This window comes from Pongo pygmaeus, chromosome 6 (assembly GCF_028885625.2).
Source record: "Pongo pygmaeus isolate AG05252 chromosome 6, NHGRI_mPonPyg2-v2.0_pri, whole genome shotgun sequence".
NCBI classification, from domain to species: Eukaryota; Metazoa; Chordata; class Mammalia; order Primates; family Hominidae; genus Pongo; species Pongo pygmaeus.
Genome location: NC_072379.2, coordinates 40,716,658 through 40,777,605, shown reverse-complemented (window position 1 = coordinate 40,777,605; position 60,948 = coordinate 40,716,658). Strand labels below are relative to the sequence as shown.

At 43.5% G+C, this 60,948-nt stretch overlaps 1 long non-coding RNA gene, 1 other non-coding gene and 2 pseudogenes across 2 annotated transcripts; 1 reads left to right on the top strand and 3 right to left on the bottom strand.

Annotated features, from left to right (window-relative positions):
* Nucleotides 1–6,720: 6,720 nt before the first annotated feature.
* On the top strand, nt 6,721–47,083 carry LOC129040356 (uncharacterized). Its single transcript, XR_008503601.1, has 3 exons — nt 6,721–7,153; nt 38,052–38,170; nt 39,606–47,083. It is a non-coding gene; the product is annotated as an uncharacterized LOC129040356 (long non-coding RNA).
* Nucleotides 35,074–35,135, bottom strand: LOC129041801 (U7 small nuclear RNA). The gene has a single exon (XR_008503946.1). It is a non-coding gene; the product is annotated as a U7 small nuclear RNA (small nuclear RNA).
* A 10,106-nt stretch (nt 47,084–57,189) lies between the features above and the next one.
* LOC129040355 (ferritin light chain-like) lies at nt 57,190–57,714 on the bottom strand (annotated as a pseudogene).
* A 1,554-nt stretch (nt 57,715–59,268) lies between these two features.
* On the bottom strand, nt 59,269–60,426 carry LOC129040354 (tetratricopeptide repeat protein 4-like; annotated as a pseudogene).
* Between the last annotated feature and the right edge of the window lie 522 nt (nt 60,427–60,948).

Sequence of the window (60,948 nt, the reverse complement as noted above, 5' to 3'; positions counted from 1 at the left end):
GTAGTGGGATTGCTGGATCAAATGGTAGTTCTACTTTTAGTTCTTTAAGGAATCTCCACACTGTTTTCCATAGTAGCTGTAGTAGTTTACATTCCCACCAGCAGTGTGGAAAGTGTTTCCTGATCACCACATCCACACCAACATCTACTGTTTTTGATTTTTTGATTATGGCCATTCTTGCAGGAGTAAGGTAGTATTGCATTTTGGTTTTGATTTTCATTTCCCAGATCGTTAGTGATGTTGAGAATTTTTTCATGTTTGTTGGCCGTTTGTATATCTTCTGTTGAGAATTGTCTATTCATGTCCTTAGCCCACTTTTTGATGGATTGTTTGTTTTTTTCTTGCTGATTTGTTTGAGTTTGTTGTAGATTCTGGATATTAGACCTTTGCTTTATGTACAGATTGTGAAGATTTTCTCCCACTGTGAGACTTTATATTTTTGTATTTGTTTCATGATTGTTATTCCATACTTTTCAGAGCACTTTCATAATAGCTACAGAAAGCCTTTCTCTTATTATTCTGATACCTCTGTCATCTCTACATTGGTGTCTGTTGACTGATGTTTCCCACCTGGGTTGACTTTTTTGGTATTGTAAATAATTTTGGATTCTTCCCTGGACATTTAAAATATTTTGTTATGAGACTCTGGGTCTTGTTTAAATTTTTTAAAAAGTTCTTATTTTTATTCTAGCAGGCCATTTACTCAGTTGAGTTTACGCCAGCTCTGGCCAGCCTCCTTTAGGCTATGGTTTTAATGCCCTTTCCATTTTCCAAGCCTTTGCAGTACTGTTGGGATTTGTCCGGCATATGCATCACTAAGTGGCCAGTGCAACTTCAGTGTGAGCTCAGGAGTTCATAAACGACTTTATGGGGTTGACTTCTCAGTGTCCTCCTTCTTCATGATGTCTCACAAGCTCTCCAGTTTCCTGAGCTCCCTATTTTTTGTCTTCTAACTGGAAAGCTGTGGCCTTATTCACTCTGGGTGGAAGGGTATTACTATTGTATACGTCCCACAATTGTGCCCATGTCTATGCAAGCAACAGGAGACTGATGGGAAAAAAAGCAATGGGAGTTTGCCCCTCAGGGTTTTAGGTACCTGCCCCTGTAATTGTCACTGACTCTGTTACTATGGGGTTATCTGAAGACAGGGATATGAGACAACAAAAAGAAAAAGTGGGGAATTTCCTCTGCTGTCTCTGAGGGATTAGCTCCTTTCTTGTTTCTCAAACTAGAACCAGAGGATTTATCCTAGAAATTTCTCTGAGCTCCGGGGCCCAATTCTAGATTCGGGGATGCCTCAGCTCTGGGTCAGGAGATCTACCAGAGGAAAAATGGGAAATTTACCACTTAGGTAGCTTAGAATTTAGAATTCTGGTCTTCCTTCCCAATTTGCTTGCTACTATTTCCTTATTAGAGTCCTCAAATATCTGCTCCATGCATTTCATGCTGGTTTTATTGCTGCATTCAGTGGGAAAGACAGGGTGGAGTGTTCTTGCTCCATCTTACCTGGAACCAGACCATTCTTTTCATGCTCACAGGCCCCTTGCACATGTGGAAGTATAGTGCTCGCTGCGTTGAAGCATAGGTGGCTGTTGCTACTAGACTAGTCATTGAATTTTATGAAGGGATGTGGGCAAGATTGGCCCTCTGTGAGTTAAAGGCACACCATTTGCACTTGTATTTCAAGTGCAAAGCAGCTTGTGCAGCTCTTCCCTAGAACTAAGCTCATTTTTTCTTTTCTGACACGGTCTTGGAAAGCAGTGACCACCCATGCCTCGATTATCACATGGAGATGTTTTCTTTCTTTCTTTCTTTCTTTTTTTTTTTTGAGAGATGGAGTCTCGCTCCATCACCTAGGCTGGAGTGCAATGGCATGATCTTGGCTCACTGCAGCCTCTGCCTCCCAGGTTCAAACTAGTCTCCTGCCTCAGCCTCCTGAGTAGCTGGGACTACAGACATGTGTCACCACGCCCGGATAATTTCTATATTTTTATTAGAGATGGGGTTTCTCCATGTTGGCCAGGCTGGTCTTGAACTCCTGACCTCAGGTGATTCACCTGCCTCGGCCTCCCAAAGTGCTGGCTGGGATTACAGGTGTGAGCCAGCGTGCCTGGCCGAGATGGTTTTCAATTACAAATTAAAATATATGTATATGAAATTCAGCTTATCTATTGATTCATTTTGTGTGCCTAGATTTTTACAGTTTGTTTAATTGAGATGTAATTCACAAACTATAAAATTTATCCTTGTATAGTGTACAATTCAATGTGTTTTCATATATTCACCCTGGGTCTATTTGTGCAGGCTGTCAGGGAACCAGAGCTCTGAGACCAGTTGCCTTTAGCTGCAGTCATCCTTGTTTGTTTATTCTTGTGTTCTCACAAATATTAGCATTTCCTATTTATAATTTAAAGTGTAAAAGGCTGGGAGTGTCACTCTAAATCTCCTTCAAAGTGCCTTCCCACTGTGCATCTCCATGTCTCCATGGACCTGTGTTTTCTGCCTTCTGGTTGATTTCTCTTTCTGCTGTGCCTTCATGGCATTGTGTGTGGTGCCACATTGCAGGTGAAGGAGTAATGGCCTGGGCTGACCCAAGTACACTGATAAACAAGTAGGCAAAACCTAGTGAAGCTGCAGATTCCCAAGCTGCTGTGATCTACCCACCCCACTACTCGGTCTACATTGAGGGAAGTTCCAGTGCAGACATGTAATGAGACACACAAGTGAATGCACAGTACAGCATGGTCTGCAAGAGCACGCGTCCCTCAGTGAGCAGAGAGCTCTCTTCAGACACTGGCAGACTGTGCCACAAACAAGAGGAATGAACCCAGCACAGGTATCACAATGGGTACATTTGAGAAACATCGAATAAGCAAGAAAAGCAAGTTACTGAATATGTTCATTATATCAAAGACAGTAGGGGTGGAAAACAATAGTCTATATTGTTACGGAGAGTTGCAAAGTCTTCAAAGAAGGGGAACATGCATGTCAAAGCTGCAAAGTAATTTTCGGAAGGTGGTCACCTTTGTGGAGGGTAGGAGAGGAATGGGTCATGTAGGGCATCCAGGAATATAACTGGTGTGCCACACATTGCAATGAAACAATGACATCATGGCAGAAGGTTTGATGAATTGCAGGCTGGGTTCTGGTCACACAGGCACTTCTTGTGCTACTCTTTTTTTTTTTTTTTAAACTTTTTTTGGAAACATTAAAAAACAAAACTAAGCAATGAACTGAAGGGCTCCATGTCAAGCACTTAGCCCTCGTCCCAGCACATGAAGCTCCCATTGAACTTGAACTGCTCACTGCATCTTCCCAGACCTCCTAGAAGTTCATGATTTCACAGATGAGAGACAGGAGTGCTGTGGGGTTGTGTGGAGGGTCTAAGGTTGCACACAGAGTCACAGGCAAAACCAGATGTAACCCACATCTCTCTGAAGCCAGAGTGGGACCCTCAACACCACTCTGGTCCACAGGTTCTTGGTATGCTCCTGAGGCTGAGGGACCAAATAATGGGTGACATCAGTCCCTCTCATGGCCAGCCCTCTGGGATTGTCTAACCAGGGTGAGTGGTTAACAGTAGGTACTGCCATCCCCTGCATGGGGCTGTGCTGTTTTCTCAGTCCCAGGCGTGCATCTGCTAAAGAGCAACAGGGCATTTGCCTCTGGCTATTGTGCAACATGATCTTGATTCCTCTTTTAAGGGGAGCTTTTAAGACGAGCTTACTCATGTCAGCCAAAGCCCAGCATCAGACTGAACCATGACAAGCCCCTCTGGACAAACCTGCCAGGGCATCTCAGAGAATCAGTCTCCAGCCTCAGTGGCACTTGGTGCAGACCTGTCAAGTGTCCCACAAAAGCTGGGAGCCTTGTGATGTCCCCCACTGCCCACATGGCCTCCAACCGCTGTGTTCTCCCCAGGATCTGAGGGCCCGATTCATGTCCGGTCCCCTAGCAACTGGTGCGCGGCCCCGGACAAGTCATTCCCTCTTAAAATGCTCTGGTTTCTTTGTTTGTGTAATGAATGGGTGCAGTCAGCAGACTCTTGTGTCTCTACCACCTTCAGTATTTTATGGTGAGGAGCAAGCAAGCAAGAAAGGTTATTAGCAAGCAGGAAGCACAGAGGAAGGTGGTGTGTGCGTGTATTGTGGTGTGTGTGTTTTGTGTGTGCTGTGTGTGTATGGTATGTGGTTGTGAGCTGTGTGTGCTGTGGTGGTCTATGGGTGTTGTGTGGATGGGATGCGTAGAATGTGTGTGTTGTGTATGTTGTATGTTGTGGTGTGTGTGTTGTAGTATGTGTGTTTTGTTGTGTTGAGGGGTGTGAGGTGTGTGTTGTGAACTGTGTGTGGTTTGTGTGCCGTGTTTTGTGTGTTGTATATGTGTTGTATGTGTGAGATGTGTGTGTGTTTTGGTGTGTGTTGTGTTGTGTGGTATGTGTATTGGGAGCTGTGTGTGGTGAATATTTGTAAAACTTGCACACAACAGGAAGTGCCTTCTGGATCTCAAACCTGATTGCTGGCTACCAGAGGAAGGGAAGTGTCTGATTAATTCAAAGGTCTTTTGTGAAAGTTGAAGATGCAAAAGGCTTGGGGTGAGAGGAAGCTTCACTGAGAATAAACCTGAGTTCCTAAAAATCCAGAGTGCCAGCACCCAGCTCAAGATTGATTCTGGATGCCCCGCCCTACAAAAGTCTGTGCTGTAGGTTCAGTAGGAGGAACACTGCCCTACATCATTCGGGAGACACAGTTCACTGTGCTCAGTCTTGCTGCCCAGTCAGTGTCTCCAGACATGCATGCGTGGGTAAAGGGCTGGGCAACTGAGAGGTGAGAGAAGTCCACTTGCCAAGCAAGCCCCCAAGTGTCTAGGCAAATCCTCACACGGTAGAGCAATCCGTAATCACCTGGAAGACAGGCATGGGCCTAAATAAATCATTTCCATCTCAAGTTTGGTCTTTTCCAGGAAGGAAGAGGCGCAGTCTCGCCATTGCCAGCCACAGAGCAGCCGGCCGGTGCATCACCGAGGCCGGCTCCGTCAGCTCGGTCAGCTCGGGTGGGCTTATTTCTTTGAGTGGAGGCACCACTCAGTTCTCAGTTCAAAGGAAAAAGAATGAGTGGACAATGTTGCTGTTGTTGTCTGCACAGAATGCTAGGGGAGTGAAAGGTGTTTAAATAGAGGAAGGGAAAGTGCAGAACAGCTGCCAGGGCAGAGCAGATGCTGGGAGGGCGGGAAGAGGTGAGAAGGCTGGGGTACAGGGTTGCTCCCGAGACCCGCCCAGGCACTGGATGCACCTACAGCCTGAGAGGAGCAGGGGGCGGGGTGCCGAGAGGAGAGGGATTTCAGATCCCCTGCGCCCTGTGGACGTCAGAAAGCAGGACTTTCTCTTCCGAAACCTGGGCTAGTTCTCAGGTGCAACAGGCCCTGGGTGTGATGCTCTGACCAGGCGCCCCGGGTGTAAGTACTCAGGCTTCTCGTGCTTCCTCTTCATACTACACCTTTTGGAACCCAAGAACCTCGCCGCTGCTCCTTCTGGCAATGGAAATGTCAGAAAGCAAAGGAAATTTAAGCTCCACTCAGAGAAAAGAGAAGATACCAAAAAGTCCAGGGCAACAGACTGTGGTAAGATGAATGTGTCATATATGCTGATGGGGCTGAAAGAATGATCTGGAAAGCCAGGGCATGGTAATCAGAGAGTGGGGTCCATGATGAGATCCTGTCAGGGCAGGGCTGGAGTTACTGCTCATGGAAGTCTGGGAGTGGAAGGCCGAGGTGGGTGCAGGACAAGGTCCTGGGAGAAAAGAAGGTTAAGAAGAAAAGGAGGTCAGATAGGACAGGCTTGTAGACAAGAATTAAGGTAGCCAGAGTTTTGGAGAAAATGACAGAGGCACTGGAGCTAGAATCACCCAGGAAAGAAGGGGAGTGGCCCCGGGGGAGGGCAGAGCAGCAGCAATGAGCAGTAATGGGTGAGGGACTCCACTAACAGAAGAGCGGTTCAGCCAGGAGCAATTGTCAGCGAGAAACAGGAGTGCACCTGCGTCCTCTGCAGGTCGAGGGGTGCGGGAGCCGGGGCAAAACAAATTACAGTGGAGAGGCAGCAGCACCCTCTGGGGGGACCCATCCCCTTCAGAGTAGGAGTCAGCAAACTGCTGCTCAGGGGCCACATCCAGCTACCCGTTTTTGTAAACAAAGATTTATTGGAGCATGGTTGCCCCCATTCATTGGCAGTGGGTTTTGCTATTTATGGGATCAGAGTTTTCTCAGTATTATGCTCTGAGAGGGTTACTGCAATAAGTAAGATGACTATTTTTTCTTAGCAGAAAGGTCATATGATTGTGAGAGGTGAAGCCAGCTGGGATTCTGGGTCAGGTGGGGACTTGGAGAACTTTTCTGTCTAGCTAAAGGATTGTAAACGCACCAATCAGCACTCTGTGTCTAGCTAAAGGATTGTAAATACACCAATCAGCACTTGTAAAAATGCGCCAATCAGCACTCTGTGTCTAGCTAAAGGTTTGTAAAAGCACCAATCAGCACTCTGTAAAAATGCACCAATCAGTGCTCTGTGTCTAGCTAAAGGTTTGTAAATGCACCAATCAGCACTCTGTAAAAACAGACCAATCAGCACTCTGTAAAATAGACCAATCAGCTCTCTGTAAAATGGACCAATCAGCAGGTTGTGGGCGGGGCCAAATAAGGGAATAAAAGCTGGCCACCCGGGCAGGCAGCAGCAATGTGCTGAGGTCATGTTCCGTGGTGTGGAAGCTTTGTTCTTTCGCTGTTCACAATAAATCTTGCGGCTGCCCACTCTTTGGGTCCGCACTAGCTTTATGAGCTGTAACGCTCACTGTGAAGGTCTGCGGCTTCACTCCTGAAGTCAGCGAGACCACGAACCCACCGGAAGGAAGAAACAACTCCGGAAGCACCACCTTTAAGAGCTGTAACACTCACTGTGGAAAGTCTGCAGCTTCACTCCTGAAGTCAGTGAGACCACAAACCCACTGGAAGGAAGAAATTCCAGACACATGTAAACATTGGAAGGAACGAACTCCAGACACGCCATCTTTAAGAACTGTAACACTCACTGCGAGGGTCTGTGGCTTCATGCTTGAAGTCAGCAGGACCAGGAACCCACCGGAAAGAACCAATTCCGGACACAATCGTATGTAAAATTTTACTTCCTGACGTGGGAGTTCATGAAAATGAATTTAAACCTAATTTTAATTATGCTTATATTATTACCCCCTCCTGTTGCCATTCTGTCCTATACATGACCCCAAACCAACAAACACTTGAATTGTTTATTTTTAATTACACCACGAGGCTACATTTTTATTGTTTTACAAGGCATAGGTAAAAAGCAAGGAGTTGAAAGCAAGTGGACTGGTGCAGGGAGGTGGAACTGGAGCTCACTGCAGTCAGAACCGTGGGTTGGAGGTTTTGCTTCTGTCTCTGCCAGAAGCCATCTCTCTAACTGTGGACAGATCTTGTTCCTGAATGTACGCTTTCAATATTTCTTCCTGAAGTCTGATATTTGCTATAGATTTTATTTTTTTCTGTGGCTGTAGATACCCTTTATATGGTTAATAAAATTATTGTCTATTACTATTTTGCTAAGTTAAAGAAAAGCATGACTGTTGAAATGTATCACATACTTTTCTCTGTACCTACAAATATGAAGAAATGAACTCACCATTGGTTTATTAATGTTGTGAATGACATTGATTTTGCTCCTAATGTTTAACCAATCTGTGTTCCTGATCATGATCAAACCTGGTCTTTATTCTTCTTCCCCTTCTTTTCTTTTACCTGCTCCTGCTGCTTCTCATCCTTCTCCTTTTCCTCCTTCTTCTTTGAATATTATTACATTAAGTTTGCTAATTATTTAGTGTGCGATTTTTGGGTTTACATACTTTTCTTTCTTGTACTGCTCTTCACTCTTTAAAAAATGTTTATTCTGAAATGTTAGATTTCTAGGAGAGTTATAAAGATAGTACAGAGAATTCTCACATAACCCTTCACTCAGCTTCCTCTCATTCATCTGACATGACCGTGGTACATTAAGATTAAGAAATTGGCTAGGCGTGGTGGCTCATGCCTGTAATCCCAGCACTTTGGGAGGCCAAGGCGGGTGGATCATCTGAGGTCAGGAGTTCGAGACCAGCCTGGCCAACATGGTGAAACCCCATCTTTACTAAAAATACAAAAATTAGCTGGGCGTGGTGATGCGCACATGTAATCCCAGCTACTTGAGAGGCTAAGACAGGAGAATCGCTTGAACCCAGGAGAGAGAGGTTGCAGTGAGCTGAGATCATGCCACTGCACTCCAGCCTGGGTGACAGAGCAAGACTTCATCTCAAAAAAAAAAAAAAAAGAAAAAGAAAGGTTAAGAGATTAACAATGGTACAACGCCGTTAACTAACTGCAAACTTTATTCAGATTTCTGCATTTTTTTCCTCTAAGTTCTTTTTTCTGTTCTGGGATCCCAATCTAGTATACCTTGTTGCATTTAGCCATCATGTTTCTTTATTCTCGTCCAATCTGTGATAGTTTTATGGTTTTTCCTTTTTTAATGACTTTAATTTTTTAAAGAGTAATGATCAGGTGTTTTGAAGAATGGCTGTCCATTTGGGCTTGTCTGTTATTTTCTCATAATTAGACTGGGCTTACAGATTTTAGGGGGAAATGTCATAGAAGCGAACTTCTCTTCTTCACATATTATATCAGAGTGTCATTACCGGCATGTTAACTTTGATCACTGGCTGCAATGTTGTCTTACAGAGTTTTGTTCAGGTTTTTCTAGCCTGGTAAAATAAGTTAGGGAGTATATCTTCTCTTTCTTTTACTGTAGAAGAGTTAGTGTAAGGCTAGATCATTTAAACATTCTAGAATTCACTGTAGAACCATCTGAAGTTGGAGTTTTCTTTGTTAGAACATTTTAAATTTCTGATTGGATTTCTTTAAAAGTTTTAGGACTGTGTTTTCTCTTTCTGCACTTGTCAATTTTGGCAGGTTATTTTCCCTTGAAATTACTCTTTTCAACTAAATTGTGTATTTATTGACATAAAAGTTGGTTACAATATCTCCTTGTTGTCTTCTTAACGGGGACAGGATCTCAAATAATGTGTTCTTTTTCATTTGTGATATTGATTATGCCATCTCTCTTGTTAAACAGTTTTGCCTGAGGTTTTGAGTTTTATTATTAGTTTTTGCAAAGAATAAACTTTCTGATTTCTTTTGGCTCTCTATCGTTCTATTATTTATTTTCTGTTTCGTTATTTCTGCACTCATTTTTTATTATTTGCTTCTTTAAGCTTATTTTAGTGTTCTTTTTTAATCTTTGGGGACATACGTTTAGATTGTTAATTTTTAGCTGTTCTTTTCACACACGCACACCATACACACACACACCATACACACACACGGTAAAATTCATGTCCTACTAAGAATTATTCTAAATTCATTACTCAGTTTTGATATGTAGTGTTTTGTTTGTAATCTAGTTCAAAATGTTTTCTGTGACCCTTACATTTTCTTCTTTGACCCATCTAATATTTAGAAGCATGTTTCTTAATTTTCAAATACATTAAATATGCCTGATTTTAAAAATGTATTTCTAGCATGATTACACTGTGATTGGAGAACTTTCCCTGAATGATTTCAGTTCTTTAAATATTTAAAGGACTTCTTAATGGTCTTGTATACAGTTAATTTTTTAAGAAGCTCACATGAGTTTTAACAACAGAATGTACTCCAGAATTTTTGGATGCGTTGTTCCTAGGTCAAGTTTATGAATCATGTTGCTCAGATTTTAGGTAAGATCTGTATTTTTTGTGTGTTTTATTGTTACTTGATGAGAGATACGTATTATAATCTTCCACTCTTATTGTGAGTTTGTCAGTTTCTTCTCATGGTTCTGTCAATTTTTGTTACATATTTTTAGGCCATGTGAATTACGTACATATACATTTAGTATCTTCCTTGTTTAGCAAATCATTTATCGTTATAAAACAACTGTATTCATCTCGAGTAATTCTTTGGCCTTCTTTAGAATTCTTTGCATCTATTCTCTTCTGATGTTAAATAGAACTACCCCAACTTTCTTTTGGTGAGTTATGTATGCTGTCTGCACAGTTATTTACTCTTACAACTTTCAATATGTACCCAGTAAATTTAAGCATGTCTTCTTCGCACAGCACAGCATTTGATTTTGATATTTAAATCTAGTGATTGATATTTCACTCAAACATCCAGTCTACTTACCATTATTGTACTTACTAATATATTACAGGGTAAACCAACCGTCTAATTATGTGTTTTCTATTTGTCTAGTTTTATGCCTTTTCTCTTTCTTGCCTTCTTTTTTGGGTTGATTATTTTTTTCTTTACTCACAGTAACACCCACTCTTTTTGGTGTACAGTTACATGAGATTGGCGAATGCATGCACTTACGTAACCACAAGGCAGCGTCATCTCAAAACTCTCCCCTGCGCTGCCCATTTGCACTCAGTCATCTCCTCATCTCCACTCTCTGGCAATAACCACTGTGTTTGTGTTCCTCTAATTTTGAATTTTCCAGAATGTCATATAAATCAAATCATAGTTGAGCATGGTTTCTGTCAGTTATAACGATGTGTTTGAAATTCATTCATGGTGTGTGTGTGTGTGTGTGTGTGCGTGTGTAATAATAATCCATTCCTTTTTATTGCCAAAGAGTATCGGCCAATAACATTAACTTTGGATGCACCAAGCTTTTTTACCCAGTTACAAGTTAAAGAACATTCAGTTGTCTAAGCTATATTCCAGGACCAGGCACCCCCTGAGGGGATATCTTGGAGAGAAAATAATGAGGAAAATAGGGGATTCTCATGTACACTCGTTTAGCCTCAGGAGCCCTTTTGTTGGTTTCTCAGGCCTAACACACAGAATCCATGAATTCTTAACCACCAATGTTGAACAGTCTATGATTAGCACTGCCTTTGGATCCATGTTGTAAGAGAAAAGAGGAAAAGCAAAACTAGAAAACACCTCCTTTTAGGCTACTTTTCCGTGTTTTGACTCTCCCCACAATTGGTTGATTTTTGTTTGCTAGATATTTTAGTTGTAATCCATGATTTTTGTAGCTGTAGAGGTCTAATCCTAGCTAGAAGGAGCTTTCCTAGTTGATTAATTTTATGATTTTATAATGCTTCTTCCTGGTAGTTTTGAAGTGTTATTTTTTTTTTTAGTCATCCTGTAGTATTTCCTAGAAATTACAATAAGCCTTCTTAATTTGTAAAATTCAAATATTAATTGATAATTGTACTCTAGTCCTGTGAAGCAAAAGCACACTCAGACATTTCAGTTCTATTTGTCCTTTTCCTGATTTCTATGCTCTTGTTGTCATGTATTTTAATTTCACCTGTATAATCTACATCCTAAAAATGTTAGTGTTCTTGTTTTAATACAGTGTTCATTTCAATATAGTCTCACAATTCTTTTGATCCCTTTCTGCATCTTTGGTTTTTCATCTGTGATAATGCTCCTTCTGCCTGAAGTACATACTTTTTTACATTTTTTAGTGTTCTATTCTATTGTATTTAGTATTCTATTCTAATAAATCAGTTATTTCAGTTTTTGTTCATCTGAAAACTTCATGTTACCTTATTTTTTACCAACCAGTCAAGTGTCCTGTGTAAAATGAAAAACACGCATTGATTGTAGTAGATTCTGACTAATGTTATGTAGAATAATATAAGATTATTTTTTCTGTGGAATAAGCCTCATATTTTTGATCCTTTAAATTGAATTGCAAGAGCCAGATGATGTGATCTATATATTTCTTTTTTGTAATATATTGATATATCAAATTATTTAAGCAATCTCAGTTTCTTTTCTTTTGCCTTCTCACTTTGGTTCATTTCATAAAATAGGTGTTATTTTCAGTTTAGCTGGTACAAAGTTAATTCATGATTGCTTTAGGTTTTTTGCACCACGTCATTTTCAATATTTATTCATTTCCCATCATTTATATGCTGCAAAGTGTTATCACTAACAATGTATTTTTCTGTTTGCTTGCTCTTAAATGTGTAGACTTCTAGTTAGGTGTGGTGTTTTTTACATGAACAGTGAATAATGACTTTATAGGTTTCCTCATCATTCTCTTCGAATACCATTGTGGATCCTAAGGTTCAAGTCTTGATACCAGTTCAGTGGGTGGAGGGAGGGAACTAAAGCTTTGATTAATTTTTGGAAAGGAAATTTGCATCTCTGTCTGTGTCTTTTCTCCTCTGGGTTTGGCAAATCTCATTTTTTTTTTTTTTTTAGTACCAGTCTTGACATGGCTGAGTCCCATTCCTGGTGGAGGGTGGAGAAGCATATTCCTTTTTCTCTTTGGAGAGGAGCTAACTCCCCACCTTGCCTGTTGCCTTCTCCTGCTGTCTGCATAAATGGAGAACTCTTGCAGTCCTGGGAAACTGTCCTGGGAGACAAAGTCTCATAGACCTGAGCCTTTTTATCACTACCCACAGGTTCCACTGCAATGGCCGTCAAAGCCATCTCAGATGTAACTCAGATGTAATTTTCATTTTCTCCTCTACCCTCCAGTTTGGGTGTGCATTGGAGTCTCAGATCTTCCTTCATATCCCTTGGGTCCATACTGCTTCTTCAGTGTGGTGAAGTTGCAAAAAGTTCCAAGAGTTCTTAGTAAACCTGGTCCCATTTTCACTGTTCCTAATAAAAATTCTATTGAGTTTTGGAATTTTTTGACTTCCAGTCTTAACATTTCAGTTTGCACATTTTCCTCATAGGATTCATAATTAACATATAATTTATTTTTTTGTATGAAGGTGGGAGAATAAAACTTACCTCCTAGATTTACTATATTTTCCAAGGACTTTGTTTTAGGTGACTTTTAGAAATTTTTTCTCTCTTTATTCTTTATTTCGTTAGTCGTTTTTACTGATCAAGTAATCCATGCTTATATAAAACAATGTAGAAAGTCAGAAATAGTGTAAATCAGAAAATATTATCTTAGACTTTGTTGTTTAGTAAAGAATCTATCTGGTCTTTGTCCTTAGTTCATGGGAGGCAGCCCCTAAACCTTTGGAATCTTTCAAGTGGTAAGAATGTGTATTATTCATTGGAGGCCCCTGGGATAACACCTGAGTTTAGACTATTAGAGTAACCCCTGGTGGGCCCCCTCTGTAGCTTCAGGTCAGGTCAGAAAGACCAACAAAGTGATTAGAGGGTTGGTGCTTTAAGCCACATCACATCATCCCAACCTCTGGAGAGGAAAGCTGGAGACTGAGTCAATTACCTGGGCAGTGATTCAATCATGTCTAGCTAATGAAATCACAATAAAAACTCTGGACACTGAAGCTGGGGTAGGCTTTTCTGGTTGATGGTACACATCAGTGTGCACAGAGGGTGCCTTGTCCTGAGGACATGGAAGCTTCACATTTGGGACCTTTCCAAGGGTCATCCTACAGGTCTCTTTTTTTTGGCTGGTTCTTATTTACATACTTCTTTTTTCTGTAATAAAACTATAATCATAAGTATATCACTTTCTTGAGTTCTGTGAGTTGTTTTCTGAATTATTGAATCTCAGTGGATGGTGGAAGCCTCTGGATTTGTAGCCAGTTGGTTAGGGTTGCCTGGGAACCCCCAAGCTTGTGGCTGGCATCTAAAGTGGGGGCAGTCTTGTGCTAACTGTGCCCTTAACCTGCAAAATTTGAGCCAACTTAGTTAGTGACACGATTGCATTGCAGAATGCCACCCCTCAGATCCCCTACCTGTTTACATGTTGAAATACTTTAGTCTTTATGAATTTTTCTTCTTTATAATTGAGATCAGCCCACCCATACAATTTTCATATCCCTTTTCTTGTCATTGGAGACTTCCAATTTGAAATAAGGTGTACAAGACATAACTTTACCTACTTAATTTTATATTTGTAAATTAAATCTTGCTCCTCGTCGTTAGACGTTATTTCTTGAACTTATCTTTTATGGCTAATTCCATTTTTCTGATATACTGAAATTTATTTTATTGTCTCCTTATTGTTTGACATTTATGTTGCTCTCAAATTAATTATAAGAATATTTTTACAACTCCTTTGTACATAAAACTTTTATCACATTTTGTATTTTTCCAATAGATACCTAGTAATAGAGCTATTAATACTTTATTAAAAGGCATATCAGTTTTAAAGCTCTTTGCCAAGACTTTTTAAAATTTGCAAAGTACCTCTTTATTGAGGTATAATAAATGCGTGCATTTGAGATCTGTGCATAGAGGAAAATGCAGAGATCTTAAATATACACTTTGCTGGATTCTGACAAACGTGTACACCTACCTAACTGCAACCCACCACTTGTCAAGATGGAACATTTTCTTCACCCTAGAAATTTCTCCTATGCCTCTTTGCAATCAACACTCACCCCCAACATCCTAGACAAAACCCCTAATTCTAATTTTAATTATTATAGTTTTTGCCTATTCTAAGCTATTAATGGTCATCATAAATACAACTTATATGAACATTCATTTTTTAAAATGAAATTTTTATTGTGCATATTTGAGATTTGCAATATGATGTTATAGGATACATATAGGTAGTAAAATGGTTATGATAGTAAGGCAGATTAACATATCTCTCATCTCACACAGTTACTTTTATATAAACATTCTTGTACAAACCTTTATGCAGACATGTCATTTCCTTTTTCTTGGACCTCAATTAATCTATATATTCCTTCTCTATTTTTTCATTGAGTTGTATTTTTTGAAGAGTCTGGATTCTTTATCTTGCCTTTTCCCAAAGTCTGGAGTTTGCCAATTGTACCTCTAAGATGTTAACATGTTTCTCCATCTCTTATAATTTTTCTAAATGGGTAGATGTGCTCAGAGGTATTTCATTCAGTTTTTTAGGAAGAACTCTTTGTAGGTAGTAGTATTTCTATTAGGAGGCATAAAATGGTATTTCTGATATACCAAAATTTATTTTATTGTTTTCTTATAGTTTGACATTTATGTTGCTCTCAAATTAATTATAAGAATAGTTTTACAATTTCTTTATACATAAATCTTTTATCACACTTTGTATTTTTGCAATAGATACCTAGTAATAGAGCTATCATTACTATTCAGACAGCCACAAAGGGCTGACAGAGCTATTCAGACAGCCACAAAAATGCTGTCTCCTTTTTGTGATATTAGTAGGCATTTATGAACATTGCTTAGAACCACTAATTTATACCACCCTGAAAAGTGGTGATATTTCAATTCTATTTTCTTAATTTATTAGTCAGAATACCCTTGTGAAAAAAAGCTCTTAAGTAACAACCTTTCTGAGAGACGCTAGGGCAGGTGACCACTGGCAAGTGGGACACCACTACCATTAGCAGCACAGTCCTGGTGGCTTCCTCGTCCCAACTGGACTGAGACTGTCTTTCCCCATGGCCCACTGGAAAGCCCCATCCATCCCCTCAATCAGCAGGGATAGCAATAACCCCAGTAGTACAACACCAAGGAAACAGAAATAAAACTACAAGAATTGGAAAGTAAAATTCTCATTCAAACCAAAGCCCACAAAAGTAAGCCAGCACCTGTATGATACATCTAAAGAGGTGACTAGATACTGAAATAGAAGATGTAAATAGGACCCAGAGCCTCCAAAAGTTGACATGCAGTATGATTCCATTTATATTACATTTTTGAAATAACAATTTTAGAAATGGAGAGCACATCAGTGATCCAGGGTTAGGGACAAAGGAGGGGAAGACAGGAGCAAGGTAGGTGTGGTTATAAAAGGGCATCAGGAGGGGCTCTTGTGGTGATGGAATTGTCCTGTGTTTTGACTGTAGTGATGGATACATGAATCCACACTTGGGGTTTAATTTTCTAGAATGAAATACACACACACACACACGCTTTTAGAAGTAAAACTGGCAGAAATTACCTGAATTCAGTTGTTGGATTTATGTCATAATATATTGGTTTTATAATATTGTACTATAAATTTCAAAATGTTACCACTGGGGGGAGTTGGCTAAAAGGTACATGGGGTCTCTATGTATTATTTTTTACAAGTGTATGTGAAGCTACAATTATGTCCATAAAATTTTCAGTTACTTCAATCAATGTTACCAAAACTCAGTTTTTTGAAAGAAAAAAAAAAAAAAAGAACCAACAGAGCCTTACCTAGATTGAACAAAAGAAAGAGAAAACACAAATTAGAAATATCAGGAACTAACAAGGGGACATTATTACAGATCTTACAGACCTTAAAAAAGTTATGACAATATTATGTAGCATTTTATGCAATAAATTCAACTACTTAGATGAAAAGAATAAAATTCTTGATTGACAAATTTACTAAAGTTGACACAATAAGTGACAGAAAACTGACACAACAATTTAAGTTCTAGGTATGTATATTTATGGCCCATGAGAAAGGAGGGTCTCAGACAAGATGAAACAAAAAGGCCTCCAGGACTGGGTTTCTAGTTGAGTGGTATTGCAATTGCCAGTGGTCTCATGCCCCAGTTTCTCTCAGTGTAGGTGAGAAGAGGCCTCATGAATATTCTCCCAGTGTCTCTTCATGAAGAGAAGAGTATGGACCAGGCAGAGAAGTGCATATCACCTGGCCCCTCATTATTAGAGGGCTTCCAAGCAATCTTTTTTGCTGATGGTTCCTGACTCCCTTGTGTTGTGAAGAGACTTCTGATAGATCCAGGGGAAGATCTTACCTTAGATGCTCTTTAATGGTAGGTTAGGGGTTGGAAAGTGCCAACTATGGGTCACCTTCTATTGGTGGGAGTCATGAGATATCCTGTCACTGTGCTGTTCTTTTAGTCTGGGGAGTGCAAACCAGTTCTCCTTCCTCTTACTACTTTTTAAAGTTCTCCTTTGGTTGGCTCTTGCATTACTTCCAGAGGTATAGTTGTATCTCATGGAGAGGAGCAGGGAAAAATAGTCTGTTTCATCTTTTCCTGATCAGAAGTTGTTTTGATTGATTGTTTCTACTCCTATTTAATTTCTATTTCTTTGATTCCTACTTTTAATTATTTTTCTCTTCGTCCTAACTTTAGGTTAAACTTGCCTTTTTCTCGAACTTTTTGAGTTATAAACTTAGATCATTGATTTAAGCTTTTTTTCTTTCCAATTTAAACACTTCAAGCTATAAATTTCACTCTAAGCACTGCTTTAGTTGTTTCTTACCTACTTTGATATAGTGTGCTTTCATTATAATTCAGTTCTAAATGTTTTCTTATTTCCCTTGTGATTTTTGTCATTGAACCAAGGATTATTTAGAACTGTGCTACTTAATTTCCAAACATTCATAAACTTTCTTGTTATCATTATGTTATTGATTTCTAATTTAATGCCATTTGGTAAGATAAAATATTCTGTTGATTTCATGACTTTGTAATTTATAGAGGCTTGTTGTGGAGCCCAGGAAGTGGTCTATCTTGGTGAATGTTCCATATGCATGTGTAAAGAATGTGCATTCAACAGTTGTTGAATGTAGTGTTCTGAAACATGTCTGCTGGTTATGTTAGTTTATAGTGTCTTCATTATCTACTGCTGCCTAATGAATTACTCTCAAAGTCAGTGACTTAAAAGAACAAATATTTATTATTTCATATAGTTTAGGAGTTTCAGGAATCTAGAAGAAGCTTATCTGGGTGGTGTTGGTTCAGGGTATCATGAGGTTGTAATCCAACTGCAATCCAATGGGGCTGCAACTTAAGGCTTGGTTGGGTCCCGAGGACCCACTTCCAAGATGGCTTAGTCATATGGCTATTAAGAGGCCTCAGTTATTTACCACATGGGCCACTCCATGAAGCCACTCGTGATATGCTGATGTCTTCCCCACAGTAAGTCATTTGAGACAGAGAGAGCAAGCAAGATAGAAGCCATAGTGACTTTTTGTGACCTAGTCTCCAAAGTCACAAATTGTCAATTCCATTACTCTATTCATTAAAAGCAGGTCCAGCCCATACTCTAGGGGAGGGGAATTGGGCTACACATTTTGAAGGAAGGAATATCAATCAATTAACTATCAAGAGAATAATATTATAATTTCCAGTTACAACTGTGTATTTATTTCATCCTTTAGTTCTATTGGATTTTGCTTCATGTATTTTTAAGGTCTGTATTAAGCATCTATGCATTGAACATTGTCTTCTTCATAAATTGATTCTTTTTTAAAAATGAAATGTCTATATTTATATGATTTGTATTTTTAATATAAATAATGTAATACAAATTTTAATATCTTTAATGTAGCTTAAAGAAGCGACCCACATGGTGAGAAACTGAGGCCTCTTGGCAACAGCTATGTCGCTAAACCAACTTGGAAGTGGGTCCTCCAGGCCAACCAAGCCTTAAACTGACTGAAGCTCCACTGGGTTGCAGTTGGACTGCAGTCTCATGGAAGTTTCTGCCCTGGGTACTTTTCTTGTCATCTACTTGATGTGGTATTAACTACTTGGTATATATATTTCATCATTTAAATTTTAACATAATGGTGTGTTTATGTTTGAAGTTTGTTTTTTATAAATATAGTTGGGTCTTGTCTTTATTTTTATTTTTAAACCTAGTCTGATAATCTTTGTCAGATTAATTGGAGTATTTAATGTAAACTTAATATAATTATTCATTTAATTGGGTTTAAGTCTACCATCTTGCCATTTATTTTCTATTTGTCCTGTTGAATCTTTGTCCTGTTTCTTTTATTCTGCCTTCTTTTGGGTTTATTATCTTTCAATATTCCACTTTATGATTGCTATTGATATTGAACTATATGTTTTTGTATTGTTTTTAGTGTTTAGAGATTACAATTACACTTTAAACTTTTCTCAGCATACTATTATTTAATAATATACCATTTCTCAAACAACATAAGACTATTAGACCATCATAATTTTATAATTTCACTTACTATGACCTCTAATCTTTGTGCTATTGTTGTAATAATATGTTATAAAACACACAATACAATATTCTTATATATTACGTGTATGTTATAAAACATAGTGTTCTTACATTGTGTGTATGTTATGCAATACACAATACAATGTTCTTATTTTTTCTTTACAGAATCAATAGTCTTACACGTTTTGAATTTTATCTTTATTATATCTAAACTCACTGATTCACTCTGGTGTTCCTCATTCCTCCCTGCAGATCCGTGCTTTCATCTTGGCTCATTTCCCTTCAGCCTGAAGATCTTCCTTTAGTATTTCCTTTGGTGTAGACCTGCTGCTGATAATCCTCTCAGCTTCCTTTATTTTCTGAGAATGATATTATTTCATTTTTATTTTTAAAGAATATTTTTGCTTACTGTAAAACTTAGGGTTATAAATATTGTTCTTTCCACACTAAAAAATAATTGTCTTAATTCTGGCATTCCTTGTTTCTAAGGAAAAGTTACTTGCCTTTCCTATTGTTGTTACCCTGAATACAATTTGTTTCCTTTCTGTGTGTACTTTTACCATTTTCTCTTTATTTTTGGTTTTAGAAAGTTTGACTAGGGCATACTTTGTTATAGATTTGTGTGTGTGTGTTTATCTTTCACTGAATTTGTTGAGCTTTTTGAATTGTTGGGTTGATGACTTTAAACAGCATTGGAAAATTTTCATTTATTATCTTCAATTATTTTGCTTCATTATCTCTCTCCCCTTCTGAAAATTTAATTTCATCCTTATTAGACTTTGATGTTGTCTATATCTCTCTGATATGCTAGAATATCTCTTTTCTATCTTGTCCATATTTTTCGTACTTCAATGTGAATGCTTTCTATTAAGATGTTTTTGAGTTCACTAATTTGTTTCTTATTGTCTTATTCAGCCCTTTTTTTAAACCAACTGAATGTATTCTTAATTTTACCTATTTTTTCATTCTAAAATTTCCATTAGGATTTTTAAAAAATAGTTTTTAATTTTTTTGCTTAAATTATCTCTTTTTAAATACTTTTTCATATTTTTCTTTAGTATTTCAGTATATGTATCACAGTTATTTCAAAGTCTTTGTCTGTTAATTTCAGAATCTGTGTCATCTTTCAGTGTGTCTCTACTACCTGCTTTCTCTCTCTCTTTTTTTTTTTTTGAGACAGAACCTCCTTTGTGGCCCAGGCTGGAATGCAGTGGCACAATCTTGGCTCACTGCAACCTCTGCCTCCCGGGTTCAAGTGATTCTCCTGCTTCAGCCTCCCCAGTAGCTGGGATTACAGGCACCCACCACCACGCCCAGCTAATTTTTGTATTTTGTAGCAGAAATGGGATTTCATCATGTTAGCCAGGCTGGTCTTGAACTCCTTACTTCAGGTAATATGGCTGCCTCAGCCTCCCAAAGTGCTGGGATTTCGGGCGTGAGCCACTGTGCCCGGCTTGCTTTCTCTCTTTATTATGGGTCTCATTTTCTTGTTTCTTTGCATGTCTTATGATTTTTGATTGTATGCTTGACTTTGAATATGAAGAACGGTAGAGAGGACATATCTTTTCCTTTGTCAAGCAGCTAGAGTGAGGAGCTAATCACTTTCCTACAATTATGAAAAGAAGTTGAGCCAGGCCATGGCTGGTTTGCAGTTTATTCGTAGCTCATTCTGGTTTGAAACATCTTCAGGGTGACACCAGGTTCTTCTCGGTAGTAGAAGATTTGGATCTAAATATTTGAAAACAGTGATGTCTCTCTCACTCTCGTCTTTGTGGTCTCACTTCCATCCTCTCAACTGGGAGAAGAGGCAGGATAGGTGAGCTAGCTCCATGTCTGGGAGTCCTTCAGATTCCAACCCAACAAGCCAAGCCAGTAAATCTCCTTACCCCAGCAAAGTTGCTCATCTTATGTTCTGCAATTGCCCTCAGAAAGGAAAATGGCCATTGGCTTTTTCTTACCTGGAAAGGGCTTATAAGCCTTCTGGAATTTAGTAAATTTAGACTTCTGTGCATATGCAGATCTCTGATGGGTCTAAGTAAAATACGATATTTTAGAAGTTTATCAGCTTATCTTCTTTTCTCATTGCTTTGGTGAGAGCGATGTCTTGTAGTTGAACATTCTATCTTGAAGCAGACATCTTAGTTATTTAAGTATGATACTCCATTAAGTGACTGTATGATCATTTGTTTAATAGTCCCCTATTGATAAACATTTTGGTCATTTCTAGCGTTTCCTTTTGTAAAACAGCACTACTATGAGTAATCCTGTGGATGTCTTTCCAGATTTTTGCCAGTATATTCTTAGAAATGACACTGCTGAATTCAGAGGGTAAATGAAGTAGTGATTTAGTTATATCCTCCTCCATAGGATCTGTTTAACTTTGTATTCTCACTAGCTATAGATGAGGAAGCTTCCCCTTTGTCTTGCCCACGTTATAGGTCATCAGTCATTTGGATTTTCTGACAATTTGATACGTGAGAAATGGTAACTCAGTATACTTGGAATTGGCATTTCTATTATGAAAATAGTTAGTTGAACATCTTTCATTATATTCAAAAGTTATTTGCAATTCTTTTTTTGTGGCCTGTCTGTTCAAACCTCTAGCCCATTTTTTTTTCTGTAGGATTCTTATTCTCTTTTCTTCTTTAAGAAACTTCATATTTTAAGGATATTAATCATTTTTATATAGGTTGCAAATGTTTTTCCCTTTTTGATTTTTTCTTTCTTGTAAGATTAAGCATAGATTTTTATTTATTTATTTTTTTGAGACTGAGTCTCACTCTGTTGCCCAGGCTGGAAGGCAGTGGTGTGATCTCAGCTCACTGCAACCGCTGCCTCCCAGGTTCAAGCGATTCTCCTGCCTCAGCGTCCCGAGTAGCTGGGATTACAGGTGTGTGCCACCATGCCCAGTTAAGCATAGATTTTTGGAGATTTATTTTGTAGTATGATTGTTTAAGACACCAGTTGTCACTTCAAACAGAAAGGTATTAATACAATTTTTTCTTTTTTCTTTTTTTTTTTTTTTTTACTTATAACATAGATTACAGACTTATTTTGGTATCCCGGAAGGTTCCCCTTCGTACCTCTCTGTCTATCTTTTGCACATTGTTGATTGGATTGGCCATACTGAATTATGTCTTGAAGATATTACACTGTTTTCTGCCATTTTGTATAAGCTCTCAATGACATTTTCCTTTCTTAGAGCTTCAAATCAAAGTTGAAAGGTCGCCGTTTCTACAAGTCTTGCCTGATGCCTCCAGATTTTTCATTACCTTTTACATGATTTTCTTGTGCTCTATTATTGACCTCTATAATGGAGCTTACTCCACTTTTAAGAAAATTGATTTTATGTCTGTTTCTCCTCTTCAAAGTCAGGGACCAGGCCTTACTTTCTTTTTTTTTTTTTTTTTTGGGACAGAGTCTCCCTCTGTCGCCCAGGCTGGAGTGCAGTGGCGCGATCTCAGCTCACTGCGAGCTCCACCTCCTGGGTCCACGCCATTCTCCTGCCTCAGCCTTCCGAGTAGCTGAGACTACAGGCGCCTGCCACAACACCCGGCTAATTTTTTGTATTTTTTTGGTAGAGACAGGGTTTCACCGTGTTAGCCAGGATGGTCTCGATCTCCTGAACTCGTGATCCGCCCGCCTCGGCCTCCCAAAGTGCAGGGATTACAGGTGTGAGCCACCGCGCCCGGCCTCTTTCACCTCTAATCCCAATTCTTCCAGATAGGTGCACTATGGATATTTTAACAATGGAGAAAACCCTATTCATGGGCTATGATGCCTGGGAAGCTGGGCTGCCAAGTGTTTAAACATGCAATGATGGGACCAGGTGCCTCAGTGGCTGGGATCTGGGGTGGACATAGAAGTCATGAGTCCCTGGAGACCAAGCTGGAGCTTATGGCTTTGGAATCAGGATCAGGATGGAATGCTGCTGTGGCCCTCTAGTAGCCAGCCACATAAAAGCAAGACCAATCATTCATTAAACACTTATTAGATGTCAGTCTTTACACTAGGCATTTCATGTAGTTTATAATATTTAATCCCTACCGCAGTTACATTATGAGGATTTTACAGATGAGGAATCAGACCCAGGAAGCCCTTTCTGAAAATGTCATTTCAATGGGCAATGACAGCATAAGGACCTGTTCATTTGAAGATTTCCTAGCCCTGAGGTGCATGCCCTTCTCCACTGTGCTGCCACGCCTTCATTTAGTATTGTTCTCCAATGCAATTTCAAATAACTCTACTCGATTCAGAGATGATCATTTTTGCTACATAGATGTATGAACTATGCAGTTACTTTCTGAGTTTGAAGACCTGGTATAAGAAAAAGAAACCAGATATTTGATAGAGTCAAACCTGGTAAGGTATTCAAAGGCCAGGGGTTTACAGAAAGTGTGGGAGAGAAAGAGAAGGATGTCTAGGTAAATATTTCAAACTAGAGATTTAAGACAATAAAAACTTCCCTTGTTGTATGAGCATGCCATCTCCTTTTAAAGAGTTGGGTGGAATTTTTGGAGGAAATCCTGTTTCTCATTAAGGCAACAGAAGAGGTTTCTGATGATCTGAGATACATTTCTTATTCCATTTAAAACAGCCTTTGCCTGAGGATTGTGTATGTTTGGGTGAACTTGTGTATGTGGACATATGCGAGAGCGTGTGCACGCCTGTGAGTGTATGTACATGAGTGTGTGTTAGTGTCTGAGTGTGAGTGTATGTGAATCTGAATATGAGTTTGAGTGTGTGTGAGTGTGTTTGATGCAGGCACAAACTCACATTTTCTCATTTTATCACTTGTTTTTAGTTGAACAAAGTATTAGCTAGAGGCATAATGAAACAATAATGATCAAGATTGGCAAAAATACAAGTATCAATTCAATTTGAAAACAATTTTACTGGCCAAAGATAGGTTGTATTTTGTTGAAATGCAGAAAATAATTTTCACTAATTTTAGGGTGGAAGGGTTCAAAAAATAAAGCTTTTTGTAAAGACTTCTGAATATCCCCCTGAAATCACCCAATTATAAGAGGATGATTTAAAATGTCATTGTTAACTTCAAAAGTTCAGAGGCTTCTGAGCATGCCCCAGAACATGTTGAAGTATGTGAAAAAAAATTAAGAATGAGAGCAAGTAACTTTTCTAACAAGCCGCAGGCAAACAAGCAAAAATCCCAGTTCAACAGGGGCAGGCCATGTAGGCGGAAACCTCAAGCTGTACACAGCCTACTCCCTACCGTAAGGTTTGTAGAGTGTTGATCCACCAAAGTATAGAGATTGGGCTTGGAAGAGCCTCCAAACCTTGCCTAATTTCCAAACGTGTGAGCTTTTTCAATTATAGTTAGCTTGATGAGGAAAAGGTAATTAGGCAAATCCCAAATACTCTGGTAGCACCCTTTGTAGTGTGGCCTGTCCTGGGAGGTGTGGACTCCTGACCTAGAGGGCGTATGAGCTATGTGGCCCTCCCTACCTCTGTCAGCCCTCTGAGCTCAGGCCTAAAATCTGCCTCCTTGGGGTGGTGCTGGCATGATCCTCTAACTTGGGACACATTAACAGGTTTAGGGGCTCTCATCAGGGTGGTGGACACGATGCCTCACCTCCTCACAGGGGATTCAACAAAGAAATAATTCTGAGATCCCTGTAATGAAGCATAGAGATGATTTTATTATGTAGATGTTGACCCCTTTTGCCAATACAGCTTGGTACAGTATTTGGGGGTTTCTTGGTGGGTCAGTTTGGTTTACTCATCCAGAGTGGGACTGAGTGGCCTGATCTCATAGGTTGACGATCAGGCTGGCTGTTACCCTCTGCCTGGGCATGGCCCACATAGGGGAACAAAGGCAGAATTTCAGAGGCAACGTACTAATGCTGGGGGTTGGGGGTCTTTCCCGCTGACACTCTCTCTTCCCCTGCTCTGGCCTCCTGGCTGGGCCTCGGGGTGAATCTGCCTCTTCCCCACCTGGTTAATGTGGTTCTGCAAGTGTGTCATTACAGTTCTGTGACTCTGCTCATCCAACCCTATGCTGGGCCTGGGTTTTGGTCTCCATAAGAGGCCCTGTGCGGGCAGACCCCAAGCCAGCAGATGGGACCCCATCTGGGGTGACAGCTTGCAAAGACGGCACCCTGACTCTGGGTCTGCACAGTGTCTGTGTGGTCTGCAGAGCTAAGTCCTTCTCCATTTGTAAGGACACAAAGCGCACAGGAGAGTGAAGACACACTCTGTATATGTTTGCTTTAATGCTTAAAGGCTTGGTTTGGGGCTTGGTGCAGTGGCTCATGCCTCTAATACCAGTATTTTGAGAGGCTGAAGTGTGAGGATCACTTGAGGCCAGGAGTTCAAGACCAGCCTGGGCAACATAGTGAGACTGTGTCTCTCCATGAAAAACAAAACAAACAAAATCTAAACCAAAAAACTTAGCTGGGTGTGGTGGCATGTGCCTGTAGTTCCAGCTACTCGGGGAGGCTAACTGGGGAGGATCCCTTGAGCCCAGGAGTTCGAAGCTACAGTGAGCTGTGATCACACCACTGCACTGCACTCCAGCTGCGTGACAGAGCAAGACCCTGACTCAAACAAAAAAAAAAAAAAAGAAAAAAAATATCTAGTTCAACTTCCTTTGAGAGAGTCTTTTCCCTGGAGCTATGGAGCTGGCAAAGCCTTCAGGAGTCCTGAGATATTTTCTCCCTGAGAGTCCTAGGACACCCTTTATCATTGGAGCCTGCAGAGCCATAAGGAATGTTTAATTACAGCTTCGGTCCTTAGAAAAGAAGGTCCATCTCCTGGGTCTGTCCCTGCGGCTTGAACCCACCATGCAGGTCTGGGCACGCATGACCACATATTTCTACAAGTGCATACTCATATCCAACTTACCATTTTAAACAAACAAAAAATACATCAAGGAAAAGTTATTTTATACTTAGCAATCCACACTATCAAAATTTTTCAGTCAGAAAAGTCCTTACTATGTGAATCAATTCCATCATTTTATAAAACCGATGTTACACACCTTGTCTTGTCTCATAGAACTGAGCCTTTTTATCAACCTCTTGTTGTTAGAACCTGGACTGTTTCCTCTGCCTGCCTGGCATAGTTAGAGACAGGACACATTTTGGTTCTTTGTCCCCTTTGTAAGATCCCCATGAGGTCTTGAGGGTGAATCTCAGAAAATAGTTTTGCTCAAAAACCAGACACCCTCTAAGATCCCAGGAAGTGGCGGTGACTTTGCACTGTTTTCAGCAGTGCCTATTCCAAGGAAGGTTGTCAGCATTGGTTAAAACCATTAGAAAATCCATCATGAGGGCGTTTTCAGCTTTACCAGAAGCAGGAAGTTACAGAAATCTCTGAACTATCGTCTGTCCTGGTGCAGCCCGGCTGACTAAATGGGTTTACATGTTTTGGTTGTGGTTTTGAGGATATAAAACCTCTGAATGGGATGTCAGGTGAACCTGCAGTTTGCTGATGGCTAGTAGGGTTTGAGTATTTCTCTGTATGTTGCTAGCTGTCTGTGTGTGATGCTCCTTTCCAGTTTTGTCTTCCATATCCCCTCCTCTCCTTCATGAATGTGTGGACTTGTGCTGCTATCTCCTCAGCCCTTTGCAGAGCTGGGGGTCTCCTTTGTATTTTGTGATGTTTCAGAGTTTCTGGGGCTTTGTGGGTTGGCCTCCGTTTGCTTGAATGCAGGCCATTGTCTTGTACGCTGACTTGCCCCAACTATTGTATGGCTGTTCCCCAAAAGTAGACTCCACAGCTCACTTTGTTAATCCTACCAAGATGTACTCTATAAAATCTTGGGGGGAAACAGCTGAATACGGAGGATGACATTACCTCCCTAGAACCGGCTGCTGGTAGAACCACACATCTGGATCTGGCCCTAACCTTTCCCAAAAGGAATCTCTGCACTTTGGGATCCAGGCCTAATGTGCTGCCCCCTCTGTCCTGCAAGGAAAACCTCCTTCCAAGTTGCAGCATGGTTGACCATGAGGACCTCTGTTTTCTCAGGGATGATCTTTTCCTGACCCAGGGGAATTGGGACCTCAATGAGCCAGGGCAAGGTCATCATAAAATATAAGTTTACTTATATTTTTATATATAAGATGAAAGACTCCATCAGGCTTCCCTCCCACTGTGGGTGCTCTCTCAAGCCCTTCCTGCTGTCTCTCCACGGCTGGTCTGGCCCAGTCTCCCCAAAGACTTTGTCTCAGATTCTCAGTGAGAACACACTTGAACCAAGAGAATAGATTCATAAATTAGTAGGTCATAAATAGGTCATAAATTCATAAACTGGGAAAAGGAGTAAGTTCTTAACCTTCCAGGGCTGTGTTCTTCCTATTCCAACCACAACACCGAAGTGCTCTATCCTCCCAAAGGTGGATGAGAAGGGATCCCCTGGCTCAGAATCACGCACAGAACACTGCAAAAGTTTACTCCAGGGCAATCCCAGCCTCCCTGAGACTCACTTACAGCCTTTCCCCTTCAGAATGGACCCACTGAGCCCTTAGCTCTGACTTGAACCTGAACAAGGTGACCTTGGGCAGGTGATCTTCCCCAGCCTGAGTCTGACCCTCAAATGTGGAGGTTGGAGGTGGCTAGGTCTGCCCCTTGCTGCCGTCCTGTGCTCTCCCTCGCTGCTGGAGAGGGGATTTGCTGGGGCACGCTTGCTTTTCTGACCCAGGCAAGCTTCTTTTTGGTGCCTTTCTGTAACAGATAAAAAAAATGGTATGAGAGAAGAATTGAGCACCTGTGAAATGCCTGCCCATTCCCAAGGGTTGGGGGCTTAGCCTGACTCTCACTCCCTGGGCGGGCCTGGTTGCCTCACCCCCAAGGTCCCCACAGTCCAGGCCACAGAGAGTGAGGGCTGTGGCTGTTCTTTTTCCTGTGTCATCTCAGCAAAGGGGGATCCTGCCAGTTAATGCAGGAAACAGACTGGAAAATATGGCAAACCCAAAGGTAAGGGTGTCCTGCCAGAGCTCCCCACGGCTCAGGAGACTTCCCACCCTTCTCCTGAGGGTGGGCCTGGCTTTCCTGCCTCTCCCAACCCTGGTGCCTGCTGCTCACCCGACAAGACCCCATTTGGTCAGTGCCCACATCCTCTAAGGCACACAATCCTGGGCCTCCAGACAGGGCCTTCTGCTTGGATTGACAGGCGGGGCCTAGGGGAAGGAGCTTGTATTCTCCCTCTCTCTCTCTTCTGATCCTTTTTTGTTTTTCAGAGAAACTATTCCAACAATACAGGAATAGATAGACTCAGGTGTGCTGGTTCTCACTCACCTGCCCTCCCAGCCCTCTCTCCCCACGGAGGTGAACAGAGCCATTGCCTGGTGAGCCCCTGCAGGCTCCATAAGTGCTGCTTCCATGCCCTTCCTTTAAATGGGCCAAGGGCGGGCTCTATTGATGTAGCAACTTGCTTTCCACAACGTGTCCTGGCTCTTTCTATGTGGGTGGACACACATCTCTTTCATCTTTCAAACTTTCCCCCTTTACCCAGGTATGGTAACTGTCCAATGACTACAGAAACTTGATGAATAGACTGTATTAAGCTTCTGATTAGCTATAAATCCTTGTGCCTGGTGTTGGAGATCTGGGGTAGTATCTGTTGTATGCTGACCTTCGCAAGTCAAGATTTTTCTCCCGTCTGATTCTCCTTTTTCTGATTAACGTCCAAACATGGGAAATATTCAGTTCTCATTAGATGAAGAATCTCCTCAACTAAGAGTCATCTAGATGGAAGATTTTGAAAATTTAGTTGCAAAGAGATGAGGCTGTGTCCTGTTTTGTATTCTGCTTTCTGTCCTGTGGGAACGTCCCCACCCTTCACGGAGCTGCTCTCCTTCCTCGAGGCCGGCAGGGCGGATGCCAAGTGTTCTGGAGAAACTGAATTAAGTACACATTGTTTTCTACCCCTCTGTGCACTCATTTTGTTTCATATCAGATGATATCATTTTGTTTGGATATATGTCAGATTATACCATTAAATCTGAGGGGACCACCATAAATATCGCAAAGTGAATCCCTGGCTAACATTCTGACCTTGCCTACCTGCCTGGATTCTACACATAACAGAAAGTAATTTATTCCAGGGGTGACAGGGAATTTCCATGGTGCGAGTGGAGAAGAATTCTGAAGGCTTGCCCATGGTGACGGGAAGGAGTATCTTAATGATTAATTGTGTCCTCTAGTCACTCTAAGGCCAGTGACAAAGGCTGGGCAAGTATTTGCCATCTTCTGGAGTGAGTGACTGTTGGTACCCTCTTGGGCCCATCCAAAAAGAAACATCAAAGCTCCCGAGGGACAGAGAGATGCACATCACAAAAGCCAGTGGGTGTGTGCTTTATCGCTTAGTGCTTAACCTGGTCATCTCCCTGCCAATCAGCTGAAACATACCAATCTACGTGGGAAGCTTCCATTCGTATAGTCCTGCCGCTTCCTGTGGCCGCTGCATATTGGATGCTCCTTGCTGCATTATTTCTGGAGTTGAGGTGGCCTTGTGCCTTTATAGGACAGCAATTGACACATTTGCCTTGGCAGCTGAGACAGCCCCTGAGGAAAGAAGCTTTGGGGTCCACCTGTGCTATTTAGAAACAGTTACACAGTGAGTTAATTTCCAGGTGCTGGGTTCATTTTCAGATAGTCTTTTGGGGGCAGGAAAAAGAGTGGTTTGGAACCCTTGGCCTTTTGGAGTTTTTTGGGGAGAATGGAAAATAACGTCTGGGCAGTTGTCTTTGTGTCAGAAGCCTTGTATCAATCACCAAACAGTTATCCAACATTTACCCGGTCTGGAGCGTATGGGGCTCTGGGCCAGAGCCCAGGCACAGAGCCCTAGTTGGGAGGAGCCCATGTTCAGCAGGACACATGGCAAAAGGTGGTACTCATTCAGGTCAGGGCTGGGAGATCAGCAGTATAGAGAGACTGGTGTGGCTGCCCAGGCAGGGGGTGGCTGTGCCTGCCTGGGGTATTGGGAAGGCTGCCGAGACCCAGTGACACTTGGGCCTGGCCTTGAAGGTAACTAGGAGTTTGCAAGCTAGAGAGTGAGGGAGAGGAGAGGTTGGGAAGGATGCACAGAGGCTGTGTGTTTCGGACTTGGGGAGAATTGGTTGGGTTGAGGGAATGTCCAGAGAGAGATTTGGCAAGGACACTCGGAGACTGGTGTGTGGGTGGCCTCCTGGGCTGCCTTAGACCCTCATCTTCATGCCCTGCTGCTATGAATTTTTTATTATTGTATTTTGTTTCATTTTGGCAGGATATTTTGATAGACTTCTAAAAATGGACAAGACTGTTTTTCTAGCCTTTTGTGATAAAAGTGCCCTTTGTGCTAAAAATTCTAGCCCATGGTGTGTTGCATCTGTAGGTCTCTAGCTTGGCCAGGCCTGCTTCTGTTTGGGGTTTCTAGAGCTGATACTCCTCTGCTGAAGGCTTTATAAGCTCAGATGGCATTTCCTGCCCTGAATCCAAGTCTGCTGCTTAAGAATACGCCATTAAAGGCTCACTGGGTTTGGGTTGGAGTGTGGAATTCTCATTCCACTCAGAATGAGCACGGCTGGGCACAGATTGCAAGACCTCTTTTAGATTTGAAGGTCTCAGCTCTTGCAGATGGAAATGACTGAGCTCCTGGTGCTGAACTGAGAGCTGACATGAGACAGAGGAACTGTGGGCACCATCCATATTCACCTGGATCCTGAGTGCGGCTTCTCTTTTCCTCTGCCCTTCTCAGTTTGAAGTTTTTGAAGCTCTCATTTCTTCCTCCAGTTCTGTTTACTTTGCTTTTTATTTCATTTCCTTTATCCGGTCTGTTTCTCCTATTTCTGTGTGAACTATCCTAGTTCAACCTCTCATTTGAATTCAGTGAAAGCTGTCTGCCTACAGACTCCATGTCTCTTAAACCTCTGCTCCTTGGAAACCCAGGTTCCTTCTTCCCTTCAGAGCTCAGTTTCATCAGCACTTCTGGGAGATTGCAATGTTGTCTGCACAGAAAAATGACCCCTTTATTTCAAGGCACTCCTCTCTACCTTCCAGAAGCATGGTTTTGGGTGTGAGCTGCCAGTTACAGTCCTTAGCATGGTTTGCTAAGGTCTGGGCCTGGGCACATGACCCATCCCAAGCCAAAGGCAATCCTTCCCTGGGACTGCATCTGGAGCTGGTGTAGGGGGTATATGTTTCTCTGTGGTCCTAAAGCCACAAGGTCGTCGATTTGGAGATGCTTCCAGCCTTGGGGTGGATGAAAGAACTCCTCCCTCAGAGAGTGAATCCATCACCAACAAGGAGAAACACATGAACAAGAGACATGGGCCTTCACCTTTATATCCAGGCCCATTCCTTTATTGCTTTGTCCTTCAATTCACCCACTCTTTTTACCTCCTCTCCCCCAAACTCTTGCTACAGCGTTGCTCCTTTGTGGTATGCTCTTTGGAAGATTTCTGTTGAAACTAGAATGAAATCTCGACTCTCATGTGGTCAACAGGCCTGGCCTCCTGCCTGCCTCCCTCCCTGCTCCCTGGGTGTCCTAGACCCATCTTGCAGCATGTTCCTCCCCCAGGGTCCCTTCACAGCCGTCTTCAGAGAGGCCTTCCCTGGCATGTCCCTGAGGGAAGCCACCCTCCTCACTCTAAATCATCAGGTCCCAGAGATTTCTTTTAAAGCACTTAGATCATTTTATATCTGTACCTGCCTTTGAAGTTTACTTGCTTTGTTCCCTTTTTATCTGTCCCATAAAGAGTTCAGCCCCATGGTGAGCCCATGTGCCCAGGATACTGTATCCCTAGCGTTTGGCATGGATGGGCTCCAGAAACTGCTTGTTGAGTGCACGAATGAGAGTGAGAATACTGGAGAACATCCCCCTGTGGCCAGGGGCTTGTCCCCTAAGCCAGCCAGCTCTGGCTTTCCCAAGGTAACGCTATGTGCACCAATAGCATCTGGGTGCCATCCTTTCCTGTTTCACTGTGGTAAAAGGTGGGTGAAGAAGAATGAATTTCACTGGGCATGGTAGCTCATGCCTGTAATCTCAGCACTTTGGGAAGCTGAGGCAGGTGGATCACTTGAGGTCAGGAGTTCGAGACCAGCCTGGCCAACATGGCGAAACCCCATTTCTACTAAAAATACAAAAATTAGCCAGGCGTGGTGGTGTGCGCCTGTAATCTCAGCTACTTGGGAGGCTGAGGCAGGAGAATAATTAGAACCCGGGAGGCAGAGGTTGTAGTAAGCTGAGATCGCACCACTGCATTCCAGCCTGGGCAATAGAGGGAGACTCCGTCTCAAAAAAAAAAAAAAAAAAAAAAAAAAAGAGAAAAGAACAACGAATTTGAGGGGTGTAGTCTTTGGGCTGGGCCCTGAAGGGCACATGGGATTTGGGCCCAAGAGATATTCCCAGCTGAGCGGGGTCTCAGACCTCATAGCCGTGTGAAACACCTGAGTCTCAGGAAAGGCCTTTCAGTACACCCCATTCACATTGACTGCCACTCCCTTCCCCTACCCTCTGATTTATGAACTTTGGCCTCACTTGTTACCTTCCTGATATGAGAAAGCATCTTTTGTTCATTTCCTGCATGGTTGGACCCAAGGTCCGTGAGACAAAGACAAGGTCCAGCCCAGGATGTGGAATGGCCACAGAAGATGATGGTGACAGCTTGGGGCTGAGGGAAACCGCGGGAACAGAGCACTCATGGCGTGGGCTGGGCTCAGTCCCCAGGCAGGGTGACTGTGTGGCTGGGATGCAGGAGTGTCGGGTGCTAGTTGGCTGGGGAGGCACAAGCCCCTGTGAGCAGGGGGAACGCAGGCAGCCCTGTGGTTGGTTTATGGGGCCCTGGGGAGCTGTGGAACAAGTGAGGGTGTGGTCAGGCTGCATTTGGGGAAGACAAGTGGAGGGGGAAGACAGAAGCTGGGACAGGGCAGGCGGCTGTTGGTGTCAGTGGAGAACCGGGCAGACACCCCAGGTCAGTTGTGACCAAGAGTCTTTTTGGAGGTGAGACCCAGGATGTGGGTGTGAGTGAAGAGGGCTGAGCCAGAGGAAGTAACTCTCCTGTTTTCTGAAGGAGCTGCCTGATTTCGTTTCCACTCGGTGTCTTCCTGCACCTTTCTTATTTCTGTCTGCACTTTTCTCATTCAGAAAAGAGCATAGGCACGGATGCCACCCACAGCAGACAGTCCCGAGGGGCCTTGAGAGACACCAACTGCAGCTTCTGCTGTCCTGGGGCTCCCCCACCCCCAGAAGCTCCCCCGCCTCACAGAGGCCTGAGCTAAGCACAGAATATTCTGGAACATTTTCCCTGTACACCCTGGGGGAGTGGACACAGAGCTGGAATTATCACGGTTCATCTCAAAAATGGTCACATAGTTTGTATTCTGTTCTGTAATACGTTTTTATTTAAAATAAATACAATGCTTTACATTTTTATCCTAGAGAAAATTTCATGCTGCAGCATCTCATTTAAACTACACTGCAGCACCTTCGAGTGGGTTCTAGTGTTATTATTACTACCACTAAAACTTCCATTTGACATTGATGTAGATTTTGGGAGACTCAGAAAAGGGAGGGCCCATCAGCACTCACGCCAGAACCGAACCTTAGGTTGTTGGCCAGGTGGGGATCCTGAGGAGCCAGTTGCTGAGGATCAGGACCTGGGAGGCACCCACTGCACAGTTATTTTATTCATGTCATTCCATCTTCTCAGAAATGCCGTCCACAGGCAACCGTGGCTGTCCTTACACCCTCAAGGAGGAACTGGAGACTTAAAGGTGCCAGGATCCTCTAGGGAGGCCTGCCTGGGAGATGGACGGGATGTAGCCGCTTGCACCGGCTGCTTTTCCAGCATCCACTACTGTCTACTGGGCGTGGGCCTGGCCTTGGAGAACCAGCTCGATCTCTTGCCCCCTGTGTCCCCTCTGTGGTCATTTGTTAATTGTGCTTTCCTTTCCCAAAGTCAACAGAACAATGCACAAAGCCCCTTTCATTCTGGAGAGCCTATTTATTTGTTTAGATAGAGCTTCAGAGAGTTGGCAGCCCTGACGCAGCTGCCCGCTGCCCATCCCAGGCAGGAAATGGAAACCCCCACACAATCGGCCTGTTGTGTAAAGCACAGTGATGACCATCAGGAGGTGGCTCAGCCTCCCGGGATGGGGGTGTCTGCTTGCTATGCAGCATCTCCAGATGCTCCCTAGTTACTAGTATCAGTGTGCTCTCCCCCTCCGGGGGTTTCCTTAACAGCCCATGTGCTGACACATGGTTCTCAGCCTTTTTCTGCCTCCATGCTACACACACTAAACCCTCTGGTCAATGTCAGTGTCGCCTCTCTGATGGTCAGTGATGCTCCTTTTGTCCGTGGGGGCAGCACCCAAGGAAGGGCTGGGAAAGTTCTCTCCTCCCAGAGTTCTTATTCATAGGGAGTCATGGAGAAGGTCCCAGAATAGAAATATCCTACACCCCCACATACCAGCCACATAACCCCTGCTGCCTGCGGACTGAGCCCAGCCCATGCCCTCGGTGCTCTTCTCCCTAGGTTTAAATTCAGAGCCCTGTTGCCTGAGTTGACCCTGCTCTCACCTTGAATGCACTGGCAGATTTCCATGGGCTTCCAGCACCTCCTCTGTGCCCACTGGGGCCTGATTCTGGGGATGACAGCAGGAGTGAAGAGGGGATGAAAACTGTCCCTAAAGAAAGAGCCAAGTGATGTTGAGTGCATGGGGAAGGGAACAGCATGATCTGTGGGTACACATGGGCCATGCGGGGCTGACAAGGAAGGATATGGCTGGGCTCCTTGGGGGTGCATGAGGCACATGGAGCACCGTGCTTGAAGGCTGAGATACCAATGAGGAAACGGGTGCATTTAACACAGTGACAGCTTTTAAAATTTGCCCTGAGGCAGGTGGCCAAGCTTATGTGTGATATTGATCCCTCCAGGGGTAGATGAGGCAGCACCACAGACTGAATGCTCACCCGGCATCAGCATCACACATCCTAATTCTCAAAGTCATCATTCGAGTGGGGTTGTATCTACTTTTTAAAGATGAAGAGATTCAGTAATGTTTTTGCAGACATGGTAGAGCTAGTGGATGGCAGGAGCCCCTATCTCTTCTCAAGGGTGTCTGTCTTAGTCCATTTAGTGTTGCTATAACAGAATGCCTGAGACTGCGTAATTTATAAAGAAAAGAGAGTTTTTTTTTTTTTTTTTTTAGTTGGGGGATTGCTTTCCAGCAAAACCTGAAAAGCCTGCTAGACAAATTCTAAAAGAGCTCTAACACTTAAGAAAAGAGGTTGATTTGGCTCATGGTTCTGGAGGCTGTGAAGTCCAGGAAGCATGGTGCTGGCTTCTTGTGAGGACCTTGTGCTGCACCCTAACATGGCAGAGAAGCAGCAGGGGAAGCAAGCATGTGCAAAAGGCCAGCCATGAGACGCTGCCTCAATCTGCCGCAAACTGCTCTTGTGAGGGTGAGTCAATTCCCGTGAGAACTGACCCAGTCTAGTGAGAATGGCATTAACCCATTCATGAGGGTGAGTTCTCAAGACCCAAACACTCCTGTTAGGTTCCACCTCCTATCACATGAACTTTTGGGGGACACACTCAAAATGTAGCAGTGTCCTTTTCCTCAGGCACCCCTCAGGTGGGGTGAAGGCTGGGCACAACAAAATTGGTGTGAAGACTCATCCCAAATGAATGGGGCACCCTCTTCCCTACAGGAGCATCCACATAGCAGCTCCAAGCACTCAGCTTCCAGGGCCAGCAGGCTGCATGGGCGGCACCACTGGGCTCCCGAGAGGGCTGGGGGCTACCAATGACATTTGCACTTCCCTTCAAAGCACCAAGGCACCGAGACTCTGAGGATGATGCCCAGAGGGAGGGTTTGGAGGAGGTCCAGGAGGAAAGAAAGCTGAAGCCTCTTTGGACAGGTGAGGGAGATGGCAGGAGCTTGTGGTTTTAGAGGCTGTGTGAAGTGAGATTGGACACTCAGCTGGGTCAGCCCAGAGGCTGGGTCCTGAGGTTGGTCTCAGGGCAGCTCCGGGAGACTCCACGTGCCCCTTCTGCAGGATGCTTCCCTCTCCCCGAGGCCCATCAGTGTGGAGTGAAGCATCCACCAGGGCCCCCAAGAACATGGCACTGAGGGCACTGGGAATGCTCAGCAGGGCAGTGCCCAGCCTCAGCATGACAGGCTCGATGACCCCAGGAGGATGCTCCAGCACATCCCCTGCCATCCTCACCAGGGCTAGGAGGTGGAGATAGGCACTGGTGCTGCCCATGCAGTGCCCTGGGTTCTACATCTGGATTTCCCAGCAGGATGGGGTTTCAGGAGTCCCCTTAGGGAACCAGCTAATTTAACCTTATTAATCAGATGGGAATCAAAGGTCCTGGGTGGGGAAGTGAAAAGCTGCATGCTACAGACACCTGGAGGTGGTAGGGGCTCCTCCAGCCACCTGGGAAAGGGCTCTAGGTGGGAGTCCCTGCTCTGCCAACCTTGGGAGGTCTCCATCCATCTCCCTGACACTCCCAGGGCCTGAGGAATCCTTGACGTCTCCTCTAGGTGCAACCCGTGTCCCTATGTGCATCCCAGGGGTCATCCTCAAATACCACCATGGTCTTGGTGTCCAGAATCTTCTTAGCAGGTGGGGCTCTCCTTTCTTCACCAGCCTGTTGGGATCAGCTCAGCCAGCCTGGTTAAAGGACAAGTGGCTCTGAGCTTTATTGTAGAACTTACTTTGTTTTCCTCATAACTTTCTCTTTCCATATCTGCAGCTGCCATTGTGTGGTGCTCCTCAAGGATGGGGACCCCCTGTTCTCTCAGCTCCACTCCCCAGCATGAGTCATGGTCTCTCTAAAGACCCCATGGCCTTAAAGCAAACATCACCAGGTGCACCCAGCAAGGCTGGTGTCGTCTCTGGATTCTCTTCATAACGCTATGGGAACACAGGAAGATAAAGCTCAAAGTGGAGGGAAATTTTTGGTAGCTTTGGGTGTTGGAAGTGGTGCAGCTCCCCAGGACTCCAGCCCCTCAGCAAAGCCGCCCTCAGATACTGTGTATGGGCTGTAGCAAGTCTGTTGATTTCTCATGGGGTAATGCCCTCCTTGGATGTTACTCTTTGCAGTTTACATAATACTAGACACATATTATTTTCCTTTATCTTCATACAACCCTACGTTTTCAGCATTCTGGGAATTAACCACAAGTCCCACTATCTGGTGCTCAGAAAGACATGGGACACCCTTGGAGAGGAGCACTTGGCCTCTTTGCTGTCCTCGGACTTAGTGCAGGGTGGTGGGCGCTGGGTGCAGTGGATGGGGCTGGGCAGCAATGATGGTGCCCTTTACTCTTCTCCATTTACCTCCAAGGTTCTTCATGGTCTATGACTCCAAGGTTTGAAATGATCTCATTTACCCCACATGATAGATGTGGCCCTTCCAGATGAGGCGTTCAACAAGACTACATGGTAGAGCAGCCAGAGAATCCACTAGAAATAAGGCTCAAAATAAGGAGTAACCACAAAATAAGGTGATTTATAAAGATGCATTAACTTGTTTCACTAGAGAGGCAGCATTTTATTGAGTAAAGAGCACTGGGTTTTTAATCTCAAGAGTCAGCTATAGTTAGGGTTCTGCTGTCTGTCTAAAGATCTTGGTCAAGGTGTGTCTCCTTTCTTCCCTTGTAAAGGGATGAATGGGAATCCCCACCTTAGAATCTCTATGACATTATGAAGCTAGAAGTAAATAAGGGGCATAGACAACCTTTCAAAATCAGCAAGGGTTGTCCCAATAGGGTGTTGGCTACAAGAATTATTTCATGAAAGAATATCTCAGGGATCACAGTTGAGCTGAATCTGGATCATTCTTTTGACCTGTACTGAGGAAAAGACAGGAATTTGAGTGCATTTAGGGTGAGCTGGCATTTTTCAGTTCTCGCCTCTCCATGCAATGATGCTGTCTGCTGGCCCCAAAGGCACTGTGTTGGCCATCCCTGACCACAGCCTTGTCAGAGCCTGCTGCAGCCGGGGGGCTGGGCTTGCCTAACAGCTGGGAGCCACTGGTCCCAAGTGGGCATTACAGGGTTAACTTGTGTCTGTGGCCAAGGCATAGAATCAAAGTAGGATGAGTCACCTCTTGTGCATTTCTTATTTCAGCCCTCCTGCCACTTTAGAAGTTTCTATGTTTAATTTCCTCGTTTCATTCCAGAGACAGAGAATGCTGATTCACTATGCAGTGGAACGTGCCTAACGTGTCAACAACTAAATGCCCAGTGACAGTGTGGTTGTCTGGGCAACAGAAGAAGTCACCCACGCAAACACTTAAAGGTGAGCTGTGAGGGTTAAGCAAGCGGGAGCTTTTCACTGAGTGAACTCACGTCCACACGGGGTGCGTGTTCAGACTCACGGGGCAGCTCCAATTATGGGGAAGGTCGGAGAAATTCCAGGCTCTGAAGAGTCCAAGACAGCATTCCAGCTCATTCCTAATTTTATATTCAGGTTCCTTAAAACAAAAACTTCACTATGAGACATTCAAACCCTTTGCATGTTACAGTCTGCAAAGTTTGAAAAGCATTTCCTTCCTTAGTGTCTCTGAGTTGCCCTAAATACTTTCTTTCAACCAGCAGGATAGGGGACAGTAGGTTTTTGTGACTACTTAAGTCTTGGCAGCAAGAATGGGGCCCCAGAAGGCGCTAGTGTTTCTAGAACAACCGATATCAGGGCAGGTGTCTTGTGCTTGGCCCGTTTGCGGGCCACTTGCCTGGAGTTATGGGACAGGGATGAGCACGTTCCTGCCCCTAAGGAGGTCATGGTCAGTAGGGGAGGCTGCATAGACAAAACTCAACCCCTGGACTATGGCTGTGGCCCTGGATGGCCCGGAGGCCCAAGAAAATATTGGGCAAGAGTACCTCTTTTCTTTCTCTGTAAAGGGAGTAATGGGAATTCACACACTACAGTCATTGTGACAGGATGTGTGGGTGGGGGTGTGCAGGGGACTTGAAGAGGCCACTGCATCCCAACTTTCTCTTCTGTTGATTATTTCCTTTAGATAACTTCTCATGGATATTGCTTATGAGCAGATGCCTTGCTGGGTGGGAAGGGGGATGGACGTGAAAATACATAAATCATCATCTCTGTTTGTGGAACTCGAGGTCAGGTGTGGAGAGGGCTGAGCAGGTGAAACTGAGTTTCCAGGTTGGGGCATGAGCCGGGGGCTGAAAGGGGCTCTCCCTGTCCTGGCAGGGAGGATTCTCTTCTTCCCTGCTCTGTGGTTGCATGTGGCCCGCCAGCCCTTTCTCTGTCACACCATGATGCAGTCATGGGTGGTCCACCCATTGATCTCAGGCATTTGTGGTCCTCCTCAAGGGAGAACACATGTTGGGTCATCTTCGTCTCTGATCTTTGTCCCTGCTGTGCGTGACCATGCTGGTGGTCAGGAGGGAGCTAAGCTCACAGGTGTGCCCAGGTATTTGGTAGGGCAAAGGCCTGGGCTGAGACTCTACAATCTTGGGCTTGAGTTTTCCCATCTGTAGGACAGGAGCAGGGCCAGCATCCTAGGTTTGTGGTGAGGACTGGTTGAGGGCCACACCAGGCTCCTGGATGTGGCCGGCTGACCAGGGATGGGTGTCTCACTGGCTCGCAACAGGGAAGAACAGAAATTGAGAGTAAATCAATGTGAACTTTACAGCAGTTAGGCAGAGTAATTTCATATCTGTTGAATCTAACAGAAATTGGGATTTGTGTTTTGTCTTCGTTTTTCTAGGACCTTATTTATTTTACAAGAGGAACAGTTTTCAATGGAATGGATATTAAAAGACACACCTGGATCCCTTTACCGCCGGTGCTTTGAGAGGCACCATCAAGGACAGTGAGCTAACGCAGGTAACTCAGGTAACTCAGGTAACAGGGCAGTGAGCTAATGCAGGTAACACAGGTGACAGAGTCATGGGCTAATACAGGTAACACAGGGTAGTGAGTTAGCTCATGTAATATAGCTAAGCCAGGTAACCCAGCTTACACAGCCAACACCTGGCAGTGGGCTAACACAGTTAACTCAGGTGCTCACCTTGGGCACATCCCCAAGGCCCCTCGTGAGGTGGTCTGATGGCTGTCTACATGTGCTCCTGGACATCTGTATCCTGGTGCAGGGGAGCCTGGCAGGAGAGTGGACCCTCAGACCCTCCCTCAGCCACACAGGGCAGACATCCTCCACGTGGCTTCAGCCGCAGCTATCAATTGAGTGGTGGGCAAGGCCATGCTCTGGATAGTGTACCTGGTCCTCGGTGAGGCCCAGCCCCACTGACAAGCATTTGGGGTCTGTTTAATTGCTCAGCCTGTCTGCTGCTATTTGTCACATGCTAGTATTGGTGTGGCAGCTGCTTCTCTGAGTTCTAGCACAGGAAAGTCCTGGAGACGAGGCCACTGCCAATGGGGGACCCTGCAGCCTGGAAGGGAAGGTGCCTGTGTGGTCCAGCCCTAGTGGCAGAAACTTGGGTCTGCTCTGTGTGTTGTTGTGTCTACAAGTGTGTCTGCTTGGCTCCTCACTGACAACAGGAGTCTAAGAGATTCCTAACAACTGACTAAACAACACAGAGTCTGAGCAAACGTTACAGAAATGGGGGAAATTGCAATGAAATTCTGGAAAAGGAAACAGGCACAACTGAGACAACATGGAACCTTGCTTCTGAAGGAAGGGGTGGGGTGCTGTCCAGAAAGTTCTAGAAGACAAAGCACTAGCAAAAGGCAAGAACATATTGTGAATGTCTCAGGAGAGGGATTCTGCAATTTTTTTTTTATCCACTAGGACAATCCTGTACTGCAAAGAGTGTGGGGCTCTGGGCAAACCCTTCTCTATCCCGAGTCTCATTATTTTCAGTCTATAGTAGGGCAGTAGTGGGTAAGATGCCGCTAAAGTCCCTTCCAGGACCAATGCTGGGAGTTTTCTTTGAAGGGACACGGTGGCTGCTCCTTTCCGCCCTGATGGCTTCCTCATGCCTCCTCCTTCCTTGCCAACCCACATCATCTCCCTGGGACTTTGCTTGCAGTCAGCTCAGAGGCTGCCTCCACGCCTGCATTCCTACTGTGCTGTAAACACAAAGGATTCATGCCAGATAGGGTGGAGTGGGGTGGGTCTTACCCCTCCTGAGAGAAGCCTGTGAACTCTGACTCAGTGAGTTAAGGAGAAACACTTCTCAGGTGTGGAGAACACCTACGCTGCTGTGTTGAAGGTGGTGCTGGGCAACACTTAAGTCTCCTCCAGGAGCCCCAGGAGCAGCCGCTGGGGGATGACCTGCACGTGGTCCGGTAACCTGTGTCAGGTTTGCAGGATGTTAGGGCCTTCAAGTTGTTTAGCTCAAAAATATTCAAACTTCCTTAGCAGCAAAAATATTCTTTCTCAAACAAAATCTTATATGGAGTCCGAATATATAAAATTTCTATATTAAAGACAGCGTTTTGTAAATTTCTTTATAATTTCTCATTAATGATGCTTATTTATTTTTAATTAAGCCAGTCAACAAAACTGTAAAGGACCTTTTGGTCAACCTGGATACTTTCAGTTGTTTCAATATTTTCGTATCTTGATCTTCCTCATGTGGTTCCCGAAAATTCCAATTCATAAAGATAAATAGCAGTATAATAATTTCTATAATTTTCTTGAATAGATATGTCCAGTTTTAAATTTCAGGGAAATAAAAGAACCTCCTAATCAAAGACATGCCTGAAAGAATTTGACTCGAACTCAAAATATCTGAGATGATGGATATGCTAATGACCCACATCTGACCACTATACATTGTATGTGTGGAAGCTTCACTCTGTAGCCCATACATATGTACAATTATTTTATGCCAATTAAAAAAAGAAATTTGAAATATACTTGTGTAGGAGTCATGAAAGAAGTATTTTTTAAAATTGAGGTAAAATTCACATATCATAAAATTCACCATTTTAACCATTTTAAGGTGTACAATTCAGTGGCTTTTACATTCTCAATGTTGTGCCAGCATGGTCTCTATCTAACTGCAGAACATTTTTATCACCCCCAAAAGAAAACTGTCCCTATTAAGTATGCATATTTTCACTTAAGTTTTGAAGTAGTTACAATATATTAAAATGAAATGGAGGCAAACCAGAATAACCAAGATGGTTTTAGGTCGTGGTAAATGCCGTGAAGGGAAAGTGATAGAGAATGAGAGGGAAGAAAGACCCTTGATTTAAGACCCAGACAATGGGAAGGTGTCAGCAATGGAAAGGGCAAAGGATGGGCCTGAAGAGGGGAAAGAGAGGGTGTGCAGAAGCCCTGAGGCAGGAATGAATTCAGCAGGTTTAAGTATAGAAATGAGACCTGTGCGCTTGGAAGGGAATGTGCCCGGGAAGGATGGGAGGAGCCAGGGTGGGCTGCTGGGGTCTGGGGTGCACTTTAGAATCCCCTGAGCAATGTGGGAGCTCTTGGCCTGGGGCCTAGCCATGGTCGCTGGCAAGCTCTGCAGGTGATCCTAGTGAGAAGCCGGGACACAAATACCTGATGGCCGCTGACGGGTTTGAGAAGCAGATACGCAGAAATGGTCTGTGAGCGTCAACCACAAAACTCAGGAGTTGAGCTTGGTTTCTTCTCAGTCTATGCATATAACATCTTTAAAATGTTTCTTTCTGACATTATGAATCTTGACTTCATGAAACTAAGAAGAAATATAAAGAAAACAAAGCCATTCTGGGTGAAATATTGTCATGCTGGGTCATTAGCCGTTACAGAAAAAAAAAATATCTCATTATCTCCTTGCTAACTATTTTCCAACAACGTTAAAGATTTTATGACATTTATTTTATTGAAAATAATTAGTGCCCGCTGGCCTGGCAGGCAGCTGAGAGGAAGGCACTGTCCCAGAACCCTCTGCTGCAGCCTCTACCCAGGTTCAGGGGCTGCTGTTCCTGCATCTGCTCTTATCCCCACAGGTGCTTTTGTAGCAGGTGTTAGTGGTTCTTGGCTGATTAACAAAGATAAGATTAATTCTACCGTTAGATGGGAACACGGAGATTCAGTCTTATCTGACGCCTGCCAACGTCAGGCTCTTGGGTCTAAATTATGGGAATTTGGATTTCCTTGGCTTTCCACCAGCAGAAATCAGTAGATTTCTGCAAAGGAAACCAAACAAGACTTCAGCTGTCCAGGTACCATCTGCCAGAAATTGGTTGATGCTGCTTCTATTTACAAAAATACTGGCTGTGGAGTGTGTGTCTGTCCCACAAATCCAAGGCTTTCTAGCCTGGCCCTGGGGGTCCGATGTAGGGAGGGAGTTCAGCTGTGAGGCGCAGGCCAAGCCTGTGCTGTGCCTGGGGGAGATGCTCAGGGACCCGGCAGCCACTCATGGAAACTCTGCGTGGCACATCCTCAGGAGAAATCCAGGCCACCCACAGCCTGTGGGGCTGTAAGCAGACAATTTGCTGCTTTGAGTCTCAGTTTCCTTGTCTGAAAAAGGGCCTGATGATAGAGCTTGCTTCTTAATTTTAGCTGTGTTTATCCTATGCTCTGCCACATTCACTGGGGCAGCTTGGTTAGAAGCAACCCTGGCCCCGACCTGATCCCCCTCACTGTGGGGCCCTGGCCAGTTCTCTGTTGGGATGGGAGCCCCCAGCCAGGCTGATCCACAGCTGCCCTCATGGGATTGGTTGAGTGATGCAGCACTTTGGCCGCCATCCCCTGACCACGCCTGGCTCCTAGTGCCCTTGGGGGTCCTGAGCTTTTGGCTGTGGGAGCAGAAGTCCCAAGGGAGGCTCTAAGAATAGAGTCCTTTCCAAAACTCTCATTTCCAAAGTCTGAACTGACTTTGCAATACTAAATAAATATTGAACGAAGTTGACCCTCTCTCTCCTGCCAGAATTTCCGGCTTCTTTTTCTAAAATCCATGCTAATAGCTTCTGAACCTTTTCCTCTGTGAGAAGCCCCCTCTTTTTCAGAATACTTGCTGAAAAGTCGATATCTCGTAAAAGACAAATGCATGAAACTACCAGAAACTTAGGAAGTCCAAGGGAGTCTGAGAAAAATCATAACTTGGTAAGAAAATCTTAAAAAATATTTTTATTAGCTCCTTGAGTAATGGAATTTAGTCAGGACTTCAGACAGAGCCAAATATGAAATTTGTTGTTATTTAATATTATCCAACATGAAACTGCTCTCCATTTTAAGCAATGGTTTAAATGTTAATTTTCATTAGAGATCTTTCTGCTTTCAGGAAAAATAACAGTCAAACCTAGCGCAAACTTGATTAGGTGATTGTTTTGCTTAAAATCCCCAGAGAGTTAAGGTTAGCGATTTCATTCTCATTGTCCTTTGGCTCTGACTGAGGCTTCTCACCTTTCAGTCTTGCTGTTGACTACTACCTACTGTCGACCTGCCTCCACTCTGTGCCTCCACAACCACCCCCAACCAGTTTCCAACTGGAGGGGACTGGCTCCTCCATGGAACCCTGGAAATCTTGCATATATCCACCAGGCCACTTGGCAAGACTGTCACTGTGGCTAAATCCAAATCTTTGCAGAGTGTCTTGTGGTCCTCTGAGATCGTGGGATTGATCATGGAGGCTTATGAGAAGCTGCCATTTCTCATTGCTTCCCTGGGATTGAGGAGGCTGTGGTGAAAGTTTCTCATGGCCTCCTGGCTTCTGACGAGGCCTCCCTTTGGGCACAGCTACAGGTGATAGAGCTGCTTTGCCACAGGGTGGCAGGGTGTCCCATCCCTCATTCCTGTTGCTGTTGTTTCTGTGCTGTCTTGAACAGGGACCTGGGGAGCTGGCATGTGCAGCTCCTCTTCTTTTTGCCGTTCGTGGGCGCAGTAAACCCTCCTGGCCTGAGAAGGGCTCCTTGTTTCTCTGCCTGCTGAATCAGTCCTGTCAGCCTCTGCTTTGTCTTGTGCTTGATATCTCCTCTCCTCCCTGCTCCCAGCCCCCTCCCTGAGATTCAAGTCTGTGTTTGGGGCTCTTCACTTGCTCTGTGGCACTCTTTCTGAGATGCTGCTTGTCTATCCTAACTTCAAACTGTGGAGTGGTCTGTCTGCTCTGTAGTGTCTTTGCTCTGCCCTGCCCAGCTATGGGCTGGAATCTCCAAAGTTTCAAGTGATGAAAGTGGTAGAATATGTCACCTTTGAAAATGGGGAACCTGCCCTGTCTCCCTCAGCGGCACAAAGCACCAGCAGGGGCAGGACACCGGGGGTCTAGGCTGAGGTCCTTTTCAGCTCTGAAAGCTCAGTATCCATCCAGAAGTGCACCAGTCTCCTTGGGAGCTTTAGAGCAGATGACAAGATTGTTGGATACAGGTGGCCAAAGGAGCCCTTTTTTCTTGGGACATTGAAGAAACAGATTAAAATGCTACCTGCACAAGTGGTACTTAAAACCCCACTGTGCTCCTGAATTCCCTCATTCGCAAAATAGTAATACTAATACTTATCTCTCCACTTATTGAGAGGACCCCAGAAAGGTGTCTAGGAGGACACTCTGCCCCTCCAGGACCTGCCACCACACGTCCTATGGGAAAAGCACAGACATGGGATCCAAAGGATCCTAGGTCTTGTTCTAAGTCTCTCCCTCAACAGGTGGGAGAAAACCTTAGTTTTCTTATGTACCATATGAATGTAGCATTAATAGCTAACTTACGAGGTTTCTGTGAAGATCAGTGAGATTATTAGCAAAAATATATATGAAAGTTCCCAGGCCATAGGAGGCACATAATAAATGTTAACTGAATTGATGTTTGAAGTTGTAGGCTTTGCACATCCTATTGGCTTAAAACTGATTAGAGATATGTGCTCTCGCCAGGAAATAGGTACCGAAAACTCCTACCACATCGTCTTAGGAAGGTAGTGTGGAGCTGCATGATGGCCTTCTGAGTCACATTTCTTCCCTAGAAGCTCATCGGCCAGAGTTGCAAAGTTCTGCTGCCTGAGCCATCCGAGGGCTGTGTCTGCTCTGCTGGTGCCCATCCATGCTGGAGCAGAAAGGACCCTAGCTGAAGCTCAGAGGCTGTGACTGGAGCCACGACAGGAAAGGCAGGCTGCTGCTTCTGCAGAACCAGAGGCCTGGGGGAGAGGCCCCAGAGCTCAACACAAAAGCCCCAGATGAAGCCTTAGTGAGGCCGAGTCCTGTCTGAGACTCTGCCATTGGGGTTGCCTGTGAATGGCTGACACTGACCCCTGCCCCCAGCCCCTTTATTGGGATTCTGCTGTTCTCATCCCTGTCCCCTGGTGCAGCTACACACATTTGCTCAGAAAGAGAGCCCCCAGCAGCTTAGAGTTCAAGATTTTCTTGTTGGAAAAACACAACTTCTGTAGAAAATAAAAATGGCAAAATGCTAAATGCTGGTGTGAGCCAAGCATGTGTCAGGTGTGTGTCAGGCATGTGCCACACAGATCATCCTCTGTGTTGTATCTATGGTTCCTTCCCACCATGTTGTGAAAGATGCATCATTGTTCCCACATTGAAGAGGAAATGGAGGCCTGAAGGGTAAAGTGTGTGGCCACCTTGCATGGCCCATAGAAGGCAGGCCCAGGACGGGTGGCCCTGGTCCTGCAGACTCTGAATTCCTTTGCTGTGCTGTGATCACACCCATTGTAATCATGATGCCATAGCCACTGGCACTTGCGTAGCTCTCTCAGCCTTAGAGACTGTCCCCCTGACACTACGTCCTTGGATCTTAACTTAGCCCAGTTGGTAGACAAGCTGGTCATACCCATCAGAGGATGAAAGAAGCCCATGGGAAGTTGGCTGCCCTGCCCTGCCCCTGCCACCTGGGGAAAGGTTGGGAGGAGAGGACTGTTGGAGCCACCCATAGGAGAGCCAGGTTGGGACTGCCAGTGCAGACAGGGTGTGGTGATGCTGTGTGGAGAGTGCCTCTTCCTCCAGGAGAGTGGCTCCGTGTTGAAGAGGACTGAGAATATGGCTGGAACAGGCAATGAGAACCGTTGTCAGCAGGATGTGCCCACGCTAGGGAGCCTGGTCCTGAGCCCAGGGATGTGGGTGTGCGGGGAGGGGAGGTGCAGGAGGTTGGAGGTGGCAGAGGAGATGGACCAGCTCCTTCACTGCATCGGTGGTCCCGACGGTTGACAGGATGGGCTGGATGGGGCTGGCAGTGGACAGAGAGAGGAAGTGTGTCTCTGAAGGGCAGCACAGAGCCATGTGCCCAGCCGAGGGGCATGCAGGATTCTGAAGCCAGCTCAGAGATGGTGTGTCTGGGTAGCAGGGAACTGGGGCATGTTGCAAAAAAAAAAAAAAAACGGGAAGTGGGGCATGCAAGAGCCTGGATGGCAATGATCTATTAAAGATGGAACTCTGGGCTTCGGATACATGACCTGGGGCCCGGAAACATTTGGGTGCCCCACAGGACAGAGCATGGTGTGGCAGGCTGATTGGGGAGATGACCTCGAGGGGAGGGGAGGCTGGAGAAGGTGAGATTAAGCTGTGGGAAGTCCCTGCGGCCGACAGCTCCAGGTGTGAGGCTTGCGGTTCACAAACAGGTTCACACCTACAGCTGCTTGCACCTGGGTCCCAGAGGACCCTGAGGTTCAGGAAGTCTCCTGGAATTGCCTGGGGTCACAGGACTTGTGGGGGCAGAGGTCACCAGGCCTGGCTGTGCCCTGTCCTCCCATCCCCTCTACCGACTGGACACGTGATTTCCTGTCTACTGCAGAGGGACATACAGGGGGAGGGGCAGGGGTGCAGAGACTGTGGGGTGGATGATCAATAAGCGCTTTTACCTTAGACCCTCGGAGGCATTTCAAAAACAACTTTCCCAGTGTTAAAATGAGTGAAGTCAGAAGCTGAAGCAGGCCTGTCCCGGCTCCCTCCAGTGTGTGCGTTTTCTTGACATCACTGGGCTCCTTGCCCTGCTGGCAGCTCCACACCGGCCCCTCAGCCTGGAGGCAGCAGCCCCAGTGGTTGAACCAGGGGTGCTCCCCCAAGGACCTTGTGCATGTCCCATCTAGGGAGAACCTAGGCTGGCAGACGATGAAGTCACTTTTATTTCTATTAAATACTGTGCGGCCTGGAATAGGGACACATGTACAGATTTTAAACCACCCTCAGCCAAGACGGTTCAATGATATGTCAAAGACATCTGACAGGGGTCACCTGTGAGAACAGCTGATGTTGACCTTTGATGTTGGAGAGTACACAGGACACTTGAGTTTCTTCTCACCCATGACACAAGTTCAAACCCAGAGAGAAAGTTAAGCCCATTTTAGTCCTTCCTAGTTTATAAGCATGGACCTATATTCTTCTGAGCTGGGGGAAGCAAAAGATACTGCAGAATTTAGCTGGGAAGCGCACATTCTCTGAGGTCTGATTGTCCACTCTGGTGCCAAGGATGCTCATGAGCACTTTCTGGCTGTTCCATAGCCAGCTTTGACGTGGGGCATTCAAGGACATCCAGGGACACGGCTCACCTTTGGGTGTCAGCCAACCTGGGGAGCAAAGATTCCCCAGGCAATGCAATTGTTCAGTCCCATCCACAAATGCTTACTGAACACCTTCTACAATTAGTCATTGCACCTCATGGAGTGACAGGGACGTGAGGAATCCATAGCCCTGTGGTCTGGGGGCCAGGTGTACGTGTGTGTGATGTTAATGATCGCCTCAGGAGGTGGAGCAAACTCCTCACTCCTCAGATTGGGGCACACAGAGCAGCTTCCATCCACAGAGCACAGCATGGAAAATGGGAAGGGAGAGGCACTCCATGGTGGAAAAACTAACAGGACCTCCTCCCGGTGGTCAAGGCCAACACCCATAGTGATGAGTCACACTGACAATGTGTACCGTTTATGTGATGTGAGGCCCTTCACCGCTGTGGGCTTCCTCCCGAAACCCATATTCCAGTCTAATCATGAGAAAACCATCAGACAAACCCTATTTTGGAGACATTCTGCAAAATACTTGACCAGTCCTCCTCAAAACTGTCAAAGTTGTCAAAAACCAGAAAAATCCTGAGAGCCAAGAACTGCCAAAAGAGATATGACAACTAAATGTCCTGTGGTATCCTGGCACAGGAGAAGAACATTAGGTAAAAACCAAGGGAACCTGAGTAATTTATCAATATTGGTTCATTAATTATAACAGATGTGCCATACACATATAAGACATTAACGATGGGGGAAACTGGGTATGGGTTACATGGAAACTCTTTTCACTATTTTCATAAATTTTATTTACTAAATTTGTGATTTTTTAATCTAAATCTGTTCTGAAATAAAAAGTTTATTTAAAAAAACCACTCCATCCAGTAGGCGATAGCAGGTGACCTGCCAAAGAGGTGGAGCCAGTTGATGGCTGGAGGCAATCGAGATGCTCGGGGGATGGTGACAGATGCATCTAAGACATGACAGTGATGAGGCAGTGTCCCAGACACCAAGGGCAACACCCCCAGGAACCTGGACCCCTTACGGTGGCTGAGATCCTTGCAGGATCAGTACAATGAGAGTTGTTATGGCTACTCTGACCCATCAGTAACCAGGCTTGTGAGATTGGCCGGAACCTGGGATAACATAAAGCTATGAAGGCAGAGGCTCGAGAAACCTGAAGAGTGTAGTCAAAGTCATGTTGAGATCAGAGCTCACAGCTAACAGATAACACAGCAAAGGCATGAAGCCCAGCACGAGTGAGGGGCATCAGTGATGCAGACACCAAGACGACAGTAGAAAGGGTCCAGAAGGGTCGTCCTGAAAATTAAGTTGATGTAAGTGTCTTTTGGAGAATTTACCTTTCCTTTGTATCAGCAATCAGCATGCTTGCTCTTTCTGACACAGGGATCCAAGTTCATTCACTAAAACCAATCTTAGACATAGGAGAGGACTGCTCTTTCTGTCGGATGAGTCCCACTAGAGCCTGAAGTAAAGCCAAAATGCAAGTTGGCAAAACTATGGTTTGGAGAGAGACAGACTGCACACACACTTGATAGTGTTTAGTTCCTGGATGGAGCTGTTCCTGAAGTCTACACCTGAGCTTGCAGTATAACTTGTGTTTGTATTTTGCTTAAGCCAGTTTGAATGGAATTTATGCTACTTAGAATAAAAGGGTCCTGAGAATCTTCCTACTACTGAGAAAGATCGCAGAATAGTGAGTGCTTCTGTCCCCAGAGGCACTCCTGGGAGGCAGTTTGCAAATGTGTTGGGGAGGAGATGAGATTTTCTGAAGTCAGATTGTGGTGAACAGGGCATATCCTCAGGAAAGTACAGAATGCCACACCTAGCCAGGCTGTGAAAGGCTCTCTGGAGCCTGGAATGCCGTCATTGTTCTGAGGTTTTGCATCATGTCTAAAGTCACTGTCCTGTCCTCCTAATAGGAGAATGGAGTCCCAGAAACCTAGGAGGAGAAGACGAAGTGTCAGCCTCTTGGCATCTGCAGTGTTGCCAGGAAAAGAGCTCTGATTCCAGGGGCTTACCCACTTCCACAGGTAGGAAGCATCCCTGAGAGGACTGGAAAATTAGCATATCTCAGATCCATCTGCAAAACTTTTGCAAACATGGAACTCCCTCGTTCTAATCTTATCAGCAACTTCCAGAGCTGAACCTTGATTAATCTGGATACAAAGAGGATTGAACCGCCACATAGTAAGCATTTACAGGAGGGTGTTTCCTTTATCAGTGAAGCTTGATGGATCCATGATGATCTAGTGCATTCTCCTCCCCAAAATCAGGATCATCCTCTGCATATGAAGGAACAGACAAGCCCTCAGCTCTACCACTTTGGAGAGTGGGGGATTGGACAACATGAGCCTTCAATCGTATCTCTTGGATGACCAAGGAAGGCTGGATTTCTGCACCTAAAAAAATGGAAGCACCAACTGTACAACAAATACTGTCCATTCAAGTTGAAGTTCTCAAATAAGGTATCCAATTAACTGATGTATTAATAATATTGAAAATAATAATCTCATAGGAAGATTCCAAAAATTTCTGATTTTATATCTAGCAAAGACTTCATACAGTATGTTTGATTTGTATGTAGAACTCAGGGTGAACATGCCAGTGACAGTGGCAATGAGAGGGGTAACTGGGAGCCAGAAGCAGTCTGAGGGAGAGGAGAGGAGGGGGCAGAGCATGCTCAGGGAACCATGAGCCATGCAGGATAAGCAATAGGGCAGAATAAACACGACATACCCATCTGTTTATTCTCTCTGTATAATGTTTTGATTCTCTTTGTACCCTAACTAACCAAGGCACAGCTCAGGAAGTTGCTGCCAGGATTAGAAAAAGGGAGTTGCGCATTCTCAAAACGCAATAGTACAGTGCAAAGAATGGTAATTAATCCCCCCAGCACACTTGACCCAGCCCCTAAAGAACTTTGTGACCTTGGGTCAGGCAGGCAGCTCCCAGGCTTCTGTTTTGTCATTTTTGACCTCTTCTGGCTGCAATGATTCATTTCCAGATATAGGTTGCTTCAGCTCATCTCAAACTCTTCTTGTAGCCTGTTCTTTGAGAAATGGTAATATATCTCTTGAAAAGTTTGTTTTTCTTGCAAAGTCACCCAATTCATGAGTTAATGAGGTCCCACCAGTGATACGATTGCAGAGTCACAAATATCACTAACTGAAAGGAGTAGAAGGAAGGTGGGAAATGCAGACACACCATGAGTGGGTGGCTTCCAGGAGATACACGTGAGACCAGCCCTGTGGTGGGCCAGGTCAGAAGGACTTCTGCTTAGACTAGGTGGAAGCTTCTCAGCATTCTGAGGAGTACCACCATCTGACTGGCAGTTTGAAGGTATCACTTGGGCTGCTGTATCAAGAATAGACTTCAGAAGACAAGTTGAACGTAGCAAGACCAGTGAGAAAGGTGTCATAGCAGTCCAAGTGCAGGGTGGCAGTGGAGATAGGAGTTATATTAAGGAGAGAGTCATCAGGATTTGCTGATGGGTTAGGTGTGGGCTGTGGAAGAAAGATCAAAGTCAAGAATGACTCCAGTGACATTGTCCTAAGCAATTGGAATGATGAAATCACAGTTGTTGAGATGGGGAACCTGCACATGGAATGAGTCTGGAGGAGAGATTAGTTGTTTGGCTTTGGACATGCTGAGTTTCAGATGTGTTTTGACACACATGTGGAGGGGTTACGCTTGAATATCTGAGTCTGACCTTTGTATTGAGATGTTCCTATCCTACTTCTTCCTACCTCTACCCTGCAAAGGATGACCATTGTATCTTCAGTGCCCCCACAAGGCTCTGTGCAGATTCCTGGTATGTCACATTTATTTCAAATGGCTTTACTGAGATGTAATTGATATATAGTTCACCCATTTAAATTGGACAATTGAATGGTTTTTAGTATATTCACAGAGTTTTGATCATGTGTAACATGGTCTATTTTTAGAATATTTTTGTCACCCTTTCCCCTCTAAAAAACCTCATAGCCATTAGGAAACATTCTCCATTTCCTAGCATGGTATTTTAAAATAGTGACAATTCCTATTTTCAGGTCTGTCAGTAAGCCTCTTAATGGTAGGGACTTCCATGTTATTTGTTTTTGCATTTCACCCTATAACAATTACTCAAAAAAGCTGTTGTATGAATGAACTACAGTTTGAAAAATACGACCCCAAGACTGTGTGTCTTTAAGAGAGAACCAGCCCTTTGCATTCCGGTGCTCTTCGTATGGCTGACTGTAGCATTTTTCAGATCTAGTTGAGAAACCGATGGGAGAATATGGAGATAAGTCTCATTACTCTTTTCTTTCTTGGCTATACTTCTCTAGCATCTGTTGTAAACAAAACAGAAAAGAGTCTTTCTAAACCTGGTGAAAATATCTCAAATGCAAGGAAGCCAGTGATGAAAAATGCAATATCAAATTTCGGGCTGTTATAAACACATGGCACAAATCACATCTGCTCATTAAACTTATTACAAAGAATGATAACAAAAGCAAAGAGATGTCTGAAAATGTCTTGGGAAAAATAAAGTAGCTGATAAATTCTTGGTTTTACTGTTTTATGTCATAAGGATGGATATAATTTTATTTGGGACAAATGTTTCTGGACTCAGACTACAGACTACAGATTTGGAGCTGAAGGCTACTACCAAGGCAGTCTCCTCTAACATCTTCATTTCAGAGCTGATGAGCTAGATAGTCATGCCCTGTGACCTCTTAGCTGGTTATGGCAGAACTTGCCCAGGAGCAAGGGGCATAATGTATTAATTAGTTTAAACTGATATGCATTATGTACTAACAGGGTCTGGGCAGACCAGTAGCATCTAAATATTATTCTAAGGGTCAGAAGCTTTTTTTCCAATAAAGCCGTATGCTGAAAACAATAATTATGGCAGAATCCTTCTGATGGAGCCTGGGGGGTGGACTGCTTTTTCCCTCTGCTGCTGCAGCCCTGATGTGGTTTAGTGTGTCCTGGGACTATCCCTTTGACATCTGTCCTCTGTGTTCTTCTGAAATACAGGACCCATCCGCCACGTATAGTCACTAGTTTACTTGCTTCTCTTCCCTCCTAAACTGTGGAATCTCTCAACATAATGATTGTGTCTTACACAAAACTGCATATCTCAGTTTCTGAACTCAGGAAATATTAACTTTGTTCTTTGACTTGCCAGGTTCTTTTCAAGGTGTTGGTAATACAAATATGAGGAAAACAGAGTTGACTCATGGTGATGGAGCTTACGTTCTATGGGGCAAGAGTGAGCAGAGGGTAAATCATCAAATAAAGAACCTACTATAGACACATATTGTGGGGAAAATACAGCAGCAGAAGATAATAGGAAGTGTCAGGACATTTGGAGTGGCTAAATTTGCTGGGTTTTTTTTTGTTTTTGTTTTTTCTAGAAGGTGGACAAGAAGACATCTTCAATAAAGTGACATTTATATAGAGACATAAAGAAATGAAGGGGGAGCCATGCATATCAAGGAACATAAGTGCAAAGGCCTTGAGTTAGAATCCTGTAGGGTGATTTGTAGGAACAATAAGGCCAGAGAGGGACACAGCTGGAACAGAGTGAATTAGGAGATGTGGACAGAAAGGTTGCAGGGAGTCAGGTTATTTAGGACTCTGTAGGCCATTGTAAATATTTGGGATGGGACACTGGGCAGAGGAGTAACATCATCTCATTTCAGTTTTGAAAGGTTCACTCCAGCTACTCTGTTGACAATGGATTATAGAAGACTGAACATGGAATCCAGGAGACCAGTCAGAAAACTTCTTCAGGAATCCAGCACAGTAATGGCAAATTCATCCTTCCCCTTTATTAGGCCTCTCCGCTCCACATTTTTCATTGCCTACATTCCAATCCATCTACAAATCCTTTGGCTGTACCATCTAAATATGCTCAGAATCTAATCACTTCTTATCACCTCCACTGTTCCCCATCTAAGGCACCCTCATGTCTCATCTCATTATTGCCATTAGCTTCCCAGCTTCAGTCCTCTCTATTGCTTCCTCTTAACACAATAGCCTGTGGTTCTTTGCAAATGTCAGTCAGAAGCAGAAAATGGCAGAGTAGGGAACTCTAAAACTGTTTCTTCACTAACGCAACAATAAAGTTGGCATAAACTATTAGGATTAACTTTTTAAAACTAAGGAATCTAATAAAAAAATACAACAATGAAAGAAGTGTTTCACAAAGAAAGAAGCTCCTAAATTTCAGCAAAAGAGTATTGTGGTGCTTTAACTTACCTATACAATTTACCACGTTCCAGGTTGGTGGTAGCTATGGGGCTGGCTGCCCATGTTATTGACATAACTTGATGGCCCCAGAGGAGGCACTTAGTCTCAAACAATTATGATTGTATGTCTGTCTGGTGGCTCCCCGAGTGATTGGTGAGGGAATTCCCTATGTTTCACATGCCTCTGAACTTTCTCAGGCCTGAAGCAGCCTCCTGGGTGGCATTTAAAGAAATGATTTAAGGCAGACATACTCACTGCTGCTGCCTGGGGAAGGTTATAACAGATAGCAAAAGCAGCAGACAGACTAGAAAGGTTAGGAAAAGTCAGGGAAAGAATACAAATGTGAGAATAAATATTTTAATAGATTCCATGTAATTGGATAACCTGGAAGTCCAGACAAATGCCCAGGACTAGACATGCTCAGTAAAGACTGGAGAACACCATGTACTTTCATCTCTGGCTCCTGTCTTTAGGCTCCCGTGAAGCTGAAAGTGGGCATTAAGCAAATGTAAATGGCCTAGCTAAGCATTAAAGGAATACTCAAACACATAGCCAGTCCACAAAGACTTGAAGTATTTTTTGTTACGTTGGGTTTAGGCATTTAAGAAAATCTCTGTTAAATCACCAGCTGACCAGTAAGTTAACAGAACTGGAACTTTGGTGACTACACATAACAGAGAAAACAGTCTTATAAAAAGAATTTAGAAGAGTCACTAAACAACTACAACCTACAAGTAGCAACAGCAAATCCTGTGGAGAAGAAGATTATGATTTCTAGAGTTACACATTATGATATTCAAAATGTTCAATTATCGAAAATTTACAGCACATGCAAAGAAACAAGAATGTATGGCCCACTCACAGGAAAAAATAAATGAACCGAAACTGTCCCCAAGAAAACTCAGACATTGGATTTACTATAAAAAGACTTTAAATCAACCATCTTAAATATGCTTAGAGAGATAAAGAAAAACCATAGACAAAGGAGACCATAAATATGATGCCTGACAAATAGAGATTACCAACAAAGATAGAAAATATAAGAATAGACCAAACAGAAATTCTGGAGCTAAAAAATGCAATCTGAAATGAAGGCTTCACTAGAGAGATTCAGCATAAAATTTGAACAGAAAGAAGAAAGCATCCTCAAAATTTCAAACTATACTTAAGATAGCTCAATGTAGATTGTTCAATTTGAGAAGCGGAAGTGGAAAGAAATGAAGAAAAATGGACATACCTTAAGAGACCTGTGGGACACTATCAAGTGTACCATTATATGTATAATGGAAATCCTAGAAGAAGGAGAGAAAGAAGCAGAAAAGTTATTTCAAGAAATAATGGCCCAAATTTTTCAAATGTGAGAAATAACATAAATCAGCATATCAGAGAATCTCAATGGACTTTTAACCAAAAAAGCACAAAGACTGCTTTAAGCATTATAATTAGACTTTCAAAAGGAAAAGCCAAAAAAGAATCTTGAGAGCAGGAAGTAAGAAGCAACTTGTCATGTTTTTGTACGAGGAATCTTAAATAAGAATAAGAGTCAACATCCCATCAGCAAGCATGAAGGGCAGAAGGAAGTAGGATAATATATTTAAAGTGCTGATAGAAAAAAAACTGTTAACCAAGAATTCTGTCTGCCAAAACTAATCAGTGAAGAAGAAATTAAGACATTCCCAGATGAATAAACTTTGAAGAAGTTCATCACTAGTAGGCCTGTCCTACAAGAAATGCTAAAGATATTCCTTCAGGTTGAAATAAAAGGACACCAGACAGTAACTCAAAGCTGTATGAAGAATTAAAGAAAACCAGTAAAGGCAACTACAGAGATAAATATACAAGCTAATATTATTGTATTTCTGGTTTGTAACTCTTCTTTTTTTTTCTTTTTTCCCCTATATGGTTTAAAATTCAAATGCCCGAAATAATATAAATTTGTGTTAATGGGCACTCAATGTGTAAAGACAAAATCTGTGACAATAATAACATAAAGAGATGGATGAGGCTGTATAGTAGCAGAGGTTTTGTACACAATTCAGGCTAAGAGGGTATTGATTCAAGCTACATTGTTATAAATTTAATATGTTAATTACAATCTCCAGATCGTGTGGTAGAAAATAATTAAAGAAAATAACTTAAAAAAGTGAAGAAAATAATTAAAAACTATGCAGAAAAGAAAATAAGAATTGAACAAAAATGGACTAGAAAAAATCAATTACACAAAAAACAAATCCATAATGAAGGAATTGAGAAAAAAATATACAAAATCTATGGAATATAAATAGCAAAATGAGGGAAGGAGGCCTTTCCTTGACAGTAATTGCTTTAAACATAAATGAATCAAACTATTCAATTAAATGGCAGAGATTTTCAGTATGTATTAAAAAATGTGATCCAACTATATACTATGTAAAAGAGACTTATGTTAGCTATAAAGACACAAAAATGCTGAAAATAAAAGGACAGATAAGATATTTCATGCAACTACTAATCAAAAGAGATCTGGAACATCTCCACTATTATTAGATAAAATAGACTTTAAATTTCTTTTTTTTGCTTGCAAAAGCTTTATTTCAATTTGATACAAGGCTTGGGAGAGTGCTCCAGGGTAGTTAAAAAGCTGCCCAGTGGCTGGAGGGAGAGGCTTAGGCAGGAGCCCTGTTACTTTGCAAGGGGCCCCCCAGAAGTCACTGGGCTCAGTAGGCTCCTAGTTGTACTTGAAGGTGAGCCTTTCAAAGAGATACTCGCCCAGCCCAGCCTCCAGGCCAGCCAGCCTGTGAGGTTGGTCGGGTGGTCACCCATCTTCTTGATGAGTTTAACTTCCTCATCTAGGAAGTGACTCTCAGGAAGTCACAGAGATGGGGATCTGTGCAGGCAGAACTGAGGGCATGAAGATCCAAAAGGGCCTAGTTCAGATTTTTCTTCAGGGCCATTGTGGCTTCCGTGGCATCCAAAGTTGTACCCCAATTATCTTGAGCTGGCTTCTGGATGTCCTGGAAGACAGCATGCTGCCACACTGGTTTTGTATCTTTGAGCGATTCTCGGTGCTCTCATGCTTCTCCTCAGCTGATCTGCAGAAGAAGTGGCCCATGCCTTCCAGAGCTACATCATCATGGTCGAAATAGAAGCCCAGAGAGAAATAGGTTTAGAAGACCCACAAGTACAAATTGACCAGGTGGTTGATGGCTGCCTCCACCTCAGTGGAATAATTCTGATAAATCTGGGAGCTCATGGTTAGTCAGCAAGAAGGAGCTAACTACAAAAATGGTGTTGGCTGGTCCCAGAAGCAGGAGGTGACCGAGAAGATGGTCCCGAAGGTTGAAAATGGAGAGAAGATTGGAAGGTGGCTGGACACTGGAAGAAAGAGAGTTCCTGGATCTGTTCTATCCAAACACTGTTGAAGCAAGAGACAGATCCACAGTACTGCTGAATGTGCTGCCTAGACTTTAAAATGTATCATAGAAGACAAGAAAATTGTGTATTCAAAAAAGGTTAATCCATCAAGAATATATGACAATGATAAACATATCTGAACGTAAAACAGAACCCCCAAGACACGTGAAACAAAAATTGGCAGAAATAAACTGAGAAAAAAAAATTCTACAATAATATTTGGAGACTTTAATATCCCACTTTCAATAATAAATAGAACAAAGAGACAAAATGTCAGTAAGGAAATAGAGGACTTAAACAACACTATAAACAATTGGAGTTAGTAGACATATAAATAACACTCCACTACCACAAACACCAGAATATGCATTCTTCTCAAGTGCACATGTAACATTCTCGAAGCTAAATCTTATGTTAGGCCACAAAACAAGTCACAGTAAATATTAAAAGGTTGAAATCACACAAAGTATTTTCTCTGACTACGAAGGAATGAAACCAGAAACCAGGAACAGAAGGATAACTGGAAAACTCAGAAATATGTGGAAATTAAACAACATACTCATAAATAAGCTATAAGTCAAAGAAGAATTTAGAAAATACTCTTTTTTTTTTTCAGGATAGATAAACTCCTCTTAGGAAGCGGGCAACAAACAGCTGCAGTCAAAAATATACCTTATAACAACAACCCAACATGCTAGAAGATTTTCCAGTTTAAAAGACACAAAATCCTAAAATGTGAAACTAGAGAGGAACTCAGAGGCCACTGTCCAAGTCTGTCACAGTCCTCCATATGGCAAAGATGAAGAAAACTGGCAATCTTTTTAGGGGTACCAAGGATCTCAGTTTGTACGGTCTTTATAAATGCAGAGCAGGATGTGGCTTTCCTGCCCCAATTTCACCTCAAGGCATCTACAGCAACCCCACATGGCTCCCCTCTGTGCTCATGAAATAACTTGAGGCCAGGGTCTCTCCGCTTTAAAGCCTTGGAATCCTACGCATAGTTTGTTTGTGTGTAGATATGCAGTTTGAAGGGTAGCTTCTGTAACAAGGTGTTGAACTCCACAAAAGTTCAGAATCATGTCACTGGATCTCTAGTCCATCTCCACAGACCAGAGTGCCGGTCAGGTCAGTTGCTGTGGTAACTGCAGCAGATGGTCCCTTTAGAGATGGAGTCCAAGGATGTCATGGCCAAGGCGCAGAGTTTCATATCAACTGAAGAAAGTGAAGACCAGCCAGAGAGGCTGAAGTTCAGGGAATCCAGAGGCTCCTCCCCCACCATGATACTAGGAAGGTCTATCCCCAGGGTGACAGAAATGAGGCACTGGACTGATTCAGGCATGCTAGGTTCCCAGCAGAGGAGGGTGAGGGAGGAATTCCAGGGGGCCTGGCTCAGTCATCTTATCTGGTGCACCTTTCTCCCCCAGAGATAATTCTTTCAAAAAAGTTTGGATCCTACGTAGACCAAAAATGCTGGTGTCAGGGCTTTTACAAAGTACCTGTGGTGCTGTAGATCCTGCAACAAGGTGCTCTTGGCAGGCACCCAGTACAGTTCTGCCCTGTCCTCATCCTCAATATAGACCTCCAAATTATCAGGGCAATATTTTTGCTCTAGGTCCCAAGAGGGTGTTTCACCAGACATCACCATTAGATGATCAATAAACCTGGAGTCCTCATGAAAAGCAGAGATGAAGTCTGATTGGGCATACTCTGGGTACAGAAAGAGCACAGGCCAGCTCAGCCTGCCCTGGTCATCTAGACTCAGTCTGGCTCCATGGGGGTTCTCAGAGCTGAGTCCATCCAGGAAAAGCTCACCTAGACTTTCTGAGGCTGAAACTTCATCCTCACAGGCAGCTTCAGAGAGCCTGATGTTCCTAGCCTTGATATCCTGGAGTAAAACCTCATTCTGATTCCTCTCCTTTTCTTCCAAGTTGGCTTTCCTCACATCCCTCTGTTCAATTAGCTTCAGCTTGTCTACTTTAGCCCTCATTTCCAGAAGCTTCTTCTCTTTGGCATCTAGCTGCAGTCCTTCATCACATCAGTTCACAGCCTTGGCAAAGTGTTTCAGTTCCAGATGGCATAAGGCACCTCTTATTATTGCTTTGAGGTAGCAGGGTTTTAACTTTTTGGCAGCTATCACATCACTGAGAGCAGAACGAAAATTGCCCAGATAGTATTGTGCTGCTGCCTGGTTGGTATAAAGGACAGCATTCAAATCAGGATTTGCACATTTCTTCTTTAATCCTTCAGCGTAGGAAATTACAGCTTTCTTGTAGTCTTTTTCTTTAAAATAATCATTGCCCTCATCTTTATAGGTCTTGGCCTGTTCTAGAGATTGCTCCTCATCAAAAATAATTGACTGGAGACAAGCCAAGTCAGGATTCTCCCTGGGATCAATTTCTGATGGCGCTTTCTTCATAAACAGGGGGACCTTTTCAAATTCCTCTTCCCACTGGTCCTCATGAAAGCCGCCACGGTAAGGCTGGCTCTGGAACTTTTCCAGGAACGAGTCCATGGCATCGTCTGAGGTGGGGTCCTGCTCAGGTTACTCCATAACTGATGCCCTGCCCTCCAGCCCAGGTCCCGGCACCGTGAAGTGTAGAAAATACTCTACAATGAATAAAAATAAAATACAATATCCAAGATTTATGAATGCAATAAAAGCAGTGGTCAGAAGGAACATTTAAGGTCTAAACACATTAAAAAAGAAGAATGATATTAATAGCAAATCTAATTGTGTATCTTACATAACTAGAAAATGAAAAGCAGTCTAAAGCCAAAGCAAGAAGGAGGTAGGAAATAATGATTATAAGAAACATAAATGACATAGAGAATAGAAAAACAAGAGAGAGTATCAATGAACCTAAAACTTGGTTCTCTAAAAAGATTACCAGATTTGATAAACCTTTAGCTATACTAAAAATAAAAGAGAAGACTAAAATAAATAAAATTAAAAATGAAATCATAGACATTATAACTGATACCACAGAAATACAAAGGATCAAAAGAAACTACTAATGAACAATTATATGCCAACAAATTGGATTACCTACAGGAAATTGATAAATTCCTACAC